Source organism: Calonectris borealis, chromosome 2 (genome assembly GCF_964195595.1).
Source record: "Calonectris borealis chromosome 2, bCalBor7.hap1.2, whole genome shotgun sequence".
NCBI classification, from domain to species: Eukaryota; Metazoa; Chordata; class Aves; order Procellariiformes; family Procellariidae; genus Calonectris; species Calonectris borealis.
In genome coordinates, this window is record NC_134313.1 from 151044348 (window position 1) to 151115731 (window position 71384).

The following is a 71384-nucleotide window of genomic DNA, read 5'->3' on the forward strand; positions in this document are numbered from 1 at the left end:
TGATGCTGGGGAGTTTTATCTGCTGCTCACTCGAGGGTTCTCCTGCAGCAGCAAGAGAAGTTTCCTGGCTAGGGTCGCTCGTTGGCGCTGTGCACACTTCTTGAGGAATATCGTACCCCTGTCCTGGGCAGTTTGGCCGAAATTCAAAGCTTTTAGAAAGCTTGGTGTGTTGTCTTTTTTTTTTTTTTTCGCTGCCTAACATCGAAGTTTGCGAGTGGCTGGGGAGAACCTCGCGTCTTGAGATTTCTCCAGCTCGCACGGTGCTGCAATGAGAGATGGCTCGCAAGCTCTGCCTCGGGAAGAGTGGGGACCAAGGGTAGGAGCTGGTGTGCTGGGAGCACGGACATGGGGAAGTGAATAGCTTGCATTGGAGCAACGTTGTTACGTTACATTTTTCAGGATCTGGTTAACAAAAAATAATTTGCTCTGCAATTGACGTGGCTGACAGGGTTTTTTCCCCCGGTGTACTTTCCCCTTTACCTCTCATTCCCTCTCATTTTAAATAGTATGTGTGCATCTAACGTTGGTGCCAGTGCATCCGATGGGGGTTGATGGGTTTCAGACTGTGAAAATGACATTTGTTTTTCACTCTTGTCGCTGCATTGTGTTGACAAGGTGTTGATTTAGCTTTAGGAATGATCTGGTCACATGGTCCTTCGCATGTTGTCACTAATGTACCGTTTAAAGTCGGTTTGGGCTTCCCCCCACCCCCCCCCGGTGTGCTTTATTGCTGAAAAGGGGGTTTGTTTAAGGATCCGGAGTCTTGTTTTCTCCCGTCCAAAGACCTTACCCTGGTGCTGCAAATCTCTTTCCACCTCTTACAAAACTTTGCGTCGCGCTCGCTTCGTCCGCGGGAGGCTTTTCAAACGAGAGTCAAAAGAGGGGGGGAAGGAAAGAGAGAGAGAGAGTTGGGGGGGGGAGAAAGGAAGGAAGGAGGGAAAGGAGGAAAGGGGAGAAGGGGGAAGAGGGGATGCCGGCGGCGCGGAGCGGGAGCCGGGGCTCGGCACCCCGCCGGCGGTGCGGGGGGCTCGGTCCCCGGGAGCGCGGCGCGGCGCGGCGGAGAGAGGGAGGGAGCGGAGGGGGAGAGGAGCGATCTCAGACCAGCTCCTCGCACCGAGTCGACGTGGAGAGAGGCCCCTGAGAGGATCCGAAATGGCCGAGGCTCGGGAGGAGCCTCTGGCGCTCGCCTCCGCCGGGCTGAGACCCCAAAGCCCGGCTCAGCCCCGCGCCCGGGGCAGCCTCCGCCGCCCGGGCCGCCCCGCACCGCGCCTCGGCACCCTCCGGGCTGCGGCACCCCGACCCCGCCCGGGCCACCCCCCTGCCTCCTCCCGCCCTCCCCCTCCCTCCCCTCGCAACCGGGCTCCCAGACCCCCGCGGGCTCCTCGGCTCCTCCACCCCCTCCGCCAGCCCCCGGGCCCCGCGTCCCACCCCCTGGCCCGGCTCGGCTCGGCCCGGCCCGCCCCCCCCCCCGGCCGCCCCCCCGCCCGGCTCTCGTGTGTTCCCAGCGGTGGCAGGATGCCAAGTGTAAGTGTAAGTTGCTATAGCAACCCCCTCGGAGAGCGGAGCAGATCCGGATCGGCACCGAGCAGCAGCGGCAGCCGCCCGGACCCCCCTCGCGGGCCGGCCCTGCCGCCCCGGTGCCCGGCCCCGCTCCGAGGTGCGTGTCCCCCCCCGTCCCTCCCCCCGCCGCCCCTCCCCGCTCTCCGGAAATGCCAGGGCAGCCGCACCGGGAGGCGCTGGTTCCCCTTTGTGCTGCTCGCCGGCAGCCCGGTGCCCGGCCGTCCCCCCGCCGCAGCTCCCCTCCGCCCCGCTGCATCGCCGCCGAGCCGCCCGGGCAGCCCGAGCCGGCCGGTGCCCCGCCGCGCCGCGGGGAGAGCCCGTGCCCGCCGGGGAGCGGCGCGGTGGGTGCCGCGGCGGGACCGCGCCTCCGCGGGGCTGCGCCCAGGCCGGCGTGGGGCGGTGCGGGGCGGTGCGGGGCCGCCCCGCCGGCCTCGGGACCGGCCCTCGCCCGCCGCCCGGCCCCGCGCCGCCGCCTTCCGCGCTTTATCTTCCCCTGCGCCGGGGGATGCGGTTGCCCGGGGGAAGGGGACGCGCCGGATCCCGGCACCTGGGACACGCCGCCGCGCTCGTCCCCGCTGATCGGTCCTCTGTGTGTGTCTTTCAGAGCCGCCCCTCGCCACGCCAAAATGCACCGAACAACCAGAATCAAAATAACCGAGCTAAACCCCCATCTCATGTGCGTGCTCTGCGGCGGGTACTTCATTGACGCAACAACCATCATAGAGTGCCTCCACTCCTGTAAGTACGATCGGGCGCTCCGCGTTGTTCCCCCGCCGCTTCCCACCTTTCCCGGCATCCCGGGAACGCCCCCCCACCCCCCAAGCCCAAACCCCCCGAGGTGCTCGGGACCGCCGCCCGTCCGCCGCCCCGACGGGATGGGAAATACGTGGCCCGGCCGCGGTGCAGTTTTTCTGACGACGGCCCTACGGTCTTTGTTAAAGTAATAATATATGTACTCTAAGCGTCTCCTTTTCATGGTAATTGCAGCTTATTTGGGTATTTGTTTAGTTTAAGCAGCGCGGTGCTGACAATGGACGATTTGCTCTAGCTTGCATACTTTAGAAAATCGCACCTCTGTCGATGCATATCTGAGCGTCACCTACGACCATCACTAAAAGGCTTTCGTGTTTGACTTACAGTCTGTAAGACCTGTATCGTGCGTTACTTGGAGACCAGCAAGTATTGTCCTATCTGTGATGTCCAAGTTCACAAAACTCGACCGCTTTTGAATATAAGGTAGGAGAACGATGCAATGCGCACCCTGCATCTCTTATTTTACTTTATATGGGGAGACCAGCAGTAGTCGTGTCGATGTTATCTCTTCGTCTGCGATTTAAATCTGAAAGGACTTGTCAGTTTACAAGCTAACTTGTGTGCATGCTCTCTCTTTGGAGTTTTGTCATTGATTGAAATTGAAGATTTCTCTGGATGCGAGACAGAAAGTTTTTGTTAGTCTTTTTTTGCATACGCCAGCCACTGATGCAATGCCCCTTCCTTCTCTCCCATTCTCACGTGTACCATCCCGACAGTTTCTTCCTCCACTTTCTATTTCTCCCAGACGCGCTTTACTCCAGCCATAGCTCCTAGTCATGAAAACTCTCGCTGAAACTTTCCAAGCTAAGAGGCAAAAGCCTTTAAAGCATGCTTCTCCTTTCAGAAATATTTTTCTTGTCAGCGTTACTTTTTGCTCTCTTTATTTTCTAGGGAGGACATGTAGTTTTTAAGGCCTTCCTTCAGTCCATGAGAATTATTTTTCAGATGTGGTAGCACAGATGAGTTTTGTTTTATAGCGGTATTTAGAGCAGTCTTAGTTTGATTACAAGGTCTTGTAAGTTAACTTTTTATGACTAGCCTCCCGCTTTGTAGAAGATGCCTCATTGTTGTGAAAGATTATAAATGAGGAGCTGCCGCTTGGATTAAAACATAGCTTCATCTGCTTAATTTTATATTTTGGGATTGTTCTTTTTTCAGGTCAGATAAAACTCTCCAAGATATTGTATACAAGCTAGTACCAGGCCTTTTCAAAAGTAAGTAGTTAAATCGGTTTTTTTCTTAAAGAGCAGAAAAACAAAACCAGAGCTGCTATCCTATATCAGTACCAGGAGTTACAGAGTACATACTAAAAGAAAAATGTCTGCTTTTCCATCTAGATGAAATGAAAAGAAGAAGGGATTTTTATGCTGCTCATCCGTCGGCTGATGGTAAAAGCTTCTCGTTCGCAACTTTAATAAATGTGGCATTGACCTAGATGCTTTGCTGTTTCCTTTTTAACTTACAAATTATGTACGACAGAATTTTAAGAAGTAAATTCAGCATAATAAAAGTTTATTGTTTTAAAAGTTATGTAGCTTTAATTCATAATCTTACTATTTTTTTTCTTGTTACTGAGAATTGCCATTCTTCCTGATTTGAATTTCAAAATGTAAATTATTGTGGAAATTTCTGCGCAGCTGCCAATGGCTCTAATGAAGACAGGGGAGAAGTGGCTGATGAAGACAAAAGAATTATAACAGACGACGAGATAATAAGCTTATCCATTGAATTCTTTGACCAGAATAGGCAAGTTCCAGAATGGCAATATTTTATGTTTACCTGACTGATAGCAGCTATATTTATTATTTGTTGTAATTGTTTCATTTCTTCTCACAGACTGGAACGAAAAGGAAATAAGGAGAAAGAAAAATCAAAGGAAGAGGTAAATAACTTTCCTTTACTCCATAACACATGCAAGCATCTTTGAGGCAGGTTGTAGCTGAGAAAAATACATAGGTATGTGTATCTAGAACAAAAGAAGCACATCTCCTGTTATGGCGCTAGGTACAGAAGAGGTAAAACATCTTCATACAGCTGTATATGTAAGCAACTTTTTAAAATAAAAAATACCTGTGGTATTACTTTTAAAGCAGAATCTGATTTTTTGTCAAATTCTGCAATAAATTTATATTTTAATAAATTATTAATTAATTTAAAAATTAATATGTAATGCACGTATATCCTAAAAAGGGGTTTTAGTATGAGATAACAAATCTTTATGTATAAAATTAGTTGTATTTTTTATTACTTTCTCTGGAACTGTAATTTACCACTTACTTCTGTTGTTCCTTCTAAGGCAGCAGAAATTGTTATGTTATAGTCCATAATTTAATAAAGTGCATTCTTTTTTTAAACGACATACAATGTTAGAAGACAACTTTGGTGGGAGTTATTGCTTGTCCTCAGTAGACTGATTTTCTTTACTATGCCATCAGGTGAATGACAAAAGATACTTACGCTGCCCAGCAGCAATGACAGTGATGCATCTAAGAAAGTTCCTGCGGAGTAAAATGGATATACCTAACACTTTCCAGGTACCTACGGGGAAAGAGTGATTTTTTTTAAATCAGACTTGCTATCTAAGCCTGCTAATGCTGGTTAGCACTTGTATTCTCATTACAGCCAGTTCCAGCAAGTGCTAACTACCAAATATTTCTGGTGTGTGCAATATGTTGATGGGATTATGAACACGATTTTTAAAATATCTAACCGGAGAGTTTGGTGACACTCTGTAATTTTTTAATGCTGTAAATATCGAGGTATCAAGAAATTGCTCCTTAATGTATTTAAAACGTATCTAATAGATATGAAAATTCCCTATTCCCTGCTGGTTTTGGTAGAGCATTTTTTCAATTTTCTGACATACATATGGCAGCAGGGCTACTTTCACCTCGGAGCAGTCATGTGCTAGGGGTAAATAAATGCCTGGATGTGCCTTAATGCAAGGGTTCGTGTCTTGAACAGATCGATGTGATGTATGAAGAGGAGCCTCTGAAGGACTACTACACCCTAATGGATATTGCCTACATCTATACCTGGAGGCGGGTGAGTATCTCCAGCGTGCCTCTTCCCGGGGGGTGCGAGTCGTGGCCCGGGGAGGGTGCTTATCAGGGTCTCCCCTTTGCCTTGCAGAACGGGCCTCTCCCCCTGAAATACCGGGTCCGACCTACTTGCAAGAGGATGAAGATCAGTCACCAGAGGGAAGGCTTGAATAATAGCGGGGAGCTGGAAAGTGACTCTGGGAGCGACAAGGCGAGCAGCCCGGCAGGAGGCATCCCCTCCACCTCCTCCTGTTTGCCCAGCCCCAGCACGCCGGTCCAGTCTCCTCACCCCCAGTTCCCCCACATCTCCAGCACCATGAACGGCACCAGCAGCAGCCCCAGCAGTAACCACCAGTCCTCCTTTACCAACAGAGCGCGGAAAACGTCGATAAATGGCTCCTCGGCCACTTCATCTGGTTGACGCGCCAACCAGGCTACCGCCCCCGCCCCTCCTTTATATAGATCTCTCCATGCCATTACAGCTTTATAGATGCTAATCCATGTGACTATCGTCCAAATTGCTTTCTTTTGTAGTGACACTGACCTTGGCTATAAAAGGCGGACTAGGTGACATTCAGGATGGACGTTAATGGAAACGCAAGATTGAAATGTAAATTGTTTTCAGAGGACTGGGAAGCAAACAAAAGTTACACCCTCACCTGTTCTGAGTGATGCGGCGTTGTTTCCATCCCCATCATCCGGACTCGGGAGTCTCCAGAAGTCGATACAAATCCTGGGAAGTAGTTTGTTAATCCAGACTAACTCCTCCATTGCGTTCTCTTCGATTGTTATTGTTCTTATGCTGTTTTGTGAACCTGTAGAAAGCAAGTGCTTTTTCATCTTGAAATCCAACAAAACGGAAAGAATATGCATAGAATAATGCATATATGTAGCCATGTCACTGTGAATAACAATTTTTGCGTATTAGCCATTTTGATTCTTATGTTGCATCTTTTACTTCTCTGTTGCTGCGCAGAACCGATCAAAAGAAAAGTAAACTTCAGTTTTACAATCTGTATGCCTAAAAGCGGGTATTACCGTTTTATTTACTGACTTGTTTAAATGATTCGCTTTTGTAAGAATCAGATGGCATTATGCTTATTGTACAATGCCATATTGGTATATGACATAACAGGAAACAGTATTGTATGATATATTTATAAATACTATAAAGAAAATATTGTGTTTCATGCACTCATGATATGGTTGTTAAATTTCTAAACTGGTTCGACCCTTGCAGATGCCGCCTGTTTGAGCTTTGCTCATACTGCAAGAAACACTTTGCGTGTGAGAGCTACAGTATTGGGAAAGCACATTCAAGTCTCTGATAACCTGGAGGCAATTGGCAATCTTAAAAGCATTTTACTGGCTTTGTCTTTTTTTCCAGTGATATATTTTTACTTTACCAAATGTTGAAGTGATGCAGTGAAGAAAAAAAAGAAAAAAAAAAGTTAAGGGACATGGAAGTTTTTGACCTGTTTGATTACTTTTTATTATTTGGTGTGGTGGGATTGTGTTTTTAAAAGCACATGGAATCATTATAGAAGCCATAAACTATTTGGTATAAATTTTAAGGAACCAGCAAGTCGCTGGATGAAGGCATTTTATCTAAATTTGTTTTAATATATATGTATATGGTACAGTACTAACTTCATTAAAATTTAACAGGTACTTTAATAATTCCAATAAATTGTGGAGAATGCCTCCTCTTTAATGGCCTGCAAATAGGTGCATTTTATTAGAGGCTTCTAAGGGTATTATTTTTTTCAGTAGAAGGAACTTTTCCACCATAAAATATGAACAGCCCAGAACACTTTTCAGTTTGTGCTTTGCTTTGGTCGAACTTCGTGTGTGTTCATCACCCATCAGTTACACATTTGTGAGGGTGTTTATTCTATATGGATATTGTTTCATGTTTGTACGGGAAAATTGTAGTTAAACATTTCATTGTCTCCAGTCTGCAAAAGAAGCACAATTCTATTGCTTTGTCTTGCTTATAGTCATTAAATCATTACTTTTGCATATAAATTGCTGTTATTTGTCCTGCTTGTTTTTATAGACCAGGTGATTGCAAATCCTCCACAAGGTTATTGCTTATTGATGTATAATGTCTTGTTAAACAAGAGTTGATATTTTTTCCTGTAGTAAACATGTACAGTTCAATTTCAACAGTAAAAACTTCAGTTTTATATACACGAATAACTTTCATTTATAGCTGATCAAAGAAATAAACAAATAAAAGGGTTAATTCATTGAAAAATAGCAAATGACCTCTGTTGATAATGTGGTGTTAAAGGACAAACATCTTGTTCTCATTGGAAGTCTTTCTGGGTGTACAAAAGATTTTAGTGAACAGAACAATATAGTACTAAAATAACAACAACAAAAAATGTCTAGAAATCGCCATGATTTGTTTTGGTTGCCAGCCTCGAAAACATTTGCTGTTCTTTATTTGACCTCGAATTATTCTTGAAAATAAGCAAATGGTGTATTCTCACATCCCAACCGGGCACAGGTTTTACCTCCTATCTGTTCAAACTTAGCCCCTGTTAAACTGGCTGGGAAGGGAAGAAGAAGATTTTTGTGATGGGGAGTGCCAGGTTCCGCCTGTGCTGCTCTGGATTACTTTTTAAAGCCTCAGTGCAACTAAATACCTTTTAATGTAAAGATATCTCTCCATGTGACCGAGTGTCTATCTTGGCACGATTCCCTCAACTATATGAGTTAATCACACTGTACTGGTTGAATTAATTCATCCAAAGACCAGCACCGAACCTGCAGCAGAGGGGTTGTACGTTAGCACACTGATCAAATTGCGCTTATTTTTACTGGAAGTAGCTGATAATGACAACTTTTAGCATCAAAACGGAACTATTCTCGGTCTTGTAAAGTGTCCGTGAAGCATAAGGCGGTGAAACAGGAGTTGGATAATTCCCTTCGAGGTTTATTGAGCTCTAACAACACTTTCGACATCTCCCAATTTGACATCTCTCGTCTGAAAAAGAACAAACGTTTTCAGTGCCTCTCTTGCCGAGCTGCAGAAGCCGCCGAGGATGTTTGTGCTGCCATGTGAAACTTTTGTTTTGCTATTGGCCCTAGGCAGATGGCACTGCGATGCGTATATATTGCTAAGCACAATTGGGAGGATGATCAAAGATAGCATCTTGATGTTCTGCTTGCGAAGCTGCTGTGTCAACCTCCCCGGTTTCACAATATTTTTCTTTGCAGTTACATAGCGAAGGGGTTTCCTTACCCCTTGCGTAAATCCTCCCTATTTGGAAAGAAATCTCAGCTTGGTATATGTAAGAAGAATCTTTTCATTATTCGACGTTGCATTCATATAGATCGAGGTCTGCTGCTTTTTTCCTGAGTTTGTTCAACAAGCAATCTGACCAAAGGTAGAGGCAGGGGCGGTGTGTGCCCGCTGGAAAATGATGTTTTTCTGTCTTCGTCAGACCAAATTTTCCGCCCTGGTTCAGCTGCCTGCAGCTCCAAGCAGCGCTTTTGTGCCCGGCCGGAATGGGGGATAGGCGGTAACGATCCAGCCCCGGGGAAAGCGAGGGAAAGGGAGCATAAAGAGCTCCACAGGCTTCTGGAGAGGACGGGCAGAAATAGGAAGAAGGAATGCAGAAATATGCAGAAAGAGAAAGAGAAGGAGCATGCCGAGCCTGCTAAGCCGAGCTGCCTGTCCCCCCAGCACCGAGCACGGCTCAAAACAACCTGTGCCGCTGCCTTTCAGCAGGCCGATGCCGGCGGGCGGGCACGGCCGAGAAACTCCCGAAAATCGGTAGCATCCCGTGGGCAGGAGAGGAGAGCGCCGGGCGGCTGCCGCCGCGGCGCCGGGGGCCCGGGCAGCACCGGAGAGAGCTGCGGGGAACTCCACTCGAAGGCGACGTTCTCCGATTTTCTGATAATGAAGGGGGGCACTGAAACCCGAAGGCGGAGGCAAAGCAAGCGGCAGGCGTCCTTCCAGCTGAAGCGATGCTTTTGGTCCTCTCCCCGCCACGGCTGCCGGGGACGTACCGCTTGTCACCCCCTCCGCCGCACAGCTGCCCAAGGGTTCGCTCGTTTCGCTGGGGATTTTCAAAGCGCGGCCAAAGCAAGTCCTGCCGGGGCCGGTACCGGGGCGCAGCCTCCTCCCTTCCACCTCCGCCAGCCCTGCGCCTCTTTTCTCCTTCGCCGCGGCCCCGGACCGCCCGTCCCTTCGCCCCGGTGGTAGAGAGCTGTGCTCCTGCCTTCCAAACATCACTTCTGGACTGTTCATCTCTCGCCACGCAGGAACTCCTGCAGTTCCGATCTTTGCCACCAAACCGGTTCACGAGGATCGGGTTGTCTCGCCGTGCCTGGCTCCGGTTTCCAGCCCCGGCGTGGGGCGGGCGGCGGCAGCGGCCCCCGCCGCCAGGTACCGCAGCGGGAGGCGGGTGGCTGCGGCCCCGGCGGGCACCTTGCGCCCTCCCAATTTTAATAGGGTGAAATTCTGAGACAGTGTTTACCCAGATAAGTGTTTCCTGTTTCCGCTGTTAATTTTTAACGTTCTTGCTTCTACTCTGGGTACTTGAAACGGATTTCCTTTATTTTACTACAAACAGTTCCTTTTTCACGTTCTCTGCCTGTCTCCCACCAAGAGCATGCCTCGAGAAGAACCTGCTCTCCCGTCCGAAGGGCTGCGGGTCTCCGCTTTCCTCGGTTCAAAGTCGTTGCCCCGCTCCGAGAGCTCCAAGCCACGGGTGTTTGTGCTTTATTAATTCAAGAATTCCACGGATTCTGGCAGCGAGGGTTTTTTCCAGCTCTGGCTCCTTCACTCCCGTTCCCCACGGCTGACAGAGGAGTCCCAGTAGGACAACGGAAAAACTGCTGAAGCCCGATGGGGACCGGGGCAGCTTTCGGTCTCACCGTCTTTGGGGATGGGATATTTGTATTTATTTAACAGTGGTGATGTGGGCTAAAAAAAAAAAAAAAGGTCGGTAACGGGTAAAGCATGAAGGACACGTAATTCCCGCGGCAAACGGAGGTTTTCCCTGCCGGAGGTGGGCAGGCAGAGGGACTTCCATCGCCGGTCGCTGCTGCGGAGCCGCGGGCGCGCCGGGGAGGAGAGCGGCAGCCGCGGAAAGGCCGCGAGCGGCGGTGCCGGAGGCGGGCACTGCCTGAGGGGTGCGAGGAGCCCGCGGGCCTCCCGGCCGCCCCGCCGCCGGGGCGTGCGGCTGCCGTCTCCGCCGGAGCGCGGAAGGCCGGCGGGAGCGGCGGTACGACTGCGCTTCGCTCCGCGCCGCCTCCGCCGGCGGGGACGTGGCTCCCCGGGATGGCGCGGAAACGTGGCGCTCGGCCCCGCCGGTGCCACGGACGAGGCCTGGCCCTCGGCGGCTGCCCCCGCCGGCCGCCCCGCCACCGGGGGGCCGGGCGGGCTCCGCGCCCCCCGCTGCCGCCCGGGCAGAGGCCATCTTGCGCCTGCGCAGCTCTCCCGCCTCGCGCCCGCGGAACTTCCCCCGCGCGCCGCCAGATTCGAACGGGGCGCGCGGGGGGCGGCGCACGGGGACCCCCCGAGCGCTCCGCGCTGCACCGCGCCGCTCCGTGCAGCGCCGCACCGCACCCCCCGGCGCCCCCGCGGAGCGCTGCCCGCTCAGCCTCCGCCGGCGCGGGCGGCCGCTGCGGGATGCGGTGCCCCGCTTCGCCGCCGGGTCGGGCCGGGCCAGCCCGGGCCGGGCAGGGGGGAGGCGGGCACGCCCGGCAGGCAGCAAACCCAGCCGCGGCCGCCTTCCGCCGAGGCGTAGGGATGCAGCCAGCCGCAGCCCCCGCACCGCCGTGCGCCCCCGCCTGCCCTTCCCCCCCGTCCTGCCCTTGGGGTGCTCCAGCGAGCCCGGATATTTGGGGATGTGCGTGCCGGGAAGGGGGCACCGGGACGTGGCTTTCCGGCATCCCCCCGCCGGCTGCGGGGCGCCGCGGTCCCGTGTTCCCGTCCGCCCTGCCGCAGCGACCCGGCCTCCCTGCGAGGCCGGCCGGCCCCAGCCCTTCCCAGGGCACGGCGGGGCCCCGGGGCGCCCCGACCTCCCCCAGAGAGGGGAGGGGGCCGCAGTAGCCATTTGGCGCCTGTATTTTCATGGCACGCAGCTGAATATCGCACCTCGTCTAGAAAGACAAAGGGCTGTATGTTCCCTATCGCCAGGGAAATGCAGATGCTTTCCCCGCTCCCCGCGCCGATGCCCTCAACGGTGTGGCGGGGGATATTCCCCAGAGAGCGGCCGGGTGAGATCTCCCCGGTGGCAGGGAGGCACTTTTCCAATATCAGAGGCTGCCAGCAGCCCTTCCCCCTCCGCGCACGCCACCGGGCTCCGCGCCGCCGGTGTCTCTCGCATGCCGCATGCCCGGTGGAGGAGGCCGAGGCGCCGCCGCGCATCCCGGGGCCTCCGCTGAGCGCAGAGCTCCCGGGCACCTCTGCCAGCACTGGCATTTCTCACTCCTCCCTCTGCATGTGCTGGGGATGCTCGAGAGGTTCTTCCTCGACGAGGCACTTTCTGATCTGTGAGACAACGTCGTGCCAAAGATCCTACGGCTGCTGGAGGCCTCCGAAAGGGGCTGATCCTAAAAAAAGAGAAAAGAAAGAAACAAACAAAAAAACCCCACCCCAAAACAGCGCCGCATACACAACCCCAAAAACTTTAAATGGGGAACGCAAAAAAAAACCCCACAAAACAAAAAACAACCAAAACCAAAACCAAAACAAAAAAACCCAAAAGCAATGCGAAAACGGTGCTGCAAGGGAAGGTGTCGGCATGGCCAAGGTGCAGGGGTGTTGTGTGAGTGATGCCCCTGCAAGGCAGCTGTCGCTGCACGGGGTGCGGAGCCTGCGCACACCCTCCGCGGGTTCTCGGCGCCGGCAGCCCACGAGCCAGAGCTGGGCTGTGCGGGGCGCGGAGCCGCGGCTCCACACGGCCACCGGGTGCAGCCGGTCGGGACGTGTCCCATCCGGAGGGATGGGAGTTTGGTTTCCAGGCTGGGTGGGCTGGCTGCGGAGAGCGAAAGGCTGCGGCTGGAGCCCCGGGGGACACCGCGCTGCTGCTCCCCGGGCTGGGACGGTGCCCCAGGGCAGGCGGGCGCGCAGGGAGAGGCCGCGGGCACCGAGGAGCTGGCAGCAGAGGGGACCGGCGGAGGCGAGGCAGGAGCTCAGCGCCGAGAGGGATGCCTACAAGCCACGAGCTGCCATTTTGTCTCTTTTAAGTGGGCTGCCTTTCCCCTCTCCGGGAGCGCCGTGCGCGGCGGTGGCAGCAGTGGCTCCCCTTGCCCTGCCCTTCCCGGCCGCCCTCCGAGGGAGGCAGCCCGGGGCTGCACGGGAGGTCCTCTCGGGAAAGCGCCCACCAGCCCCAGTCTCTCTAGCCCTGGCGTTTTCCTTGCCACCTCCGCCCTAGGTGCTCGGGGTTTGCAGGCTGTTCAGCTGATTTGTTGCTAATAGCAACCACACGACAGCGATTTGCAGCCTTTTCTGCTGCTGGTGCCTCTCGTAACACCTTCTTCTGCAGACCGAGATATCGTCGTCTGGCTGCTGCGTGTCCCCACCCCTCTAACCGCAGCAGCCAGGGACAATGATGGGGCAGGAGGACGGGGCGGCCGCGGGGCGAGCGGCGGGCTCCGCCGGGCATGGCGCAAATTTGGTCCTTCCAGATCAAGAGCTAAACGCTGGCCAGTCCCGCCGCAGCCGCGCAGGCTCCGCGTATTTGGCATTGTCTGGGAGCATTGTTGTGAGCTGCCAGCGCTCGCAATCCTACCGGCATGGGGGGGAGAAGCGCTGCTGGGTTTACATATGTAGATTCAGGCAGCGTTCAGCGCCAAGCCGACACACACCCTCCCCCGGAGCAACAGACACAAAGGAAGACCTCGTTCCTTTCAAGTCCCCAGAATAAATTAAGCTCCGGCTTTCAGTTTTGGAACGTCCCAAAAATATTTGTCTTTTTTTTTTTTTTTTCCCTCTTTAATGGCACTGCACAAGCGCGGACGGTTCCGCAGGAAACCAGAGGTGTAACCATATGCACGTGGTAAAAAGGGCTCAGCCCTACCAGCTAATATTTCCTGGTCCCATCCTGCAAGTCAGCCTGAAATGTTTTGCCCTTTTCCAGTTTATTTATCCCTTATAATTTTTGTTCTGTCTTTGCCTAGTGCAATGGCGACGCACCAATCTCCACTAGCCAAATCTATACCGTTTACAGGTTTATGGTTACAAATGCCTGCTCAAATGTCAGCGTCGTCCTTTTCGATGAAGAAAAAGCAAAGTCCTCTTTCTAGTGTGTCTGAAATGCCTCGACATTTCTGTCTTCGCCTCACAGAACTAATTTACTCTATAGGAAGGTCTCACAAATTAAACTCACTACCAGAAATCCAGAGAGGGGACCCCAGAATATTGTGAGTTGCTGAAGCCCCGAGCCAAAGCTTAATGAAAAAGAGAGGGGACTCTCCACTGCTACCGTCCCTCTGATAGAGTTTTTGCTAAAATCGGGTAATGGCAAAGCCCAAATTAAATTTGCAAATTAAATTATTCAGTCCAAGGATTCAAATATTATATTTTAGAGAGGCTATACACGGAGTCGGAGATCCCTCACCCAGCACACTCTCTTCGAAACAACACTTCAGTTTCCTACATCCCATTCATTCCCATTAACCTTTCCACGCTTAACCTCCCTGCTTTCACAAGCCCAGCGCTTTAAGCTCCGATCCGCGGGAGTGAGCGGAGGAGTTTGCGCGTTGCTCTTCCCACCAAACGCGCTCAGTCGTCCAAGCACGGGATTAAAAAACTCATTTTGCAGACCTTCAAATATCTGCTCAAAGTCTTTATCAGCACGCATGAACAATTTGCCAGGCGTGTGGCAAGCGGAGGAGACCCTCCAGAGGCAGATCGGGCGACCCAGCGCGGTGCCGGGGGACGCGAGGGGCGGCTGGGGGGCGGCCGGGGGGCGGCTCCGGCTCCAGTCCCGCTGGCCCGCAGCCCCGGCGGGCTGTCCCGGGGGACAGCCGGGGGACATCCCGCAGCCGGTGGAGAAGCCGCCACACCAAGACGCGGGCAGACCTCACCTTTTAATGAGCGTCGCGCAGTTTCAAACCGTAGAGGCGCAGCCATGGCTTGGCCACTGCGGGGCATGAGCCGTCGAGGGGCAGCGAGCCCGGCCCTGGACGTGCCACCCAGCGCCCTTCCAGCCGGGGGGACCTGCGGAGGACCCGGCTCCTCCCGTGCAGGGGCTGAGCCACCTGTTGCCTCGCACCCGCGGGGACGGGACCAAGCCGGGAAAGCCCGTGGGAAGCCCCCCCCGGCACCCCTCACCCCCCAAAAAACTCCAGGACCAACTTCGCCCTTCACCGGCTTGGGGAAAATGATGCTTCCCCGCCCCGTCACGGGCGTATTTCCGAGTGAATGAAAGGCTGAGATTAAAGAACGCCCCCCAGAAAGCGAATGCACGTTATTAATTTGGATAATTGTTGACTGTTCCCCTGGTCTCCGGTTTATTTTTTAAGCTGACGTGTGCAGTAACGCAGTCGTAACTAACACCACCCGCCTAAGGATACAGGTTTCCTACTAATGAGCACCCCAGCAGCAGGCAATGAAGTCTCACAACTACGTCATTTCCATAAATGATTTTCCGTCTTCAGTACTTTTGCGAGAACCGGTGACATTTCCGTAGACCGCAATTGCATGGTGTTTATTCCTCATTATTATTATTAACCATGCGAACAGACTCTCAGTATCAAGTAACGAAATGTAACAGCAAGTTTTGGAGGTACTCAGGGTGCGTTTTGTTGTTTCACTTATCCGAACATTAGACTTAATTAGACAGATAAATCAATTTATCTGTAATCGACACATCTGCTTTTTAAAAAAAAGCCTCTGGAAGTAATTCATCACCGTTTGTTTATTTTTTTTATTTAACTTAAGAACAGAAATAAGTATAAAGAAATGTGTTTAACAGCTGTTCCCTTCTCAAGTACACATGGTGATAATTTCCCAAAATATTTTCTGTGGCAAACGACCTTCTCACCAATCTGATTTAATTTGTCTCATTTATTTGTAAAGAACAGCACATCGCCTGTTTTGTTTGTTTGCTTAAAGAGATATTTTTTTCTGCATTAAATACTCCTGGAAACACGTGGCTCATTTTAGACCATGATACTGTTTACGCTAGCCCACCTCTCAGTTGAGCAAACCCAGAGATGATTTATTAAAATTAGACGTCTTTCTCACACTTTTTCAAACTTTTAAAATGCGGCTGAAGTAACTTCAGCCTTTCAACTTTAAGGTATGAGACAAAACTTATACCACCTATCAAATAGTGCATTTGTATAGTGTCAGTCATCTGATTTGGTACATTTACAGCTTTGCAGAACAAAATACCAGCCTATGAAATCCTGAAGCCACTCTGCGTTAGAGGGTGGCCACAGAAAGGGGCATTTTTTTTGTGGAATAGTAACTCTGGTTTTCTGCTGTGGATCACAATTTCACTTGGAGCAGCCTGATCGATAGCAGAGGTAACTAGTAACTTCGTTCACAAATATCTCGCGTCTTGGGAATCGCCCTCAGAACGTACTGGAGGAGATGTAGAGTCTATTTTCATTCAAATCCTGATAACCCTGATTTCATTTTGCAGTCCCACCGTTTGCAATAGTTGCTGTAAAGACCTCCAAGGCTGTGTTTACTCATAGATGCAACAATGCCTTGGCCGACGGGTTATGAAGAGAATTATTCGTAAATAGTCCTTACAGCCGGAGACACCAAGATGGGAAAAGTGGAAGGCAGTCACCAGGCTACTTACCAGAATGATACGCTATTGAAAAAAAATATTAAAAAATACTGTTATGGTGTACAGGGATAACTAGTACCCGTGCTTGGCAAAGTCAGAGGGCTGCTGCCGGGCCGTCCCTCCCCCCGCCCGCAGCGAGCAGAAGCTGCCCCCCCCCCGCCCGCATCTGAGCGGTGCGGGAGCTCCCGGCGCTGCGCGGGGGGATGCGCTCGGGCGTATCATGAACTCTGCGCTCGTGCATGGAGTGAGAAAAGCCTTCCTCTCCGGTGGGGACGGCGCTGCTCCCGCGGTACTCCCCCCGCGGCACGACCCGCGTGGCTCCCGGCAGAGGCGGTGGCTGTAGCCCACGGGCTCGCCCCTGCGCGCCCGCGCTGCCCCCACCGCCGAGGCGACGCAGCGCTCCGCGGCTCTGGGTGGGCGGGGGCTCCGCGGCCCTGCGCGGGGCGAGTTTATTCCCCGTGCGGCGCGAAAAACCCCGGCGTGGGCCGGCGCGGCGGTGTAAGGCAATAGTGGAGATCCCCGACGAGGAATCGCAGTGGTGGCAAAAAAGAAAAAAGAAAAAAAGAAAAAATTAAAATCAAAGGACCCCCCCCTCCCCGGAGACTAAAGGCGCGGCAGGGTGCGGTAGGGGCAGCGCTGGGAGCGCTGCGGCTGCCCTTATTTTTCTTTTTTCTTTCTTTTTATTTCTCCCCCACCCAGGGAGCGGAGGGGGAGCGGGAGCCGGGGAGGGGGATGCCGCATGAGCTGCCGGGCGGTGCGTGGGACCCAGCCGGAGCGGCGGGGCTCCCCCTCCCTGCCCGCTGGGCCCTCGGCAAGTTGCGCAGCAGCGGAGCGGGAAAAGGCAGCTCTGCGGCCGCGGCGGGCGGAGGGCGGTCCGCGGAGTACCGCGCCTCCCCCCGCGCAGCGCCGGGGGCCGGGGGAGCGTCTGCCTGCGCGGGGCGGCCGGGGCAGAGAGGACCCCCCTCGCCCGCCCTCGGCGCCCCCGCCGTGCGGAGCAGCGCGTCCCGCCGAGGTGCTCCGGTGGGGCGGCCGCGGCGCCGCTCCCGAATGTCAGCGGGGGCGGGCAGGCCCCGGCCCGGCCGCCCGCGACCCCACCGCCAGCCCCCGCGCCCGAGCCCGCCTGCGCCGCGCTGCGCGGGACGCGGGGGGACGGGAGCGGCGGCCCGCGGGGGACCAGCCAGCGCTGCGGCCCGGGCGAGTCCCTGTGCCGAGCCCGGCGGCGTCCCGCGGGCGCTGCCCTTCTCCTGCCCGTCCCCGTCCTTCCCCCGCCCTCCCGAGGACGACAGCTCCCGGTTACAGAGCTGAGGATGTACAGCTGCCTATATACGCTCTTATGTAACTTCGTATTCACGTATACCCACAGATACATCTGCACGCCGCTGTCTGTGTATCTGTGGTACAGACGTGGTATAGAGGCGTGAAGTCCTCTCTCCGCAGACCTATACGCCCCCGCGCCCTCCGTACGCCCCCGCGCATCTCTATAGGTGCCTATACCCACACCTGTACACCTATACCTTATACCTATACATTTAACACACGTGTGCAACATGCTGCCATCCAGGCACAACCCGCCTGGGCCGCATCTCTTCCCGGCCCGCGCACAGCCCCTCGCTGCCACGCACCGCCGGTCCCTGCGGGGGTCCAGGGCCCGGAGCCGCGGAGCGGCGCGGAGCCGGGCCGGGGGTTGCGCGGGACGGCGCGCTGCGGGCGGGTGCGCTGACGTCACGGGCGGTGTTGGCGCGGCCCCGCCCCCCCGCGGCGCGGCTTCCGCCCGGTTGCCAGGGCGACGGGTACACAGTGCGGCCCTGCGCGGGCGCGCAGCCTGCCGCGCCGCCGCCATGAGCCAGAGGCAGGTCCTGCAAGGTAGGCCGGGGCGGCGGGGGCCGGGGCTGGGGCCGGGGGCCGGCGAGGCGGCCGCTAACCCGGTGCCCCGGCGCTGCCGCCCGCAGTTTTCGAGCAGTACCAGCGCGCCCGGACGCAGTTCGTGCAAGCGGTGGCCGAGCTCGCCGCCCGGCCGCAGAACATCGAGACCCTCCAAAACGCAGGTACGCTCCCGCCGCCCTTCTGCCACGCGAGAGCCGGCAGGGCCGGGCCGTGCGCGGCCGCGGGGACTTCCGCGCCCCGGGGCCGCGGCGCTTGACGCCCGGCGGCGGGGAAGGGGGAGCGCGGCGCTGGGCCGGCCCGCGCAGGGCCGCGCCGCCCCCCGGGAGCGCGGGGCTGCCAGGGCGCTGCCCTGTTTTTCTTCCTCCCCCCCCGCCCAGGTTGGCCGCTTGGTTTCCAAGGATTTTTCTCCCCCGAGGATTTGGACCGGTCCCGCGGCCCCGCGGTGCGAGGACGGGCTTGGCGAGTCCCTTGCGGCGCGATGGGAAAGTTAATTAGGCTCGTCAGCCGCGTGCGCGGGTTGCCCTGCTTGTCTGCGGGGTTATTTCTGCGTTTGTTTTGAGGTGGCTGTGATCTCATAACTTATTTTTATTTCAGGGAAAATTTCTCAGTATGAGCCACTTCTTAACTTATTTCCTCATGCTTCCGATATAGCTTTATGTAAAGTGTAGAAAACGGAATTCCCAGTGAAGCCAGCGCTGACTTGCCAAGGAAAACCTACTTTGGAAGAAACTATTTTTATACTAGCTTTACAAGTTGTTCCTAAATTCTTCAACGCTTTTCGCCAGCAGACTTGCTCAGCTTAGGAGGGATTCGCTGTTGTTATATTGCTGTCGTGGGATATCGTGAACCAAATTGAGCGTTTTTAGAAACAGGAGCTGCGGGAGCACTTCTACCAGCTGTTGTGCTGCTGGCATCTGGCAGACCCACTCCGCTTGTCCAGAGTTCCTGAGCTTAAAAGAGGAAAAAGAAGAAGTGCTCAGTAATTGATTACCTGAAAGGCAGATTGAAAAAGTGCTATAAATCCGTAGTTGGTTTACCATATGGTATTAATGAATTGATTATGTTTTGGTTTGTCTTGATTTTGTTTTTAATACTTGTTTCCCAAATCTAGTAAAGCTGTCAGTCTTTTCTGAGATACAATGGGAACAAACAAACAAACAAAAAAAGAAAACCAATCACGTAAATACTTTCAACTTTTGGTTGTTGTATTTACAACTGTCTACTAAAATGGTTTTGTTGAAAACCTATCACTTAAATTCATGTTAAAGAAACATTTGCTTTGATTATGGGAGTGACATGTTGACACCAGGCCTTTTGTATTGCCTTGCTGTGCCTTGTGATTTTTTTTTTTCCCTATCTTTCAGTGAGTTAATGCCACTGCTTTAGTTTATACAAATTATCTCCTTTTACCGAAGGGTCATCTTGGCCATAGGAATATTTTATGTGTTATTTGTAAGAAAAGTTCCCTCTGTGTCCATTTACAGTTCTGCTTTTAGCTGCTCACAGAGAGAAGGCAGGCTTCTTACAGTTCAGTGTTTTTAAAAATGCAGAAAGTTTCTATTTTAAGAAAGCAAACAAAATGCCAAGCTAACTTTAAGTATATTGTATTTCTTCTTAAAATATTTATTTGATGTAATCTGGTTGGTAGCTTTACCTCAGAACTGATTTGTTGCTTGTGCAGACGAAATAATCAGTTCAGAGGCCTGAAACTTTCTTCTGCGCACAGCCAGTGTTGGTCTGAAGGTTGATTTTACAAAGATCAGGCTCTGGGGTAGTAACAGGGAAATGTACATTTGTGTAGGTTGTCATCCTTCTTGGCCCATTCTGGTATTTTTCCATAGGCTTTAGTTTTTCAGATGCTAGAAGAGAGGGGAATGTCTGCAAACACAGTGTTTCCTATTACAATTTATTTGAATGGCTGAGGCCACAAATATTTTACCCTCTTCCCCAACCTGTGCCTTTGAAACTAATTAATAGTTATATAATTAAAATGATAGCTGTTAGTTTTGACCTTTTCTGGATGTGCTAGATACAGGTTTTAAAACTTCCTCCTAAGTGAAACGTGATTAAATGGTTTTTAAAGCCTCCCCCCAAATAAAATGTGATTTGGTCCCTTTTAAAGCACTTACACAAATATTTTGAGACATAGCTGTCTAGCAGGTAACTGGCGTACCTTTTATGGTCTTGATCTAGTGAGCTCTGGAGCAATGACTTGAGAAAGAAAGATGTCTGTCTATACATGTATTTCTGTATAAATCCATATATAAAAGGATTGGGGGCTCGTTTCTTATTCTGGTAAAGAAAGTTAGCTATCCCTTAGGGAGCTTAGGGAGATCTCTGTTTTAAGAAGATGCGGAAAGTCTTTGCCTGCTGTCATTTTCCATTAGCTTTAGGAGCCAGGGGCATCTTGCAGGGTTCTTCGGTTGGATCTCAAAGGTTTTCAGGGTTTAGTCTTTTTCTGGCTGAAGCAGAAGGCAAGATTACAGTGACTTGAATTTGAACAAAATTGAGCCCTTAAAATGTACTGTAGCGTACTCTTGTATTATTTGCCTTCGTTTATGTTCCTGGAATATCCAAAATTCAGACTGGCAGCAGTGAAAGATCAGTGCTCAAGGAATAAAGCGTTTGGTCCCATTTTTAGAGTCCTTTTGATAAATACTTAATATCTTACAAGGAAAATAAATACTAGTTTGAGACCTTGTTCTTTGTGGAGGTGTCTCTGGACACCATGCTAACATAATGAAAGATGGGAGTGTGTTTAAAAATAATTCTTGATACACTATAAGCCCTGCTTGTGTGGTATTAAACCAGGTACAAGCAGTGGTATTGTTGCAAATTAGGAGATGGCAGACTGCAGCATGGAAGGGAGCAAGTGGCCAGGATCAGAGGTGGAAGTTTCTTACGCTGGCTTGGCTGTTGAGAAGCCGTAAGGTACCATTATTGTGGAGACTCCTATGTATGACCTGTAAGGAAAACTGGTGGGAACTGGCAAGCTGGAAAGGTCAGAGAGGGCCAACAGGAAACCCACCTTGTCCCAGGGCGTCTCTCTTCTGAGGCTTCTGTATCTCATCAAGCTCTGGAGCTGCCTTTCCCACTGAGCAGAAATCCTGAAAGTGGTTGTAACCAGGGAACTGGAATCTGGCCCTGGACTTTGACACATTTACACGGCACCGGCTCTCTCGTGGTCAGGAATGTCCTGGGGCGGTAGTGCCTGGGAGCTCCACAGCTTTCTGGTGGCCGGGAAGTGCAAGGAATGATCAGAGAAATTCCTTTGTCAGAACTCATTCCTGTGTCTTTTCCAATTCTGTGGTTGGCTTTGATAAGGTTGTTCCTTATGATTAAATACTACCATGAATAATAATTGCAGGATTTGTCGTTTGAATGTTTAATTAATGTATACTTGGAAAAAAAATCTCTTCCAAAACTCCTCAACTTTTTCCACTTAGTAAATAGATACTTGGAACAATTGACAGACAATTTATCAAATCTTGTTTCTGGAGGGCTGCTGAGTAATGGGAGAAGCTACTTTGATAGTAATGGTTTGAAACATATTTAAAAATAATCTATTCATTTGGCAGCTACAGCTCATGAAGTTTGGTACTGGAATGTGTTATTGAGCTCCACACCCCCTCATCCTTCCAAAATTTAAAATCCTACAAACAGACTATTTTCAATTATAACAGCAGATGAATTTGAGCTTTCTCTTTCTTGCACTGAGATTTAGGCAGCTTTCTGTGTTTTAGAAAATTTAGGAGAAAATCTGAACTGGTTCCAGTATGTTTCTAAGAGTGGTAGTCACGGAGGGCCTAATTCTTCTTTCTTCATCTGCCTTGTGAAGTGCAGCACTCTGTAAATAAATAGTGCCTTTGAAATAGCGTTTTGTTTTGATTTTTTTTTGAGGCATTTACAATTCAGCATTAATAAATGTATCAGAGTAAGACTTGAATTACTTTTGGCTATTCATTTTGGTATTCTCTCATAGTATGAATTAAATTTTTATTTATTTATTTTGCATTAGAGCTTGTGGTGATGGGATTGTTGCTTTTAATTTGTAAGTCATTTAAGGATATCGTTGGGATTAAGAAACAGTTCAGTCTTGCAACTTAGCCTTTGACTTTAAAGATATTACAAAATCAGCTCTTTAACCCCTTTCTTGGGGTTGATCACATTCTTAAGCATAATGGCTGTGGAAGTCATAGGGAAAGCTGAGTCTGGAACATGGGAAAAGAAATTTGAAGCTGTGTGGTCTAGCAGCCTGTATTTTGCCATAGGACTCTGTGTCCTGCACACCTGGGTTCCCTTATCGTTGCTGCTGGGGTATTTTTATGATCTCTGGCAGATAACTTCAACTTCTGTTCCTCTGCCTTACCTACTTGCTGGCCAGTCTGCAGGGTTCCAGGAAAGTTCCAAAATGTCAGTGTAAAGGAAGACCCTTTCCCAGTGAATCTCTTCCAACTGTCCTCCCACTCCATCAGGCCGCAACCCTGAGCCCAGGTCTCCTTTCCATTCTGCCCAGTATCAAGCTACTTCTGAGGCCTTATACTCCAGCATACAAGCTATACTCCAGGACCGAGTCCTCTCCTCCTCTTTTACCTCTGGGCATCTTCTCCTGTATCTGTTCCTCACAATCCGTGTTGGCAAGAGGCTATAGCTTGGGGACAGGGCTTGTCTGCCTCAGACTAGGGCTCCATCACAAACCCTTGTGGCATGGCAGATTTTCCCCTACTTCATGGTCTGTTTTTATGCAGGTAAAGGATGATGTCATGAGCATTAGTTCCCTCCTGGCTCCAGAGCTATTCCACTGGTGACAGGTTTTAAAAGCTGTATTTCTAAATCTTTGGCGTGGTTTTAGGAGTCTTTATTTCTGAGAAAAGGCTGTTCAAATTTATTTCCCTCATCTAATTACATTGAGTCTTTTTGCCCATGCTTTTCTCAACTGCTCTTTCTAGTGTACGTATTTTAAATGTACCTGTTTTGAATGTGACAGTTGGACACTTGGCCCTGTGTAAGGAGGATCAGACTCTGGGAAGGGATTTCAGGATGTAGTTCCACATTTTAAATAATGTTAAAGAATGTGCTCTGGTAGCACAGTGCTTTGTAGAAAGCCTGCTGGGAGCATAGGGTGTGTAGGGAGGATGGCTGTCGAGTCAGCTGTGCAGAAAAAGAGCTGCTCCCTTAAAGCATCTGTGTTCTTGCCCTATCTGGACCTTCCAAGAGGATCCCATGCAACGCTACAGGCTTGGGGAAGAGCGGCTGGAAAGCTGCCCAGAGGAAAAGGACCTGGGGGTGCTGGTTGACAGCCGGCTGAACATGAGCCGTCAGTGTGCCCAGGTGGCCAAGAAGGCCAATGGCATCCTGGCCTGTATCAGAAATAGTGTGGCCAGCAGGAGCAGGGAGGTGATCGTGCCCCTGTACTCGGCACTGGTGAGGCCATACCTCGAATCCTGTGTTCAGTTTTGGGCCCCTCACTACAAGAAGGACATGGAGGTGCTGGAGCGTGTCCAGAGAAGGGCAACGAAGCTGGTGAAGGGCCTGGAGCACAAGCCTTATGAGGAGCGGCTGAGGGAACTGGGACTGTTTAGCCTGGAGAAGAGGAGGCTCAGGGGAGACTTCATCGCGCTCTACAGCTACCTGAAACGAGGTTGTAGTGCGGTGGGTGTTAGTCTCTTCTCCCAGGTAACTAGCGATAGGACGAGAGGAAATGGCCTCAAGTTGCGCCAAAGGAGGTTTAGATTGGACATTAGGAAAAATTTCTTCACTGAAAGAGTGGTCAGGCCTTGGAACAGGCTGCCCAGGGAAGTGGTTGAGTCCCCATCCCTGGAAGTATTTAAAAGACGTGTAGATGAGGCGCTTAGGGACATGGTGTAGCGGGCATGGTGGTGTTGGGTTGACAGTTGGACTTGATGATCTTAGAGATCTTTTCCAACCTTAAGGATTCTATGATTCTATGACATGGACAGACTCCAGTGCCCCCATAAAGCCAGTTTCAACATTTGGGTTTATACACCCTCTCTTGTGAAGGATGCACTTACTTTTTTTTTTTTTAAATTATTTTTATTTAGTTAAAAGCTTTGCTGAGTTTTAGTGAGAGGAGAAGTGGGAGAGAAGTATGCAATGTGGCATGAAAGGCAAAAGGTTATCTTTGGAGTTGTAGTAGATCAAGTGAGGAGAGTAGCTTTCCCTGAGGCTTGATGACATGGTGGTTCCTGATGAAGGGAAGAAGGAGGCTGTGTGTTGAGGAAAGTACCAGAGAGCTGACAGAGAAGGAGGAAGTAAATGCAGCTGAAGCTGGAGGACTGGCTTTTTCTGTAACTCACTCAACTGAAAGCTCAACTGCTCCAGGATTCCTCCTTTTCTCAGCATCCTGTCCTGTTTGGAGGAGATTTGCAAGTAAAATTTCAAAGCCAGAATTTGTTAGGAACTTCAGTCTCATCTTAGCAAGTGGCCGTTAAAAAGAAGCAGCTCCTTGTGACCACCTTGGTTTTGGTGTGTCTGTGAAGGATTGTGTGGTGGCCGCTAACTAGCACTGTGAGAGGCATTTTCAGAAACTCAGTCCTCTTGGAACAGGATTAGTTCTGCTCCATTAATGGAGAAACAGGGTCTGGGAAATGATCAGCCAGATCAGCTTTTAAGGAGGAGGAACTTACTGCTCCTCGATCCTTCAGAAATCTCCAGTCCCGCTGTCAAACTGAATCTGCATTATGTCCCACACCATCTGGTAATTGCTGTACGAATTACTTGATTACCCAGAGTCTCTGTTACCAAACTGTATTTATGTTCCCTTTGATATTTGAAGGATTGTAATTGTGTTGTGCATGGAACTGTCGCAGTGAGGAGTCCTTTCTCGGGGTGAGTCACACTTGAGGAGTATGTCCTTGAGACGTGCATACCGCGTTGTCTCTGGAAGAGGCCGTGTCAAGACGAGTCAGTGTGGAATTTCTCTCTCTCACTATTCTTCTGGGAAATTTATTTTAAGTCTCCTACTTAAAACTCTCTGCTATGCTGCTTCTAGGAAAGGGGAGTTGAAGATAAGGAATTGGGGTGAGGCAGCAATAAATTTCCATTTTATTTCCATGTTAAATCATCTGAATTTGACATCAGGAGCCCTGAAAAATCAAGGTGATATGATGAATGTTTGAGTGCTAATGTTAGCTTGGTGGATGTTCTTAGTGTAACAATGTCTTCTCAAAAATGAGAAGACAACGTTATACTTGATCCAAAGCATAAATTAGAAGGACAGCATCTTCCAAGATAAGAATGTGTCCAGAGAAAACACTAGTGTAGAATGACTTTTTTCCCACATTTACATTTTAAAATGGAAATAAATTTTGCTTTTAAGGAAGGAGAATACGGTAGGAGGGGTCATCTTCAGGTGCAGCAATTGAGAGAATTTCAAATGTAGAGTGATGTTTCTCTGACTTGTGACTATCAAGTTTGACAAGGATTTGGCAGGGGTGGGAGGAGAGTAGAGGGATTCTGCATGACTTCCAGGTGGGTTTCCCCAAGAAATCAAAATGACCAAATGAAGATTGCTATCTCCAGAATAGTGACTGTTTGTTTGGCTACAGAAACTTGGAATGAAAAAACTTGGAACCTGCTGCTGAGTGGGTTTTTTTTCCAGACAGGCAGCAGCCAGCACTTGCTAGCTAAAAGAAAGTGCATCAGGCCTATGCACAACAGCTCCACTTGAGAAGTGCGCGTTAAGGGTGATTCAGCTTCTGAAGTGTGTCGTTCTTTGAAACAAATCTGAGTGGGAAACTGAGGATAGAAAGGGGAATCGTTCCTTCCCCAAGGTCAGTTAAGGTTCTGTGATGCAAGAGAGAATATTTGGCAGTAGTTCTTTGTTACCCTGTTTCTGAGTTGCTAGTGGGAACTCTTCCAAAACAAATCTAGTCCAATGGTCTAAATGCCTTATTTTGTAGTTTACTTTCTGTATTGCTGCCTTTGAATTAGAGTTAATGAATTTCCTACTTCTGTCACAACAGACTTATTTAGAAGAAGACCAAAGAGTTCTAAAGTTTTCAGCAGCAAGACACTGCTACTCCCTGCTCTGTACGGCCCTGTTCATTTAAGTGAATGGTAGAGGTAAAAGGAAGTTATTGGAAGGTTCTTACCTATTTTCCGGCTCTAACATAATGTTAAATAAATTTGAATTTAATTCAAAATGCTAATAGGAATTCTGGATTGGACCCCTTTGGAGAAGAGGGGTAGACTTTGCTGTAGACAGGACAGTCAAAAGAAAGGAAGAGATCAAATAGAGGAGCTCACCAAGTACAGCTATCTCTGGGAGAAAGAGCTGGGTTGGGCCCAGGACAGGAAAGCCACCTCCTCTGTCAGGCACATCTGTCCTTTCCAGCACTATGTTCAAAAGTCATAGGAGGAAAAGTGGACATCTTTGTTTTCCTATAGGTATTTTAGTGGAGACCATATAATCTCTATGTAGCTGTTTTCACACTCTCAGAATTAATTGTTTATTTTTTCTAAGTGCTGTAAAGAAAGAAATACTCGGTTTGCTGAAAATGTAAAAATCATGACAATGGTGAAAACTCCTTGAGCAGTTGGTCTTGCAGAGTAGTCAGAGGTGATGGATAGCATCTTGATGCAGAGAAAGAAACTGGTTTTAGAGAAGGTGGGAAGTAGAGGTAGAAGCTTTTAATTATGTTCAATAATTAAATAATTATACACAGGCATAATCTAGGCCTATACACTTCTCTCAATTCTCAGTTAATTTGATGTCAATATAAGGCTTGTACAGCAACAGGAATTGATTTTTCTTTTTCTTGTTCCTCCAAAGCTCTTGTCATGGTAATTATTTGTTCACTGTCTTTTCTCACATTCAGCCATCACTTTGGGAAAATATAGTCTCCTTGAGGATCAGCACAGTTTCTATTATTTCTAAACCTTTTCCATCCAGTCACTGTATTTTTTCAACCCTGTTTTAGCATCTTGTGTCCCTTCTTCAAACAGTAACTCCCATTTCACTTTTCATCTCTTTTCTCACCTTCAGTTTCATCAGCTAAAATAATTTGCAGTAAAACATTTTGTGCTGACACTTAAATGTCATCACCAAGCTTTGCATGGTTTATACTACAATGGAATGAAATGAATGGTATTGGTCACGGGGAGGCATGCTGCTTGGAAACATTTTCAGGCTCAAGGTTTTTGAGTCTATTCTAAAAGTAAAATCTGTATCAGCTAATCTTGAAAATACAAATGACATAAATCTCATATTTGGGACAACTTAAAGCATATGTGTATGTAAACTTTCTTAAATGTGGTTTTACATTTTGTGGTGTCTAGGTGTGTCATGCAGGCCAGAAACATGTTATGTGGTCTGGATTTAGCTCATGGGTTTCTCCTGGATAAAGTGATTCTAGTCTGTTTAAATTTTGCTGGGTTTTGAGACCATCACCAGAATTGAACTGTCTGCCACATCCTGGTTGAATGTCCCACGCACCCTTTTCTAGGGTCAAGACACTGGACACTGAAGTGTTCCTTCCCCTCTCCCCCAACCACTTCTAACAGTCTCTTTTGTATCAGTAAAACTATTTTTTTCTTTTTTTTTTCCTTTTTAAAAAAAATTATTAAATAATCTTGTTTTCATATTATCTCAAGTTAAGGGCTCAAATGTAGTATCTGTACACTAAATACAAAGATACTACTCCTAACTGTTCCTGCTTTACTGAAATACCTTCAGTGTAAATACAGTCAGAACAGCATGAGGTTAGGAATTTCAGCAGCTGTTTGACCATGCAACTGATGTTGGGGGGGCATTTTCTTGTCTTTCCCTCTTATAGAGGGTTCAGGTGACTTGCTAGAAGATAGCTCACTATAGACGATATAGGGGGTTGGCCCCAACTCACATATTTGTTTGTTTTTACTTTTAATTTGTCATATAAAATACTTGGTGCATTTTGATATGAAGCATAACTTGCTAATGAGACCATACCTGTTTGGAAGAGTTTGTGAGAAGATGTCAATATGATGACCACATTCTGAAGTAGGGATTTCTGCAAAGTACTAAATGAATTCACATTGATCTTATAATACTGGAGGATCTACCTGTTGCCTGTTGGTACACAGGAGGCCTCTTTCAGCTCCCACTGGCTTTGACAAAAGTGTGAGCAGGCCCCGGCAATACTACAGACCTATTTCCATAGGTTCTACATGTACATGTTCAATTAATGCATGTTACAGAGCCTTTTTTGGTGCTTCTGTAGCTCTATTAGACATCACAATTTCATTTCACTTTTCTTCTTTTACTGCATCCCCCCCGAGACCGGTGTTATTTTGACTTGTGAACATCCTGGGAGGCCGTACCTTTCATGGCAGTGCAGCTTCTCTCTGGAGTATTGACCTTCCCAGAACAAATTCATTAGTGGTCAGCATGGCCTCCATGGTTAGTTTTAACTGCTCCCCACTCCACCCCCTTTCACAGCCATGTATAGATTATTAGGCTATTTTCTTCTTGCTAGGAGCAATTTGGTTTTAATTTAAAATAAATGTTCTCTGTGAGAATTACACTGCTGATCAACTTACTTTTTTTCTTTTCAGAGTGCCCGTATATACATAAGGATGCTACGGGTGTAACTTGTTATAGCCTCCATCCCTTTGGACTACTCCTTGCTCTAAGGCCCTCAGCTTTTCCTTGTCATGGTGTGCCTGTTCAACACCTGCGTGTCATCTGCCATTAGACAGTGATCCACTGTTGTGGGACTGTTGCACCAAAAGGCCTTTGTTCAGTGCTTATAACCACATGAGCCCTTGAGAAGGGAAGTCTTGCTTTCTTCCACAGTCACCCAGCTAAATCTTTATCTTTGTTAGCAAAAAAATGTAGTGGAAAGAACTGAAACAGCTGATACGGAGATTTCTGCCTGTAGCTCTCTGGTGTTCTGTTGTAGCACTTCTACATCTTCAGAGAGCATTGATTTCTGGCGGAGGTATAAAGCTCAGAAATATTAATTCATGCAGCTGGCTGGTACCGGGACGGCACTTTCGAAGAATCGCAATACAAGTAATTTTCCCTTCCCAGACCTTACAAATCATGTTTTTTATGTCACCATGTGGATCTCATTTATATCCCTATTGAAGAGTCTTTGTTTAACTGTAGGAAGAGCTTCCACACACAGAGTGGTCATCTTTGATCATCTTTGTTGCCTTTCACTGAACCTTTTTCAGTTCTACTCTAGGGGAGAGTATTAAATGTAGGATAGGTTTATACAATAGCATAGTGATGGTCTCTGCTTCGGCCTCTATTCCTGAGCGCTCTATATACTTCTGTGGGTAAAGTTTCTTCTCTGCTACTGAGCAATGAGCTGGTATCTCTATGGAACTGTCTGTTCTAACATTGAGATCTTTCTCCTGGGTGATAGTGATCTGTTTGGGGTCCGTCACTGCATATGCGAGGTTGGGATTGGCCTCCCCGTATGCGTTCCATTTCATTTGCCATTTTGTTATCCAGTCATTCAGTCTCTAGTTCCTTACAGTTTCCCTCACTGGTACTACCCTGAATTACTTTGAGTTACCAGCAAAGTCTCACCTCACTGTTCATGCGGTTCCAGATCATAGATGAACACTGAGTGGCACGTGTCCCAGCACGGAGGGCTGCAGAACTGCACTGTGACCTCCTCCCTCCTATGGCAAGAAGGGACAGTTTACTTCTCCCACTTCCTATTTTTAGCCAGATGTTTATCCATGTAAGGACTTTCTTAGGCTGTAACTACTAATGGTTCACGTCACGGCTGCTTACCTCACCTATAATTTCAAGTATGTATTGTAAGACCACCTTAGAGAATGGACTTTCATATTCTTTCGTGTTTAACTGATACACTGTGGACTCATCAGTGAAAACACATCATAAATAATAACATGATAAGAAAATCTTGAACATGGTAAGAAATAATAATAACATGATAAGGTACATCATAATAACATGATAAGAAAATCTATCTGGAGTGTAATATATTATGGATATTGTTCCCCAACTCAATCGTTGCTTATAATAGATGAAATGTAATTTGGTGTAATTCAACGTAGAGGTTCTGCTGGCATGCCAATGTCAGCTCACCAGGACCTCCAGATGGAGTTTCCTGTGCATATTTTAACACATGCATTTTATATGTGTTTGACTATACCTTATTTTTTTGTGTATACTTTAATACATGTGTTTTATTGATGTTTGAATATAGCTTATTTCTACATGTGACTTTTTTATATTTCAGAAGTGTTTTGTGCCTATGAAAAATTGCTGTGCATCAGCAGTGCTATCCAAGTCCCGACTTCATTTCAGTGGAACACCTGGATTTCCTACAACTTCTTATTACCTGGAAGAGTAACTTGATAGGTTTTTATGAATAAAGGCAAATGTTTAGAAAAAATTCTGCTTACCAAATGGGCTTTTCTCTTCCTGGTGTAACTCAGGTGTAATGTCTTTGCTGAGGCCTCTTTTGCTGGATGTCGTCCCAACTATTCAACAGACTGCTGCTTTGGCTCTTGGGAGACTTGCCAATTATAACGATGACCTGGCAGAGGCAGTCGTGAAGGGAGACATTCTTCCACAGCTTGTGTGTTCATTGTCTGAGCAGAATGTAAGGCATCATTGTTTTCTTAAGTAATCTTTTTTTTTTTTAACTATTGCACAGGGAAAGGGAAATCTTTCTGTATCAACTATCTGCTGTTATTCTAACGTAGCAATAAATGTACTGAAGTCAGAGACAGCATGTATGTTTGAACCCCTGAGAGATTAATGTGTACTATGTGCCTAAGTTTGACTTCAAATAAGCTTGACTTTAAAATATCATCTTACCTTTTAGTGCACTATAGGAAATACATTCATGGCACTGTTACGTTTTTAAAATGTTGAGTGATGCTTTATAAAAGGTTCCTCTTTAAAAATGAGACAATTTGAAAGCTGTAGTGGTAATTGACTAGGATTTGTCGATATTACCAAACATTTGTAAAGTACATATAAAAAACTGAACTTCTGTAATGAAATATTTAATACGTCCAAACATAGCCTTTTGGAAGTCTGTAGCATGAGAAATATCAAACCACTGACACAGGAAAATACACTGAAAGGTTTTCATCTTCATATTTGTCAAAAACAAACAAACAAAGTGTAGTCACAATTGCAATGCAAATAAATCTGGTGGTCTCTTTTTCCTTCCTTCTTGCCATTTTTCTTCAGGTTTTGTGTATATTCCAGCTTTGATTTTCCAGTGATCCGAACCTAGATTAACAGAAATACTTTCAAAAAAGGTTCCTAATTACTGGAAAGAGGCAACTGAGAGTTAAGTGCATTGATATCACAGCCATACTTAGGTTGCAGTTTTGATTTATTAGATTTAGGAGAAGCAGGATTTCAATAGAAATATAATTTGGAAAACTACATATTTTCATTTTCATTCTTTTGAGGAAAACATAAATGTAAGTACCCATTGCAAATTTTTTTGTGCATATAGGTCATTGCCTATACAATTAATCTTTAAAAATAAAGCTAAAGAAAAACCTCGATGTCAAGGTATTGTTATAGTATGGAAAGAAAGTTACGGTTTTAATTAGACAAGTTTAAAACCGTTTTGGTTATTTTATTTCTGTTTTTAAGGCAAGGAGGGGAACAAAACTATCCTCTATTTTGGTTTGGAAACTACCCCCCTGCTACAACTCAAAGCCCTCACTAAATTAGCTTGAGTAGCCTGATTTATCTCTTCCATGTTACTGCCTGTGCTGTTGTTACATCGAGATGGCTGTAATTCAGAATCACTTGGGGCAGCAGCAAGATTAGTGTGAGGTCATGGAAAGCCTACTATGCCTTGGTGACTGAGGGCAAGTGAAGGAAACTCATTATCCAGTTCATGCAGAGTTTAGCAATGCATGCAGTTTTTTACTTCCCATAGGCAAAAAACCCCAGCCCAGATACGTTTCCATTCCACTCGCTCTTCGTGTATCAACATCTATATTTTAGGAGGAGATTCTTTGAGCACACAATAAATGCTGATTCTACTGATTTATGGAGAACAGTTAGAGTCACATCCCAGATCAATGTTTTGTCAATTAACTGAGAAAAATACAGTTTTACAGTGTGTTCTGACTGTGCCTGTGAATAAGGATTGTTTGTAAATAAATGTGTTTTGAATAATAAAAACAAAGAAGTGTTTTTCTTTGCCAGGAGCATAATTACTTAACAGAAATAACATACCCATATTTGCACAGACATAGGCTGGTGTAAACAACTATAGCTCAACTGAGTTCAGCAAAACTTAGAGTAACTTGGATTAGCTAGCCATTTGACCATTTGTCTGTACTGTTTCCCTTAACTTCTGTTCCCCCTAAATGATGTTTAATGCTTTGCTTGTAAATTATGTTTAAGGTACCTGCTTGTGAGCCTTAACTTAGAAGACTGGATTTTTGGCATTAAGGAATTATATCAGTACTGGTAAACTAAGAAGGGTCAGGCTGTGTGTTTGAGCACTGGAAGATGACTGTGCTCTTTAATCGTTAACATGCTCTCTGATGTGGTTTTAGCCAATGCCAACCATCAGACTACTCGGCAATGCCTGGACATGGTTTAGGGGATAGTGCAAGGCGGGAACAGTTTCCAGTGGTATAGATGAGGCCATTGTGCTCTGAGGGAAGAGGAGTTTAGGTGGATGGACGTGGTATGCTGTGTCACTTCCCTTCAGGGCCAGGGAGCAGGCCTGGGTCCCTCTTACTTCTGTGGAGCCATTGCAGATTCTCCTCTGTTGCCATACCTTAGTGCTTTAGATCAGACTTTCAAAGGTGTTTGGGCACCTCACAGGATGCACAAAAGTACTCACGTGGTTCTTTGTTTCTCTGGACTTGATCCAAAAGGGATGTGGGCTTTGCATTGTTTAAGTTTTGGGTACCTTGACACTAGGAATCAAGCACTGTGAAGTCCCCAAGCTCCCTGTAGAGCAGGGGAGAATCAAGCATCTTGGAATGAGATTAAAGCCAGCAGGCACACAGAGACAGAGCCTTCTAGAGCTAGTCTGTAGGGCTGATCTGCCAACTGCCAGGCTGGAGAGCATACTCCAGGCACATGGATGTGGCAGTAGATTATTTGTGTCCCAGTGAATCTTGCACTCATTGCTGCACAGTGGCTTCACGAGGGAGGGGAACTGTCTTTCTCCCAACACGGTTGTCTGTGGCCGGAGTGCTTTAACTGGGCTCTGGATTTTGAAACTGTAAGGCAGGGGAAGAAATTCAATCTTCAGCTTCCACATCCCAATGATAGCTATGAAACTGCAAGGAGGGGACTGAAAAGTGACTTTTGCAGGGAAGACTTTAACTGTGCTTTTAGAAGAAACCACAACCACCACTGCAGTTTATATGGAACCCTATGATGTGTGCTGCATCATATGTTATATACACACTCAAAACATGTATGTGGTCGAGCACTGAGAGAGAGGTAGAACTGAGACAAGTGCTTGGGTTTTGCTTGAACTTATAAGAGAGGTGCCAGGCTGCTTAGTCCTGTCGAAAGTGAGCTGTTTCTGGACACATGCAGGAGTAGAATTGAAGGCTGCCTCGTCAAAACCGAGGGTCATCCAGTGTTGGGTGTTTGGTGGGATGCATTTACAGGATCTTAGCTGTGGGCTTAGGCAGTATTTAGGCATTTCAGGATTCAGATCCTAAACCCTTTTGTTGGATCTAGTTCTCTGTGCCTCTGTTTCCTGTTTGTAAATGTAAACAATGTTTTCTCATAGAGATGTTGTGAGCGTATATACATTAGAAATTGTGAAACCTTGTTAAGTGTCACAGATGGGTAGAATTATTTTAGGAGTTTGCCCTGCATAACCTGTGTAATCTGGTTAAATATGTTAAGAGCTATTGTTTTTGCAGCTCTTATCATTCACTACTCACTTAAACAAACAGACTTATCTAGACTATTATCTTTTCCCCATATCCTCTTAGCCCTCTCATTTTTTCTGTTTGTTTATGCACTTACTGCAAATTTTAGATCATGAGCTGTCTCAAAGGAAGACTGTAAGGTTCATTGTGTGATGTCTGGTGGTCCTGATTTGGATCTGTATGAGAAACTGCTGCTACTAAAAAAGTCTAATTTATGCATGTCTGTACTGTATTATGCTTTGAACTACTTAATGTTAGTAAAAGCTTTTTTTTTTCCTTTTCTGATTTGTATAGCGTTTCTACAAGAAAGCAGCTGCATTTGTGCTAAGAGCAGTTGGTAAACATTCTCCACAGCTAGCTCAGGCAATAGTTCAGTGTGGAGCACTGGAAATGCTTGTGATTTGCTTGGAAGATTTCGACCCTGGAGTCAAAGAAGCTGCATCTTGGGCACTTGGGTATATTGCCCGACACAATTCAGGTAACAGGTTTCACATGTGTTATTTTTCAGCTTAGTGCTATGTAAGAGTTATAATAAATTGCATTATTGTAATGTTCATAAATAGAACAAGATGCTTTTTCTTCTCTACTGTTACAAAATTTTAAATTTGGAATGAAACCTACTCTAACTATACCAATTCGACAATGCTGTACCTTTTGTGGGAAACTGGCATATCTGACACCAGCAGTGCCCGGTTATGAGAGGTGCTCTAAGAGGACATGAATTGGGCCTGCGGCCAGGAAAGGACACTCTGCTTTATTCTCCTTCATGAAGAAATTTCAGGATCTTTACGTATTGTGTAAGTGTTACTGTTGAACAAAGTTTCTTTTGCTCGGCATTGGTTCTTATTTTATATACATAGTAAAATGGAGAAGCCTAGGCAGAACCTAGTTTCATTCAGCTTACAGCAGTGCCTGCAGGATAAATGTGCCAAATTCATTGCACTGACTATATTATCGTTAGCCGGTAGACCACACTCTTCTCTGAGAGTCAGGAATAGATCCTAGGAATCCGATATCGAGCAGTTCACTGCTGTCTCACAAGCAGTTGTATAACTCACTGGCAGTGTCATGTTCCTATTTAAAAGCTGATCCACGTGGTTGATAATTCTTTTACCAGCTATTTATATAGTTTAAGTAAAAGTTTAGAGCTATGAATCAAATAACTGAGGGAAGAAACTGCTGGCTGGAAAGGGTGGGAGAAATGGCTTGTGTTCATATTGTTTAAAGTTAAACTTATTCTAGGATCATAACATTAACTCATGCATTTATGTTTGGTTTTGGGTCTAAAATGTGCATAGAGTGAATTTGGAGGTGATTTTCTTCTTTCTTTTTTTAATCAATATGGAGTGTTGGACTGTGGAAGGCATGGGGGATTTCCCCTTCCCACTTAGAGAGAGGGTCAACTTACTGGGACAGACTGCAAAGTTGTCAGTACCTTCCTAACAGACTGCTTTTTCTGGGGAACAAATTCATTCTTGGGGCACCTCTGTGTGCTAAAGATCTTTTATCTTTTGGTCACCAGGTCTGACTCCCACCGTTGGTGGAAAATAAGTGTTGCTTCCGTCTGAAAGATATTTGTTTAAGTGTCATTTGAAAGTGTTCCTTTGTATAAATGTGTGTAGTGTGTGTGTCTGTGTTACTCTTAACATAAACATTTCTGTAGTTTTGTTACGTTAGTAAATCAATATTGACTCACCTCAATTGCCCTTCATGCTATTCACTGCATGAATGCTGGCTGATCTTTAGGGTGATCCAGTCACTCTGTGATGGCATTGTCTGCAAAGATGGAGGTGATGTGGGGGTATTGAGGACAACAAACTCCTTGTACGAATTTTTATTCCATGGTTATGAATTATTTATTCACTGACAGTGAATGGGTGCATGTCTCATGTCAAATTATGCCAGCAATAAGGACAGCATTTTCAGAAATTAGGTTGAAATTGCGAGTGCTACCAAGCTGCAAGCATCAGGATATAGATCACTAGATGTCATCAGTTAAAAAAAAAAAACAAACCAAACAAAAAAAAACCCTGAAAAAAATCATTCTTCTTCTGCCCAGCTATGGCCAATTGGGGGATTTACCTTCCTCTATAACACAGTCACAGGAAGTCTCTAAAATGATTACTGAAAGTAGAGGAGTTATACTGAAGAAAGATCACTCTGTGCATGGTGTGTTTCTTACACTCCTACAAGCATGCCTTTGCAACAGGATATTGTTGGAGATGGGATACAAAGATAGATGGACCTGTTCTTATCAAATCTGGTGTTTACTGTTCAAGAGACTCTGGATTAGATTCACATGCTTGTGTTGACAAAATTTGGCAGTTATGATTTTCTGTCATTGACTGTCTGTGGACACGTATTGCAGCTTAAACTCTAAAAATAGAGTTGCGTTGAAATGGTTTTCCCCACCCACGAAAGGTTTTTCAGTTTCAAACATTGTTTCAGTTCCAAACTGGGACAAGATTAAGACAAGATTTTTTTTCTCTCCTGAAAAGACTGGGGGGTAGGGAGGCTTATTTGCTCCAACAAGAGAAGTTCAATAATTAGGGCATATGTCTGGGATGTATGTGGGAGACAGATTGAAGGCCTGATCTGTCTTAGGCAGGATGTGAACCTCTGTCTCCCTGACTGCAGGCAAAGGCTCCCAGCCTTCAGTGATAACTGTTTGCGATGGGAGGGTCTCTCTGCTTTTAATCAGAAATTCCATCTATGACCTGGTAAAACTGCTGTCTAGGAACTGCGGTGTATGTTCCCATGAAAAGATTTCCATTTTGAGAAATCAAGACTTCTTTTTTTTTCCTGATGAAAACATTCTTTGGTTAGCAAGTTCCCTACTGTCTTCATACAACAATCTTTTAACATGCAGTTCTTCTGTGAACAGATGTCTCCAGAAGGCCTGTGAGATTTTAGGTCAAGACAGATGTCTCATGAGATTTCAAGACAATAGAAATCTTGCCAGGTCAGTTTCCAAAATTTAGGAACAGCTCTTGCAGTTCTGCTTTTTCTTGAAGATCCCTTTGAGCTGAATTTCAGACACTGATCTTACTCCAAAGTATACAGATCAGTGTACTGTAATTTTACCATTCATTAGTTCTACTATTTGTGTTTGAAAAGAAGTGTAAAGTGTTTCAAATACCATCAAAATACCATCAGGTCAATTTTGTAAATTTTTACTATACCATATTCAGTTACTTTTAAAATGCAAAATTCTTATGTTTGAGGTATGCAAATTACTTAGCTTTCCATTTGCTTTGCCTACATAAAAGGTGTAACTTATTAATCATCTCTTACCTGCTTCAGCATATTGTAAATTGGTAGGAAGACAAAAATAAGCAACACTGTTTATACTCAAGCATTGCTGAGAGCAGAGTTATGCTCATTTTCTGTCATGCAGTGGCACTCTTAGGATCATAGGATAGCTCAGCTTGGATGGGACCTTGGGAGGTCTCTAGTCCAGCTTCCTGCTCAAAGCAGGGTCAGCTACAAGGTTAGACCAGGTTGCTCAGCTCTTCAGTGATTTGAGTCTAGCAGTAACTTTGTCTTATTCCAGGATCTAAGCTTGTCCCATAATTAATGACCTCCATCATTCTCCTGATGAAAGGTTTTCCCACTGGTTCCAGTGGAATCTTTAGCACTGTGGTTGTAGCGGTCTGCATAAACCTGTGATTTTGAAGCACAGCCTTTGGACTACTTGTGGGGATTAGACTCTTCCTATGTGGCCATTACATGATCACACAGTCCTCAGAAAAATACAGTATTGGTGGTTGTTTTGGTCAAAACCTGTTATTTCCTGTGGATACACCTGCCACCACAGCAGGGTCTGTTTGAGAACCCTGGTCTGGACTGAAACTTGCATTTGCTTCCAAGAAAAGAAGGTCTTGCTGCTGCTCCACTATGGCATTTGTTCAGAGTTGATTTTCTCTGGGGACTGCCTGCGCATTCATTTTCTCACCTTCATCTTTTCTCCCTAATCTTTTTTTTATCCATACTATTATTGCCAACATGTTAACGTTAGTATGGATTTTTTTTGGTAACACCTTAAACCAGTTTAGAGGAATCCTGTAAGACTTCCCGTTGATTTCAGTAGGTATGCAGTCAGGATCTTACTGACTCCTCTTTGTTCACTTTCCACTCTTCTGATCACATAAACTCAGGCCTCAACTTACTTTGAATTAATTTCTTAGTCCCTGATGAGTACTTTTGTATTGACACAAATCAGTACAACTCTAGTACAACTTCTAGTTGAACTGGTGACATCTTAAACTCCAAAGTCTTTCTTTATCAGTCTTCCTTCTAACTCCATGTCAATCTTTCTTCATGTCTGCAGTATCTCCATTTGCTAAAATCTTCCTCACACTGTTCTGGACAAAAGCAACTGATTTATGGTGGGTTTTGAGTCTTAGTTCTCTTGTCTCTGAGGATACGTAGAATAACATTTCCTACTTTCACTCATGTAGGGAGAAATCCTACTTTATCATCATGGAGTTGGACAGGTTCCCTGAGCTGTACCCCAGACTGAAGTTCGAAGCCCAGGGTTTTTCATAACTTTCTGTGGAATTAAATGAGGTTCATAAATTAGTTTTTCTCTGCTGTCTTTCTCCTCTTCAGCTATTGGTCTTGTCTTTGCCCTTATAATGTGGTCTTGGCATACTGTTCAGAAAAGTCCTTTTGTAATTTGTTCCAGCTCTTTTAATTTCTTTGACTGAATATTTGTTTTTAAAAATTTATTTTTGACAACTGTATTTTCTCCTTTAACTCTTTCTCTGCCTTCATTTGTTTTCACCTGTGTTTTGTAATTGGATAGCAAAATTTTGTGAATCTTTGGTGTACAGTCTGAATTAAACATGTTCTATCAAGTGGGAAGGTTAATTGCACCTCTTTTTGAGAAAAAAGAATTACAATTATCATAGACTCATTAATACTTAGAATGGTAGTTTTGGGCTGAGTTTGCAGGGGAATGTGATGGGAAGATCTACATTTTCTTTTGTCCTGCCTCAGCTTTCCTGTTTCTCTGATAGTCCGTTTACTGCTTGTCTGTCTTCTGACACATGGTCCAGCCCTCCATGTGGTAAGTTATTAGCCATGAACCTTATAAACACCACTGGAAGAACAACCATTTAATTAACCATGACCAACAGTAACCATCAGTATTTAAATGATATCAGACTTCTAACAGCAAGAGCTGATCTAAATTGAATCAGATTTAGTTTGCTCTTTTAAAATAACTTTTATGGTTACTTTTGCATGCCTGGGCATATCTGTGACCTAAAAGTGTTGCTCTTTCTCTCCCTACTTGAACTCCATGATTTCAGCTCATAAAGCATCAAAGAAACCCATTCTTCTAGTAGTAGCCTGTCCCTCTTGGCATGACTTTCCTGATATTAGCATCTCCTAGCAGATTGTAGGTAATTGAGTTGGTTGCTCTGAAGTTGCTTCTGAGGCACAGTCGGATGGATTAAGCTGGACTGTTGGTCAGTAGTTCATGATGTATTCTACTTGGTCAGTGTATAACATCAAAATACAATTTGAAGAAATCAAGTATGGCTTTTTGCATGAAAAGCTGAATGTAGCTTAAATCACTTATACTGATTAGCTAGTTTTCAGGTTTGTTTTCAGATACGTTTCAGGCACATTTCATTTCAAATTTGTAAAACTGAAGATACAGCATTTGGGTTTTGTTGAAATCTTATGATTTGTGTGTATTTGGAGGATGCACACTCTACTTTTTCAGTCAAATAGTTACTTGAAAAGTGAACCTTGAAGGGTTAATTTTTTATTAGTTTAAAAATTACTGCATTATTTATTATAATTTTGTGAGGTAATACTTATACTTTCTTTAAAATATTGTATCATAAAATAACACACAGTGTAAATATTTGACTTATCACATGTATTGGAGTGTATAGCTATAGCTCACTAATTGAAAACAAATCTGCTCAGGAACATTATTTGGATATTAACAAAGTAATGATGACATGACTTACAGATTTCATGAAAAACTATATTAGTCTATGTATATTTAATGAAGTATGCTATATTTTTCTTAGTATGACAATATCTTTATAGATGGACTATAAATCAAAAGCTAAGTTAGAGTCTTGAAATACAACAGCCATATGTTGCCATGGTACTGTAAGTCAAGATAAATGTTAAAGATGATAATGGATATGCATAATAAGGTGTAGCAAAACTGTACTAAGAACCTAATAGATTATTGAATCCCCCATGATTTTTACTTTTTCAACACTATTTTAAAATAGCACAGCTTGGTTATAGTATAAATTTTACTTCTGATATCCAGTAATTCTTATTTTAGGACTGTGATTAATGCTGCATACATGGAGAGAGCTAATGAATTTCTAATAGTGTAATTTTTGTCCATGTCAGCTAATCATATGCTCAGAATTTTTTTTTTTTTTTAATTTAAGGTGCAGTTAGTTAAGGATATTGTACTAATCTCAGACACAATATCCCACTGATGATATTTCTCATTTGTGTAATTGTGTATGATAACATTTTCATGTCATTAAAGTATAAATTCTGTCTTGTCCCATGTATGGTAGCAAAACCTAGTTTTGATCAGCAAGTTCCATTTTTCCCATCTTTTATGTAAGATAAATCTTTTATGTATGTTTTTTTTGTATTTCTGTTTTTGGCATTTGATCTATGCTAATATCTGCTTATCATTTAAAGAGGGTAAAATGCTCTCTAATTAGGTGGTTGGTAAAATTTTGGTACTTTGGCTTTCTGTGTTGTTGTTAGCCATGCATAAAATGCTTTCCTATTGATCAGTGTAGAATAGCCAGGGTTTAAACAGCTGACATCTGCTTACTTTAAAAAAAGAAAAAGAAAACAGAATAACAAACCATTTCAGCCTAATCTACCTCAAATGTGTGCATGTAAATGGGGGTCCATCTATTGACCTGCATTCTTTTCAGTTGTGGATTGGTCCACACGGTTTATGAAACCAGGAGGGCTGATTTGAAATGCAGATGTCGAGACAGTGAACTACACCCTCCCCTTTTTCCTTTGCTGTATCTGTCAGGGTGAAAAATGGCTTGCACAAGGGTCAGTCACCCATACTCACTTAATTACTTTCCTTGGACCTACAGAACTGTCACAAGCTGTGGTGGATGCAGGAGCTGTTCCTCTTTTAGTGCTCTGTATCCAGGAGCCAGAAATTGCTTTGAAAAGGATTGCTGCTTCAACTCTCAGTGATATTTCAAAGCATTCTCCAGAGTTAGCACAGACAGTAGTGGATGCAGGAGCTATCGCTCACTTAGCTCAGATGATCCTGAACCCTGATGCTAAACTGAAGGTACATTTTAAATTTTTTTTTTTTAAATCTCCATTATACCAATAATTACTTGATATTGAATCAAAGACACTGATGTGCATATTTATTTAGGACGCTCTTGTTTTGGGCATTAATAAAATGTAACTACTTAGTTAGTGACAAAGAGTTCTGAACATATTCACAGATTTAGCTACTGGATAAAAACTGCTGCTCTGTGAGGAACAGCTAGACTAATCTTTAAAGTGAATAGTATGAATTTTTTTTTAGAATTATGTAGTATATGAAGAATGCAATAGATATTTTTAATCGATAAAATTTGCACAATTCAGTTACAAAAAAACTTTTGCATACTTAAGGTTATACTGTAAACCAGTTAATGTTAAATGTATTATTGTATTTTAGAATGTACAATCTGATGTGAATAACTGTTGTCGAAGGTTTAATCACTAGAGTTTAATTGACAAAAAAATGGTTTCTTAATATAATTCCTCTGTCTTAATCTTACAGAAACAGAAGACAACATAAAAATGCCACTTCAAACAAATAGATAAAAATTTTTTAATATAAGGTCTCACATAAAAATCCTTTAATATAAGGTCTGACAGACCAAACTTATGCAAATAAAGATACTTTCTGTAGATTTCACTACATTTTAAATTACAGTTTTAAATGGTATATATTTTTTTTCCTTTTTAATACATAGCAAGCTTGAATGGGATAAAACAAAGGAGAAACTTTTATTCAGGAACCAGCAAATGTTCTGTGCCATTATATTCGTGCGTGAATTGACTCAGTGAATTGTAAAATAGCTGTAATTGTTTTCCCTATCCTGCTTTGTTTTCCTTGATGCAGTAGATTTTTGTGTGCAGGAGGAGTGTATGTTGTGGGATGTTTGTATACTATTGATTTTATAACAATTTTTATTTACTAGCGTCAGGTGCTGTCAGCTCTAAGCCAAATAGCAAAGCATTCAGTGGATCTTGCAGAGCTGGTGGTTGAAGCAGAAATTTTCCCAGTTGTACTCACATGCCTGAAGGACTCAGATGAATATGTCAAGAAAAATGGTGCAACTTTAATTAGAGAGATAGCAAAGCATACGCCTGAGGTAAAACCTTGAAAATGCAAATACAAGGTCATATCATTAGATTTTACACTTTAAATAAAATACAGGATTATTCTGTCATTTGCTTTTTGAAAGGGAGGGCAAATAGCTGTTTGTATGTTCATTGGAAAAATATGGAAATGCTTGCTGATATTATGAGATGTGTATTGAATATGAATTGGGTTAGGAAACTGCGAATCATATAATGTATACCTAGCTACTTCATCCCATAAGATATCTGCACAGAGAGGGAGTTTTAGGCTGATAGTATTGTCAGCCCTAGATATTAAAAATACCATAAGAAAAGCCTCACAGAAGTCATGATAACAGCTAATAAATGACACGATCATCCTATAACAATAATAGATGGTGTATGTCTTTTTAAAAAATCTTCTGAGGTGCTGGGATCACGTTTTAATTATTTTTCCAATGACAATGAAGGTCAAAAGTTCTCTTAGTTATTACTAAACTGACGGTAGTTTCTTTTATTAGCCTGAGTTTGTAATTTGAGTCTCAGCATTTGCAGTGGTTTTGCCAATAATCGATACAGGAAGGTGGGGAAGTTTGGCAAAGTCAATACAAAATAAATAGGAAAAACATAATTATAACTATGTTAATCTGTCAGACCACAGAGATAATTAAAAGGCTCTAAATATGACTCTGGAATGAAATACAAGCAATGTATTTGTGGAACACACTAATGCTGAGTGCAGCCATTTCAAAATCATGATACTAGCTTAACAGTTGAGAAGTGTTTAAACATGAACATTGTGCTGTTTCTTCAGCCTGCTAGTCTGTAAGCTGCTGGTGATTAAAGGTTGCAGTCCTGTCACGTTTTCTGCTTTCTCTCTGATGAGAGAATGAGCAATGCAACTTCACTTTCTCAAAGAAGTGAAGAAATTGTCATTATCAAAGGGGGCACTAGAGTCAGAAGCCAGAGGCCAAACTCACAAGACTGCAGGTAAAGTCAGAAGAGCTGCTAGCACAGGATCCTCCATGCAAGGGGAATTGGCCATTCTAGTAGCTCTCCAAAGGAGCTGTAGGAGGTATCTTGGTGACTCCCTGTCGGAAGTCACAATCCACGTTCGACTTTAGAGTGACAATGATCTCTGTCCATCTCTGAGCAACTCAGTTTAAGCAACACATGTTGCAGCAGAGACAGATCGGCAAACGATGTTTGTAAAGGAGTTGGCTGTGCCAGTCATGTGAGCGTTGTGGCTTTTGGATCTCAGCTCTCTATCTGCATATGCAGTAAAATTCACATGAAGGTCAGGATCTGGGGGACTTGCCGCGGGACCTGAGGGTCACAGCACCAGGGAGTGTCTGTGCAGGAGCTCTGTGTATGCGGCTGTGCCCAGACGTAGGGCTTGGTCATCACTGGCTGCAGTTCACAATCCCGTGAACAGTTTTTCCGAAGTAGTAACTTTAAATTTCATCTAGCTGTTTCATGAAGAACAACAATCCCCTTTTAAAGGCTGTAAGGCAACAGTGGATTTTATGTTTATATAAATCAACTGGATTGAAAATCCACATGCCTCAGTTTTGTTAATTTGATTTTGACTTTTAAGAATGTGTTTCTTTTGCTTTGGAATCTTTGGGAAAAATGTGATATACCTAACAAGATAGAAGAAAATAATCATAATATGAAATTATTTTAATTTCTATGCATTGTTGATATCATACATACACTACTGCTGTCCCTCAAGTGATGTGAGAAGTGATACCTTTTGGAAAGAAACATGTTGCATAGCTTGGTACACACAGCAAGCATCATAGACTGTGGACATGAGTATAATTTATAAACAAGGCTATGTAATTTGGCATTCTGGGGCAAAGTCCATTGCCCATCGAGTGTGTTCCCTGGTCACCTCCCTCAGAATACCCCAACATGGCAGAATGGTGAGGTCCAAGTCGGTTTTGCGCATCCATGACAATTGTCTTTGGATTCATGCCTCAGTAAGGGGGATCCACAAAGGCTTTCATGCCGCAGAGGTTATCTAGAATGCAGGTGAGAGGAGGAGTGGGCCTTTCCCTCTGTCCCTGCACAGAACATATGATGTTGGCTTGGGAATGAGGGGGCACTAGTATGAAAGAATATCTGGTTCAGTAGGTGCGTCTTCAAGGGCATTCGTGTATTAGGCTGTCATTTGCATGATTCTATGGTATATAGTAATGGAGTTGAGAATATGTCATTCCATGCTATACAGCATCAAGAATTCAGAGTCCTGATTTCCTTGCAGTAAAGTCAATCAAAAACAGGTAGCAGAACAGCTTTATTCCTGAGAACTTCATGCTGCACTTACTGCCCAACAGTCTGTATGGTACGTCACTCTTATTCCAGCTTTATTTTGTAAATCAGGAGCAATACATTTAAAGACTTTTCTAATGTAGTGCTTTATGCCTGTTGATACTTCACAGTATCTAATCTCTTCCGTTTATCTTTTCAGCTTTCACAGCTTATAGTAAATGCAGGTGGAGTTGCTGCTGTGATTGATTGTATTGGCAGCTGCAGAGGGACTGTCAGACTGCCTGGCATCATGATGCTTGGTTACGTAGCAGCTCATTCAGAGAACCTGTCAATGGCAGTGATTGTCTCCAAGGTTAGCCATCACTTTGTTGTCCTCCTGTAATTCTTCAGTGGTATTCTGAGAAAGAGATACAAATTAACATAGGCAGAGAATGTATTTTGTGACAGAATTATGTATTTTCTATTGATGAATGCACTTTCTCCTAATATTGCTGCTTGCTGTGGCTGAAATTATGTGGTAACCCAATCAAGTTGAAGTTGAACCTTTTAGAAAATATCCTGGATTAGTTTGTGAACATCCGTTTGTATTACAGTACATGATCTTTCTGTGTTGCAATTGCACGGCTACAGAAAATAAGTCAGTGAATTTCTATGGTCTGTTTCCTCTTAAAATGAATATTTGTGGCTACATCAAAACCATTTTTGAAACAAGAATGTTTAATGGCACGTTCTTCATTGCACTAGCATGACTCTGCTAGTGCTGCTAGAGTAGTCTTGCAACAGAAATCTTCAGACTTGAAAAGACCTCAGTTTCTAATGTAGTATCGTTTGATTCAGTCGTGCAAGTGACATTTCAAATGAGATAAGCTATACATTTTCAGGTTTAAATAAATTCTGCTGGGCAATGATATAGAAGGGAGAGAATTTGCAGTATTCGCAAGTGGTGAAATTAGCGCCTGACACAATATTCTGATGTGAATAATGCTAACTAATGACAGGAGGAAGGATGTGTCTCTGTCTCTCCACTTTCACGGATGACAAATTTTTGAAAAGTAATAATGGTTGCTACCATAACTGAATGGGAGCACAGTGAGAGATTTTGTAGGGGTCTGTGCAGACTCTCATGAAATTAAATATTTTAATGAATGATCCACAAAAGAAACCCAAATAAACCCAAAACCCATTTTAAAAGAAACTTTGCTTCAGGGGAAACTAAGCTTGTGGAATGGTACATAGTGCTGAGGACATGGCTTGGTAAACTGGAACCATATTCAGTCTGACAAAACTGAAGCCTTTACTCTTAGTACAGCCTGAATTGTGTCATGTATTCCTTTTATCCCTTAAGTTTGCATGTTAGCTCAAACTGCCTTCTGACTTAGAACATTGAGTGTTTCTCTCTTTCTTTAACTAGATTTATTAAGATTTATTCAAAATTCTTGCTAGTCATGATGATGTAAAAATGACACCACTAGCTTATTTTAGAAGAAGAGTGTTAATAGAGAAACATTTTCTAACAATCTGTATCAGTTTCAAGTTGTCCTTCCCTGGTGTAGATTTGTAAAGGTTGTGCTTTTGATTAATGCTACAGGGAATACCACCACTGTGTGCCTGCTTGATAGAAGAACATGAAGATCATATTAAGGCAGCAGCTGCTTGGGCCTTGGGACAGGTTGGAAGACATACTCCTGAGCATGCACGTGCTGTTGCAGTAGCAAATGTGCTACCCACACTGCTTGCTATGTATATGGACACACGCAATTCAGAAGATCTTCAAATGAAAGCAAGTATATTTGCAGTTTCTGCAGTATGAGATATTTATTGTAATCAACAGGTGTAAGTGCTTAAAAACTACTAAATGGTATGTGCTTTTATTGGTCTTCATTGAGTCACATATTTCCTGGGTGTAGGGTGTCCGAAGGCTGTGTGTCATTTATTGGGACTGGCTCATCCTAATGGGTGTGCATATGGTGCATACCAAATCGTATGGTACAGCCACAGCAGTCTAGTCCCTCATTTTCTTTGCAGTTTAGATCAGAATTGCATACACGCATAAATGCTAGATTTCTTTTAAGTGACTAGTTTCTAATTACCTACTTTTTTTTTTTTGAAGTATAAGCTCTTGTACAAAATATTATAGTCCTGGTAGTAGATTTGCTTGCATTTTTATTATTATAATAAAACTGTAACAAATACTCAAAGCTCTGCTCTTCAAAATATGCAACTGTTCATGTTTAGGGCCTTCCTTGTGTGGGAGCTAGTAGAGTTGCAGTTTGGTAAAGTGTATTTTTGAGCGACAGTAAGTGAACCAACTGAAGAGTATAATATGACAGGATATGGTCTCCCATGTTGTAGTATGCTTCTGTACATTCCACTGAAGTATAACGTTCCAGATCTGTAAAATAACTTTTGTATAGCCATTTTCAGTGGTCCCCAAAATATCAAGGCCAAATTAGCTGTACCTATAATCCTACCCAAGAAGGTCATTACTGCTTGTAGCAGTCAGCATTAGGTCTGTTTTCAGAAACTAAGCACTGATGTACAACTGTTTCACTCTCTCTTTCCCTCCCTGCCTGGACAGTAGTGCACTTTGCTATCCCAGACCAGCAGACTCTCCTAGTAAGCCACTTCTAAAATACAATCTTTTAAAATGTGTTTTGATTTAGCTTTCTTATTATATTACGGTACTTCAATTTACTTAAAGGGTCTACTCTTGCTTCCATTGTAGTCAAAGGAAAATTGCCATTACTTTGACTGTAGATAACATAATAAGAATATGATGCACTGTAGGTTTTGAGGTTTAATAAATCTAAGTAGAAAATTGATTCTTCATTAAGTGACTTGATAGATATCATAGTTTTTATTCAGAAAATGCTCTTTGAGAATTCTGATCAATTTGCTTTTTTGATCAGACTTTACTGATATATAACATGAATTCTTGTTATTTTCATTGATGTCTTAGTAGAGAAATTTTATTTTGTATTTCAATAGACTAAAAAAGCCTTAAAGAACATCCTTCAGAAATGCACGTATCTTCCAGCACTTGAACCATTGCTGCATGATGCCCCTCCCAATATTATGAAACATATTGTTGGGCAGTTTAGTAAGGTAAGAAAAGGCTCTGCTTGATGAGTAATATGTTAATTGTTTTCCATTTAGCAAGGAAGCTATCTTTCCAAATATGAAGTCTCTCTAAAGGTCTCAGTTGTTTTCTCAGGATCCTCAAGCATCCCCTGCAGAAGCAGTTTAGAGCATCCCGTTCTTTTGTACGATAAAGCTGGATAATGTTACATCTAGAACCTGCCATAATTCGTCCTAAGACTGGGAAAACAGTTGCTTATAAGCAAGGTGTTTTTTTCTTCCTTGCCTCTTGAGATTAAGTGGAATATTAACTCACGTGCAAATATTTTCACTGAGCCAGTGTATCGCATAAATCCCAGTCACATCTGTTTTAGATAAAATACAAGCTGTCTGTACAGGAGTGACTTAAGTCAGGTATTTTACAATAATCTAGAGTATAAAAGCTTCACCACTCATCCTCATTAATTTTCAGTCTCAATTAAGTAAGTGTAAAAACCCCAAATCTTTTCTCATCCCTTTCAAAATTTGAAACTGTTTGTTGTTAATTGCATTGTTGATTTGAGCGCAGCATATAAAAAGTGATACAATTTAATAAAAACATTTCAAATAATTTAAGTAATTGCTAACTAGTCAGGAGATTTCCAGTGTCTGCAATGTTCATCAGCTGTTGGGAATCCTGATCAACTATAGACTTATCTTTTGTGCAATACTCTGAGTGTAATCTGTTAGCAGGGGGTACCAGGCTGTCTTGGTGAGATGTTCTTTCTGGAAATGGCCAAGTAAAACACTCTTGATATTCAGTTCTGCAAGCACTACTGTTTGTAGTGCAGATTCCTGATTACATTGCCACACTTAGGTTTGTCCTGTCTTCTTGCTAAGTCTGTACAAAGATTGGAGATTTGCTCAGAATCCAGTGCCTTTTGCTTCTGTGTGCTGACTAGAGCTATTAATGAGCTGAGTGCATAGTAATTGGTTACCCAGTGTATAGATTTGAATGTTGTTTGCTGTTGAAGTGGTTTTGTACCTTTCGTATCAGCTGATGTTTTGTTTCGTTTTTCTTCTTCTCCTACATTGTATTAAACAAACTATACTTGTCTGGCATTTGCTCTTCTGAAGTATACTTTTAAAACTAAGTTCTGTGCAGTAAAAGCATTTTTCTCTCCTGTACCATAGCTTGGGAATTTCCTATTCTTAGGGCTGTGGTGTATTACTTCTGTTGGCTTATTTATAGCATAGAAAAAGCCTTATTTCCGAGCTGTGCTTCAGAGTGAGATGCTATCTGTTCTTGGTGCTGGACTGTGTCATTTTAGCATTATCCTTTTCAGGGTCTGTGCAATTCTGTGCAGTCTCAGTTTGGACTGGGGGAAGGGACTCTGTCTCAGAGGTGCTGTCTGTCTTTAGGGCCTTTTCCAAGAGTTTTCTGCTGTCTTACCCAGCCTGGGAGTCACAGTGGGGAGGAGGAAGGCAGGGAAAGGACCATATCCTGTCTCCTTGCTAGTTCCTTCTTGGCAGTTCTTGTTGTGGGAGATATGTGGAAACAGCACAGTTTTTTCAATTCCCACAACAAAACAATCACAGTTGTTCCTGACACTTCTATGGAGCATATAATAGCGAGAAGTCTCTATGCTCCCCTGTTTTTTCTTTACCTGTCTGGTGATTTTGTACAGCCTAGAGGGACCAGAGAAATGAAGGCTGTTTGCCTACATGCATGGCAGAAATCTCATCCTTCTTTTCCTTCATCCTTTTAGGCAATCCCTTCCTCCTTCAAGGCTCTTGTTCTACACTGAGATACAGTCAAATTTATGGCTTGATTTGTCTGACGAGTGTGAAGGCTTACAAAATGCTTTTGCCCCCATAGTACGTAACTCTCAGAGCTGGTTTTAAACCCATCTGGTTTTGTTGTAGATGCAGCTGACGTCTTGCATTATCTCTCTCTCTCTCTCTCTTTTTTTAAAAAATATTTTTGCAGCCCTGTGGGCCTGTGGACTACATGCTGTCATTCTCCCTTGCCTGGCCCAGCCCCCACCTCCCTCTCTCCCTCCCTCCCATCCTCTGGACAGAGCTGCATATTGGCATCATTCAGGGAGCGCAGAATGTATTGTCTGATCATTTCTGCTTCTCATTCCCTTTGGCTGCAGAAACTTCACATTTTTGCTTTGTATGTTTGTGTTTGTAAAAGGCTTCCATGGCTACACAGTGTATTGTAGGATTTTAATATCTAGGAATTTAATAGTAGCATGTAATGCTTCAAGGCTGCATTGTTCACTTGCAACAATTCTTAGTATTGTTTTCATGCACTAATCTATACTAGATCATTATAATGATATAAAATTCTGCTCTACAATTAAACTGTGGGAATTGACATAAAAGACCTGAATAACTTGGTTTAAGTGGAACAGATGCTGTTGTTATTCCATGTTAGTGTTCTGGTTTTATTATCTATTTAATCTCCGCAATCATATTGTCTCTGTAGGAATAATTCAAGAAATATTATTTATATAAAGATAAATATTCAATTCAGTATTTTTATATATGTTATGTATTAAAGTACATGTTAAATTATCTTATAACCATAAAGGGCTGGTTTATGATTTTTCTCCTGTACAACTGGGTGTTAAAATACAGTAGTCATTACAGATGTTGTACCTCTGATGTGTTCTATTTTATCTGTCTTCTGAATTAAAAACAGATAAGCAATATTTGAGCCTAGTAACTTAGAGATTCCTTTAAAAGAAAATGTTCTTTTTTTTTTAATGTATTTTTCTGTGTGTAGGTGTTACCACATGACAGTAAAGCGCGTCGTCTCTTTGTAACAACTGGTGGACTTAAAAAGGTTCAAGAAATAAAAGCAGAACCTGGGTCACTTCTTCAGGAATATATCAACACTATTAACAATTGCTATCCAGAGGAAATAGTAAGGTAGGGAAAATGAAATTTAAAAAATTCATAGTTATAACATTGTTAGATGTTTTTCACAGGAACAACACAAACCAAGGTTTTGAAATACTAATTTAATTTCTACGTTAATTTCGTTTTTAATAAAACAGCATAACATTTGGTTAACTGCCCCAGTGGTAACACAACCATTAGACACACTTTTGAACACTTTCTCTTCTCTGATTGTTTTTGGGATCAAATTTCTTTGTCTGTAAACAAAAGCCAAATAATCAGGCTCTTGAAGGAAGCTGGGGGAGAAAAGTCAGTCCTGCACTACCCAGACAAACTCCAAGACCTCAGCACAACTGCTCTCATAGTAATGAATGTCTGTGGGAAGTTTGTTTTATCATGATAACTTATTTATGGATTACTCAGGCTCCAAACTACAGGTATTGGTGAGTATTTGCTTGCATCCTTGACTTCCCTAAGAGCCTGTCTGAACGAGTGTATTCAGAGGCTCCTTTGAAACTTCCTCTGATGTACAGAGGGACCAGAGGCTCTCCTGCACAGTTGCTCTGCCCACAGCTGCCCTTCCTCCCCCAGCCTCATCATGAGGCTTAAGTGTTATATAAAAGGACCATACACCAGCTGTCTGCACCAAGTTGAACTTTGCCCTTAATGAATACAGAAACACTATTAAATAGCTTACAGTCAAAATGTCACCATCCTAAATTGTAATAATGAGAGAAATGCCCTCCTAGATTCTAGATATCCATTTACCAGTCCTTCACTCCATCAACACATCAAAAGGATGCTGTACTCGTGCACTCCCTCTACAGGCTCTGAAAATCTGCATCATCAATTTTAATTATAGCAACAGAGTTCTTCAGCTATTAGTAGCTACAAACTAAGTCATGCAAAATGAAGCCCTGTTTGTCCCCACAAGGAAAAGCCAGTGGCTGTCAAATGGGTAAAGCAAAATCATAAAGAAACTTTACTCTGCAGCTACAAACACTAATACTTCAGAGGGAAAAAGGACATTTGCTTACACTTTTCTGGATATAATTAATGTTTTTTTGTTACAGCTTTTTTTTCCCCCCCTGTAAATGAAACAAGGTTACTTATGTAGGCTGGGATGTAATAAAGAAAAGGGCCCCTTCGAGCATCTCCAGCTTGCCTCTTTGTGCTACTGCCTGATGTTGGTTGTGCTGCCTGAGGCACAGCTGCTATAATAGACTCCAGCTCTGGGTTTGTCCTGGAGACCTATTATTTTAGGCTGTTTGCAGACTGAATGTAGTAATGCATTGAAAAGTTAGCTTTACCACCAGAGAACTAATATGAGTTTTAAAAAGAGTTACATTATGCAGAAATGATCCAGAAAATGAAAATCAACAAGGTAAATGGATCTTCCTTCAGTGTGAAAACATTGGGGATTTCTACTTGAATACATTTTAGGTATGCATTACATGGAAGTGTGTTCCTCTCTCTTTATAGTTAAAGCTTCCAGGGCTCAGAGATGACAATTTGCATGCCTGCAAAACCAGAAATGTACTGAGATGTATGTTTTCAGAATAACACAGTAATAAATTTCAGATAATCTTAACCTGGAAAACAAGAACTAAATGCAGCTTTGGTGATGCTTGCGTATTGGAAGCATGTAGTTTGTCCATTGTGGAAAACCAACTGAATGACAGCAGGACAATAATGGCACCGTAGAATCCTACTCTAATGAAAACCTATTGGATAATCTCTGTCCTTGAGTTGGCATTACAGACCGAAGGTCATTGTGATAATTTTTTTTTGTTCCAGAATCAATGTCTCTCGCATTGATGTAGACTTCACATTAGCTTTGGGGCGTGTGCTTATGTTTGGTGAACAGCAGTAGACTATTGTCATCTGGCAGCCTAAGGTTCTGTGTAAACTCATGCTTTTTTATTAAAGGCCATAATTTCAAAAGAAGTTAACATCTACATTTCTCAGTAAAGACAATGCTTATGGCTGCTGAACCTATCTAAAAACTAGCCACTTACCTACATGCCCTAAAAGAAGCTAAACATATTTTTGAAAACCTGACTTCCAAGTATAAATGATACCATAAGTTGAAAAGCAGGCTCTTAAAACATTGTAGGGAAATAACTGTAGAATTCCAGTGTTTAATGCTAGGATTTTTTCCTGATCAATAGAAATATGAATAGTGTTTCATTACTTAGCACAGAACATTCCATGTAGTCTAATGCACAAACAAAATGTTTCTCTTTCAGGTATTATTCCCCTGGATATTCTGAGATACTTCTGGAAAGGGTGGAAAATTACCATCCAGTTTTATAAACTTCAATTTTTTATTAGAGCTGTATTTCACATTTATGCCTTTATGACTGTAATACAAGTACAGCTGTTGAAACTTTTGTTTGATTCTGAAATCTCCTTCTACTGTTTGAATTACTGAAAGAGCTCAGCAATTCCAGCAAGCTATATTTTGTTCTCTATAAACTTGTTTGTTGCTAAGTTTTTGTTCCTTTTTGTTTTTCTCTAACATTAGTACCAGATATTGCAGCATATATGAATGGAATTTCATGCAGGGGTGATGATTTATCACAGAAGCTTTTTTAGAATCAGTCATTTCCTTTTCCGTCCACAAGAAAGGTTTGGTATTAGCTCATTCAAATTTTAGCCTTCTCAGTACTTTAACCATTTTCCCCTTTTGCCTTTGCGTATTGTTTAGAGCTTCCCAAGCTTGATGAGGGGGAAAAAGCTGGTCCCTGTGCTTTTTCTAATTGTGGAATCCATTCTGCACTGAGATAACTCCTACTGCTACCTTTCAGAAAGTAAAGTGATGTGATTTTGCATCTCCAAACATGTTAGTAGCTGCTAAATAAAGAAATAATCAGATCTGATGATGATAAAAGGACTGAATTCTGCATGATATGATAGTGTGGTGGTCCTGGCATGACAGATAATACATCATCTGCAAAAGTCCTCCTAATGAAGGCAAGATTCACTGTGGAGGGAAGGAGCAATACACTGTTTGGTGTATGCATCATTGTTCCTCTTGGAAAGGATGAAGTGCACTTAGAACTTCCACAGGCACGAAGGGAAGGACCCTGGGAGGTTCAGCTCCATTTGGGTCAGCAGCAAATTTGTGCAGCTCAGAAGAGAGGAGGATTGTTTGGCTGCAGGAACACTTAGCAAAGTTCTGAGCACATTCAGAGGAAACCTGAGGATACTTGAGTCCCACTGATTTGAGTGATGGAACTAAGGCTGCTCAGTACTTATTCTTCAAGAACTGAAATTGCTGCAGAATTGCGTTGAAACACACTTGGAACTTAGTCTTGAATTTGCAGATCACATTGACGTGGAGGCTATTGGAGGTATGAGCTCTTGCCTGTCTGTAGAACATCCTGGAAATTTTTTTGCCCTCTTATGTAGAGTGAAAAGACTTTTTCATTCTGCTTACTCCTCTGGTATACTGTAGCAGCAGGGAGCAGCATAGAGCCCTTTTAGTATTCCCTAATATGTAACTGTCATTTACCATTTTTTGTTCTTCTAACCATTTTTCTTTTCCTCATATGCAGCAGTTTTTTGTGTTTTTTTTCTTCCCAGAGAGTAATAAACAGTGTTTCTGGAACGGGATGTTGAAATACTGGCAGCCACAAGGAAAGACAATATTTGAAAACCCCCGCAGGAGAGAAACTTGTCTGCTTTCTTAAACATATTAACTGAATGAGTTTGTAAAACAGGGATAGTCTCTTCTATTACTCGTAAAACAGGAGCAAAGACTTATTGCAGTTGGAAATGATTTAGAGTGGCTTTTCTCTGCCAAATTCCAAATGACTATTTTCTTTTATTCTTGTCAGCATATTTTTCAACAGTTCACAAAAACATTGATGGGCTATCTTGTGTTAAGGTTTAATTCTACAGAGGGCTGTGCTCCCGCTGTGAGGTACTTGGTGCTCTCAGACTCTGCTCTTCAGGAGGAGCAGGGGATGCACAGTACCTTGCTGTATGGAGCCTAACTGAGATGGAAACTGTTGGTGTCATGAATGCTGGTATAGAAACCACACCAGCTGGGTTCTTTCCTTAGCCCACATCAGAGTGAAAAGTCTTGGAACTGACTAGCTTCCACCAAATGCCTTTTTGTTTTTGGTCTTTGTATTCTGACATTATTAATGCTAGGACAGTAGTGGAAAAACATTAGGTCTATTAAAAAGATTGTTGTAATACTCAATAATTTTCTCACGGATGCATTACGGATATTTAAAAATCAAATCTTGTACAGTCTCTAAAAGAAAATGTAATGGAAGGGCTTCCAGGCGGTCTTGAAGGATCTGAAGCCTTTATTTTCCCCTAACAGAACAGAAATGGTGCAGAGGGCTGAATGCAGTTGCAGTGCAGATGGGAGGCAGGGAAGGCATGGAGCTGCGTACCCATAGCTGCATCATGTGCTTGGGAGCACACCCACACCACACAATGCTAATGTATATGTTTTGTGCGGAGAGAGCAAAGAGGCTTCAGTCCCCTGACAAATGTGCTCCTGCTGTGTCACACTGTGCTACACTGTAAGGATTCCACAGGGTTAAATTTCAATGCCTAAACAATTTGTTCACAGTCTTTTCACAGTCTTTTTCTGATTCCTGACAAAGGAAATGATTGCACAAGTCAAACCTTCAAAGCGATCTGATTGTGCAGAGCACAATCTAAATCAGACCTAGCATAAATACATCTTTACACCAGCTAGGCAGTTCTGTCCTAGGCCAGTGGCTGTTTGGCCTCTTGTCACAGGACTCCTGGATGATGCCTCATCCCATTAGGCTGTGGCAGTGCAAAGTCCTCTCCCACATACTTTGAGACCCCCTCAGCTCTCCTTCGCTGGCAGGCTGCTTCCCTGCATTGCACGTACACCTTGTGGCTGGAGGCTTCCTGGAAGGTACGCATCTGCACAAGGCAGATCTAGCCCTTTACAGCAGAATTATCGCTAATTTTTATTTTAGGCTTACATTACTAGGGCAAGAGTTGCTTTTTCCCTGTAGTGTTTCACAAGCTCTGATGTATAGCGTTTCTATTCTATCCTCTCGTTTGTCTTAAGTCATCATCTAAAACTATATTAATGTTTGTAATTGCTACTCTGGCGGGCTTCAAGTGTGTATCATTTGTCTCAATTTCATAGAATAAAATATAAATTTGCATTTTAATTCATTGCGTAAATGCTGTTTTCATGCTAGTTTGTGACTGTGATGCTAGAGAAGATGAAGAGGAGGCTCATTTTGCAGCTTGAGCCTGGCACCACCTTTGGATGTTTGTCTCAGCTTACCGCTCAACAGTGCCTACTTCTGAGTTTAGGACATACAAGCATTTCAAGTAAGAGTCCCTCTCACAGAGGTGGCTTATTAAGACACGCAAAGAAAATTAAGCCAGTGCTTTGGCAGGAATAAATGTAAGCGGAGACAGCCCTTAAATCATTTTGCCAGTTCCTTTGACTGCAGCATTGGGACTTTTCAACCCGTCTTTAAAGATCTTCTCTGGGGGCCCGAGCCATGATTTTTGTCTACATTACTACAGCTATTATTACATCTACAGATGTAAACCAGGCCCTTGAAAGAACATGTGGATATGTAAAACTTTACCATATTTCATTCAGTGGATGGATTAACTGGCCTACAAAAGCTCCATTCTTTATCTGAATGACTGGAAACGAAGAGGATCTGAAAAGGGGAAATTCAAGGAGTTCAACTCCAGTGCATATTATATGTTCTGCATTTCCAGGGGGATTTACCAAGGGATTGCTTTGTCTCATCTGAAGTGATCAATCTGCTGGAGATCTGCATCTTAACAAACAAATGAACAAAATGTTGGAGGAGCTGAATGGAACTGGTGAAGGAAGAAATGAATCTCATTTTGTGAAGTAAAACATAAAATTACTGTAATTAGGAAGTGGATGGAGTGTGGGCAGATCCTGAGTGTTCCTGAGTTGGTCTAGGGGGTTGTGAATTAGCTTGGCCAAAAGGGAGTTTTAGGCATGGAGGGTGCCGTGGGATAGCCTTCAGCTTCTGGTGTGAATTGGAGTCCTCTGATTTCTGGGCATGTAGGGGTGACTGACTATTGTCCCCTCAGGTGAGGAATCTTTGAAAGCATGCTTGCCTTGGTGTCTTCCTTAATGGCTGCTTGGTGTCCAGTATCTTGGTTATTAGAGTTTTAGATCTCACTACGTGACCAGGGTAGAAAGGAAATATGGAGTAGCACTGGATTGCAAAGCCAGTGGTTCCACTTCTTGCACTGACATAGGATTGCTTTTATGGTCTTGGATAATTATTACAAATCCCTATATATCATCATCTTCAGCTGTGAAGTATCTGTTATACTCCTTTGTTAACTTGCAGAAGTGCTGGGAAAATTAAATTCAGATGATAGGTCGATGCAGCAGAACTTAAGTTCTTTATAACTAATACCATATTCAGAAAGGAGTATTGTTCAAGAACCTCACGAATTTACCTAAGAAATCTTCGAGATGCTGATTTTTAGAATTTGAGTTGCACTGAAAGCCAGTGGATTTTGTGAGTTTCCTCATCTGACACAATTTGAAGGGATCTTGGAGAAAGAGGAAATTACAGTGTCTCTCATGACTATGCTAAAACGCTTGATGTCATTTTTGTATAATACTTAACTGTAAATATTGATGCTACTATGCTGTATTCTGCAGTCAGCTCTATAATTTAGCTAGTGAAAATACTAATTATGTTATTACCACTGTACTGTATTTCTAGATACTGCACAAAAGATTGGATTAGAAAATACATATAAGCAATACTAAAGCATATTTTGATGATGAGAATGCCTTTTAAACCAGGAAATGGTATTGTGCTGCCTTTCGCAAGAAGTTATTCTTACTTGGGTTAAATGCATTTCGTAGTTGGTTTTGTTCCCTGCCACCCAGAGGTCCGATGACGAGGCTCACTGAGTGCTCAGCGAAGTGCTGAAGACCGTGATCTACTGTCTATAGCAGAAACCGGTTGTGTTCACTATCAAGCATCAGCAAGCTATGGAGAGGAACAATGTGAGTGGACTAATGTCACCATCTTAACAGATTTCCACAGAGATTCTGAAGACTTGCTTTGTCTTCATAAAAATATGCGTGTTCCTACTAGTTCCTACCTCCAAATTGAGTTAAAGAATAGGTACCCAGATTAATGTTAGCCATTCTATATTTTGTTCATTTTATAACAAAAATTAAATTGGGGGGGGGGAAGTGTGTTAATATCTTTCTTTAAAACAAAGATTTTTTTTGTCAAAATCAGCAACAAAACTCTTTATAATCTTGTGACAAGATCTGTGTCCTTTGCTCTCAAGGAAAGTTTTGTCTTCACTGGTGCAGACTAGTGATGTGTTTTATCCCTGTTGTCCTATTTATAATTAGGTCTGATGGCCTCTGTACATGTTCACCTTTCAATATTAGGTCAGTGTTAAAGCCATTATCAACCTAAAAGGTTGGATTACTACCAAGATTCAGCCTTTGTTGCCCCATAGTGCTATAAATTATATTACAATCTATTGTTAAAGATTAATAATATGCAACAGAGAGGTCTGATAGAATGATGTTAATGAGAACACTGAAGCTTCATTGACTTGCAATATCATTAGAGCTCTGAGACAGGTTTATAGCCTTGTGCAAAGTATATTTGTGTTGGTTTAGACACAGTATGTATTTGGTCACACCCAGCCAAATGTTTCCTTACTAAATTAAAATAAATGCTGGTTAGTTCAATGAGCTACAAAGATATATAGCGTAATTTCAGGTTTTCAAGTCACAGAAAATAAGCCCCAACAATGGAAATCAGTAGAGGATCAAAAATGATGGATATACTAGAGTGAATATGAACAAAGAGGGAAGGGAGTTTACTGAGTTGGGCGAAGTTAATTTTTTATGACTCAAGCAATGTATAAAATTTGGAAAGAACAGCTCCCATTTGTAGTCTGCTCTGATCTTTATGTAACCCCTCCCTATATACATATACATACACACTTGCAAGCATGGTCAACCAAAATGTAATCGTAATGATTTCTGTGTTTGCTTTCACAAGACCTGCCTTTGTAAAGCATCTTTTGTGGCTGGAGGAGAGCAGGTCATTGGCAGGTCCTCTGCTCACTAATGCCAGCCTTATGGTACTAATTTCCACTAAGGTCAGCAGCACCCACCTGATTCCCATCGCAGTGAGAATCAGGCACTGGATCTGCATCACCTGTACTCCTTTGTGCTCTGAACAGCTCTGCTTCTTGCTGGAAACAAAGCAGAAGTAATACAATGACTTTCTTTTTTTCTTCCCCAACAGTGCTTCCAATGAGGGAATGGTAGGAAAATCTTTCTAGAGCTTTTGGAGAATGGCTTCTGCTCTTGTGTTGGAGACTGAATCCCCAGCCATGCAGGGTATGAGATAGAAAGGGAGATTAGAAGAATCAGTAACATACTGGTGTTGCAGCTATTACCTGCTTTGGGAAATGAATATGTAAGGAAGCTTCAAGTTCTGTATCTCCTCGCATGAGTAATACCTCCTTGCTGTAGCCATCTCTGAGTTTGGTCGTGAGGCTTGTTGTCTCTGCCTCCTGCTTTGGGGCCAGGCGGTTGCATCAGTCGGTGACACAGTGGCAGTGCTGCTCATGCCAGCCTAGCGTTGGATCATGATTCCTACAGACCTTTTTTTTTATGGGAATGGAAAGGAGGATAACTCCAGCAATTCTGTAATCAGTTTAACAATATGAAACTTTCTTGCTTTTGGTCACGCCAAAGCAAATCCTATGCCAGCTTATCTGTGAAGACTACAAGGGCTTGGAGCACACCAGGGACAGGGAAATTTGGCAGTGGGAGGCTGGGCAGGGTTCAAGGAGGGCAGGCCTTGTGCCTGTGCTGCTTGTATGCCATCCCAGCCAGAGAGATGGAGCTGAAATCAGGCTGTCCTTAATTGCATGGGTTAAGACTTCACCCTGCCCTGGAAAAGGCAGAGTACAGCACATACCCATAGGGCTGAGAGGAATTATAGATTCCTCTTCCCTCCTCCATCCCATGTCCATTCGGCAGCAGTGCACCAACCTTACCTGGCTGGGTCTGGCACAGGGAGGACTTCCACCTCCTCAGGATATCCCAGGGAAGTCATTCATTAGTGCTTTGAAGCTGAAAAGTGCTATGAGTGCTAAGTGTTTTTACTGTTTACCGATGTGATCAACGTGTAGCTGACCTTAACTAATTTTCTTGTGGTAATTCCCTTGGTTAAAGTGGAGGAAATGAACCGTTTTGCTGACAGTGTTTTAAGCAGCTGCCATTTCAGAAGTTATAGCTATGCCTGTGATACATCGCCTTGACCGACAGCAAGGGTGGAAACCTGGCTTTCTCTCTGAGGTGTGGAGCTCCAGTTTGGACTATCTCCCCATATTTATGTATCTTCTTATATCAGACATGACCTACTAGTAACAAAATCTGTTAAAATTTTTTCCATTGACTCAAATTATCATGAGGTCATGAATCATTATTTTAGGCCTAGCCCTTCCCCTTCCAAGTGTTTTTTAAAGTCCTGATTTTGTGTTTATGCTAATGTAGTCGTGCAATGGGAATGTTTGGTAAAATTGCTGTTTAATTTACAATAGAAGAATGTTTTAGCAGCTGTTTTATAGCAGTTTAACTACTCTGACCTAAATGACTGTTTTTAAGAGATTGAAAAGTAACTGAAAAGGTGATAAAGTCCAGGACTGTCCTCTCTTTTTTTCGCATTTTGTGTGTTTCTTTTTTAAAACAGCTCCTTTGAAAGGGCTTTATAAATAACTTGAGTTCCTCTGCATAATTCAGATGAGAGAGGAAAGAATGCCAGTTTACTGGGACTTTTTCTCTGACCACCTGAGAAAAATGAGTTTTTCATCCTCTTGAACATCATCTGGAGTTATAATAAAATGTGCTCTCAGCTGGATTCCTTCTGTGTGAAAATAGACAGAGCTACATCATTGCACACCTAAAGGAAGGATACAGAACTACAAAAGCAATCTGAAGTCTGGATTTTTCCTGCTTCTCAAGAGACCACAAGTAATTTTCTGTAATCTTAATAAAAATTGTTTGAATCTTGAAGGAGGGCTATACCTCTCCCCTTCCCTCAACCTAAGCAGTCCAAAGGACCAGAGCTAGAAATCCTTTTATGCACAGCTAAGTTGCCTGTCAGGACCATAGTGTGAAAACCCCAAGCAATAGCTATTGAAGGAACTGAAAAAATCCACAAAACTAAAAGGTAATTTGGGAAAATTCACTAGTAAGCTAATCAAACTTCAGCTGAATGTTCATTCCAATCTGTTGCAGACGAATGAAATGTGGTGCTAGTGTGTGGGAATCCTGGGGTGATAGACACATGAAGAATACATAAAAGATGGATGTTAGTTAACTAGTGCTGCAGACAGGCTGCCCTACTTGTCTGGGGAGCTGGTCCTGCAAACGCCCAGCCAGGGAAAAGCTTTTGTTGATTTGAGGGTGACTGTGCACTGAAAAAAGGTTGCCGGGCCTGGGCATATGGCAGTCAGATGACGGCAGCGCAGCTCCCATGATGTGCTCTGGACTGGTGGAATGGTTAGATGACAAAACACTGCAACTTCACACAACTGTGCTGTAATTTGAAGCCATTCTGCAGGGAAACCGTAGGCAGCAAGTACAATATCTAAGCCTGATATAAATCCCATCCTGTTTAACTGCCGTCAGTTCTACTGCTGCAGATTAGCAAACCAAGTGAAGGAACAAAGCAATGGAGAGACTTGATCTGGCTTCATAATGCAACTGAAAAACTCCTCGTTAGAAGAGCATTTTCCATAGCTCCAAAAGCACAGCACTGAGGCTTTCACTGTCTTCTGCTGCCATATCGTTGTGCCCTGAGCAGGCAGCTGGTCCATTTGCTTCCTGCCCTTTCTCCTGCTGAACAAAATAGTGGTTCAGTCACTTTCTTCTGGATTTCCTTCATCTTGACTCTCTGTCTTTTTGTTTTTTAATTCTTTCATTTGCTTTAACTCAAATTCACTGATGCACATATCTCCTGCATGACTTTATCTGTGGGAGAGGTGCAAGAATCTCTCCTTTAGCTCCTTCCGATGCTTTTCCAGACCTGAAGTACTCCCTCTGTTCCTTGATTCCAGGTTGTGATGCCCTTAAATTATTTGTCCTGTGTTTTTGTTTATTTGGCTAATTACTCTTCACATCTCCTTCAGCCCTTCTAAATTACCACTCCACACATTGCTTGTCATAGTTCACACTCCTTTTGTTTGACTTTGCTTTTTCCAAGGCTAGCTACTGCATCTTGGCAGAATTGTTACAGCATCTCACAAACAGCTGGTTTTTGCTGTGACAATAGGCTGATGTATGCCTCGAAAGCGAACACACAGGCCTGCATATTAAATGCTTACAGTGTTGTGACAAGCACAACCGATTTTTTGAAATCCTTTAAAAAAAATTAAGGTGGAGATTAAAAATAGGAAATAATTGAAAAGAAACATTCCCAAACTGAGGAGCAGGCATGCTTGAGATGAGCCACACAGTATCAGCTGTGAGGAAAATCTCGAAGAAAATTTCTTGCAGTGAAAGGCTTCAAGAGGAGAGGGAAACACCATGGGCCCCATGATGTCCTGCGCATAGGAAATGTAGCATGTGGGTGCCTGCACAATTTCTGCTGGGTTGTATCCCAGTAAAGGGATCACGGAGCAAATGCAGCTCTGCTTACCCAGCGAGACAGGGTGTTCTTATTTTACAAAATTCATTTATTGCTTCAAATAAACCGTTTTATCAGACAACTACATCATGATCACTCTGAGCATGTATTTTAATGACTGCTTTGTTTTAAAGCTCTGTGGAGTACGCTGCTGCCTTTATCCTTCTCTCTTCCCTCTGTATCTTTCCTCCACCTTTCCATTACTTTTCCCCATTGATGTTCGATGCCTGCTATGTCTGTCGGTGGGTATTACTTTCACCAGCTTTTCTTTGCAGTAGTGTGTCTATAAATGGCAGACAGCATCATTCCTAATTACATGTTGCCCCCAGATGCTCCATGGGTGATGCTGATGGATTGCTGTGTGGGTGGTGTTGAAGGGGCTGGGGGAGGGGGAGCTGGGATGCAGCTCCTCTAAGTGGTAGCAGAGGTCTCTCTTCGGGATGGGCTCATCAGTCCTCCCTCAGTAAAGTGAGCTCAGGAACTTCCAAGATCGTGCATCTGGGCATTGGAAAAGGGGATGTAATGGAGGAAAGGCTTCAGGATACAGCCCAAACAAACAGGGAAGCAGGAGGAGCTTCCCTGGGAGAGACAGGAAATTTACCCTTTACCTATCACTGCAGAAACCACACAGCACGGAGGACTGGCAGACTACACAAGCTGCTAAATCATGCTTTCTTGATTTCAATTCCCCCCCAGCCCTTGATTCTGTGCGGGGCGGTGTCAGCGCGGCAAGGCAGAGCCTTATGCAGCAGGCTGCCACAGTTGGAGGGCGTCTGCCCTGCCGGCTGCAGGGGCTCAGCTTCATTTCATTAATGGTATTTCTGACAGTGACCTTCTGCACGGATTAAGACATCCCTGTCATGGTCGAAGCCAGTTTTGGCTACCAAAAGCGCGGCTGTGGAGCTGGCAGACTGAGCCACTGCCTTCGCCCAGCCGCCTCCTCCGAGGCCGGGTCTGTAGAGGACGTGGGCAGAGGAGAGGCAGGAACGAGCACCAGCAGCCCCTGCCTGTAAAAGGGACAGGCCTCCCTGCAGCACGGGGACGGACATGCCTGCGCCTGGACATGCCAGCAGACTGAGGAGGAAGAATGGAAAGCTGAGTGATCCTGGACCTTGAAAGGATGCTCTCCAAACCCCAGAGAAATCCAAGGAAAGGTGAGGAGGTGAAAACAGGGATTTCCAGTCAAGTGTGTGTTGGTTTTGCACAGACATTTACTCCTCAAGGGCTGCTGACGGAGAATAAGGAAGTGAGAGTGCACGTGTGCGAAAGCGCATCTGCAAAGTCTGTTTCCTTCTCTCTTTAACTGTCCTGTGGTCCTTGAAGGGTTTTATATTTAGCGTGCCTAGCAGATCAGCCTGCCAGCACGTCAGCTACTAGGAAGACATGGAGGTGGCAGGCAGTACTGGCTTTGGGGACTGAAGCAATAGGACTCCATGGGTTTTTACATCCCAAGCTTAGTGCCAGGCTGGGAATTCACCCCATCAGAGTGTGCACTGAAACCAGGAAGTGTCTTGGGATGGTGTGCAGAAGCACATTTAAGAATGTAAGACATTAACTGCTGCATCAGACCAATGGTCCACCCAGCCCTGAGTCTGTCTGTCTCCAACAGGCAGGAGGCAGTGCTACCTACAGAGAGCAGGTGAGCCTGGTCACGACCTGCGACCCGTCCTCTCTGTATTCCCCCACCACCTCTAGCTGTTGGATTTGGATGTTGGAGGCTCATCACTGCCTAACCCTGCTAGTATCTGCTTATGGACCCATTGCCCACTCACTCAATTTTATGACGTCCTTCTAGAGTTACTTGCCTGAAAGAGCTTAGTGTCACATACAAACCTGAGGACTGCACTGTACGCTCCCCTCTTCAGGAACTCACTGAAAATGTTGAGTAAAGCCAGTGCCACCATCAATCCCACAGTGGGGAGACCTTGCTGATGCCTGTTCTCCACCCTGAAAAGTGTCTATTAAGCCTTACCTTTTGCTTCATGTCCTGCCTCCAATTTTCTCTCTGTAAGAATCTTTCCCCCCATCCAAGTTAGTTTCTTTGATAACCTTTCGTGTGGAACCTTATCAAAAGCTTTTTCAAAATTGGACTGTTCTATGTCTGCTGGACCCGCTCTTCCTCTTTACTGATGCACTCCGAGGACTGCGGTGGGTTAGCGAGGCAGGGTTTCTCTCTGCAGAAGCCACGCTGCCTTGTTCCCAACAGACCATGTTTATCCCTGTCTACAGTGAGTATATTTTTTTAGACCCTACTGTCATTAGCAAGGAACTTCGTGGTCTGCAGTTCCCAGGATCCCTTCTAAAGTCCTTTTTGTGGCTGTAGCAAGCACCTCTGGCAGCCTGGTGCTTGCCATGCTGGGTTACCCTCCCCGTCCCACACAGCCCGAGGCTGAGGGGTGAGGATGAGCGATAGTCAGGGACAGAGTGGAGCTTTACTCAGGAGTGGAAACCACCATCCAGAGAAATGTCAGTAACTCATTTTTTTAAACTTCAAAACACATTTGCTCAACTTCTAAAGAGAGTATTTAAGTGCCGGTTATTCTTTCCCGCTCTTCCCTCCATAGGGACAAGGCATTTTACATGGCTTCTCATACAATGGTACGCAAAATACAGAGATATATAGAGATGAGATGATAATACAATTTCTGTCGTAGGTCTCATACCTGCTATTGATATATAATTGGTAATTGGTGGGATATTCCCTATGGTGTGACAGGAATATCTGCATTGGCAGTTAATTGGAATAAAGGGGGAGAGAGAGACCGTAACTCTACACTGAAATCGTATAGATTAGGATTTAACAGAAGAAATGAGCACAAAACTGAAGAACATAGCTAAATACAGACCCTTTGGGCTAGAGAAACAGTACAATGACAAGTTTTTGGCCCAACTATTAAACACAGATATTTCTTACGTGACATGTGATGAGGGACGAACGCTAAGGACACTCTGAGAGGATCCAGCTAGGGAAAGAGGCTGGAGGGCAGTGAAGCCTTTTCTTGTGCCTGCTCACAGGCAATGCAGTTTTGCAGGTAATGTGCTTTACTGATCCTCACCAAGATGGGGAGAAAGGAAAGTACAAAAGCAAAAAAGAAACAGTGAACAGTAAATAAAAACACAGGAGGCAGCAGCAAAAGATGTCAATTTTTTGTTGGGCTTGAAGCCACTGCCGAGGAGCTTTGTTCTGGGAAGAGAAAGTGCCGCAGCAGGACGGGAACGCTTGGCTTGGGCGGGCTGTCATATCTGTCATCATTATAAGCATGGACAGATGATGATGATCTCTCCATTCTCTTTCTGGTTTTTCTCAGTCTCCAGAGATGCTCATCCAGCTGTTTTCACCACAAAATTTATTCAGCTAATTTGTCCACTTTCCTTTCTCGTTCTCTTACAGCGCTTCTTACCTTCATCAAGCTGGTAGCATCTTCTCTGTGCCCACTGCTACTTTCAGCCTTCCCTGTTCCTGGAGATGCTGACTACTTTCCAGTGCCCGGTGGTGTGTTACTGTCTTCCTCCTGCACTGCTTTTCAGCTCTTTCCCGCACAATGCGGCATCCCACACCGTGCGAGGCGGGGGCAAGGCAGGGGGACAATAGCAGGCAGCGACCGGGGGCTCTTTAAGCGGGTCACCTTTCATAGGTACAGCCTCCTTCCTCTCCTCTTATGGCTCCCTCTCTGCACCCATCCCTTGGGTACTGACCCCACGTTTATTTTCTAGCAGCAGTGTGTCTAAAACCAGGCAGCTGACAGCACAGCTCGTTCAACTACTGCTGTAAGATTTTGAAGACAAGCAGGTTTCAGAAGGCTGCAGCTGAAGGGAAAGAATTTCTAGAAGCCGGTTCCTCTCCAGAGTGTTTGGAGAAGATGTGTATGATCAGCGATGCTTTCCAGTCTTGGTTTTTGGTAAGTGAGTTGACGAAAGATACTCTAAGTATTTTTTTTTTTCCAAATGATAACTAGGATATTGCAATCGTACCTAGTTATGTAGCTCGCCACAGCCTGAGCTTGTCACAGCCTGTGTCTGAGGAGGACCACTCCAAATGAGATTTATGTGCGGGCATTTGGTATAATTTGAAACAGACTGAAGCTCAGTGTCAGGGCATTTCATGACATGCAGAGCCTTAAAATTATGATAGAAGTCATCTGCGGACCTGCACTGACAGCGTGCAATCCTTCTCACTGGAGTTGTTCCTACCTGCTTACTGCAGCCTGCAAAACAAACAACCACTCATGCAGTCGCAGCGCGGAGAACATGCCGCTGTGATGGATGATGTCCAGGTGTGACCTTTCACCTGTTACAGTAGCCAAAAATCTTTGCGGGAAGACTGCAGGATGGAAGATTATGGGATAATAAAAAAAAAGAGATCAATCAGGTGAAGGATTCTGTTGTTAAGAAAGTATTAACTGTTTTTTAAATGCACAACCATCTGACAGGCCAGGCCACACCTAAAAGGGCTAATGATAAAGCCACTGTTGGCTGGAATGGTTCAGTCCAAAGGGCAGGCTGGTTTGTTGGCGAATACAGAGCATATCTTCAGTAAGCTGCTACAACGGATGCAAGAAACTGAGCACACAATCTATTATCAAATGCATGGTGGAAACTTGACATTTCAGCAATGTAATACACTTGTTTTTCCAGCGGCATAAGACTAATATACTCCTTTTCCGTGCTTGACACGGTGTCATTCACATCTGAGGAAAATAAATGGGGAAGAAGATGATTTTGGTATCTATTCTCGGCATTGCTAACTTTAGCGCCACTAAGGAGAGGGATTTTTTCCTTTTTTTTTTTTTAAGAAAATGTAACAAAGCACATGAGTCTTAGAATAAAAATAATTGTGAAGGGCAACACTGCTGCTGTTTCTTTAATACTGGCACTTCGATAGCTGCTGTACATTCCTTATGTTGTCTGGAATGAAAACCAGCCATCAGATTCTGACCCAGCGATGTTATGAAATCTTTCCAGCTCCTCTGAACCCCCAAAGCAAACCAGGGGTTGTGTAGCTGAAATAAATATAGAATGACCATGAATGAAAGCTTCTTGATTCAGCCCCATCAGTACAAAAGGTTACTTTTCTAGTCTAATTTCTATGCTGCGTGCAAGAGGTTTTGAATCCTAATTTTGGAATCAGTCACCTGTTTCCCTTTCGCAACACCTCCTTCTACCATTGTGGTACTTTGTAACGTACAGATCCGCGTATCAAAGAAAAATGGTGGAGAAAGGGTTGTGCTTGTGATTTTTTTTGCTTCCAGTCCTACCTCCTCTGAAATGCATGCAGACATATTTATTTCCCCTATGATATAGCTCCTATTATGTGCTTTGCACCTTTAAATGTACAAAGCATTGCATCTGCCTGGCAGGACCCTGAGATTCAAGATGGAAGAGAGACAGGCTTTGTTTTCTCTCTCATGGAGATTTTGCATTTGGTCTTCCTTTACCGTTACATTGGCGTGCGGAGAGGGTTAGTAAACAACCCCACCCTGTTTCCCAGTTTCTTTACATTTTTTGTACACAAAGAACAAAATGCACATTTTCCCCCTGCACAGGGAAATGCCAGGAAAGGAAAATGTGCAAAACCTCAGTGCAGGGAAGCAGCGTCTCCTCCGCTGCAGAGCCTTCCTGCAGCAGCCAGGCAGGCTGAACGCTCGCATTTGAAACTGCAAAACAAAGAAAATAAACTAGCAGGCACACATTCTTGAGTGCCTAAGGACTATTTCTGTTCCTCACCAACCTGCTTGCAGCCAGTACAATAACAAAGGCGTGCTGCTATGTGGAGGCCCCATACGCACGACTGCATTTTGCAGATTAGGCATTTGCCATTGCATTTTCAGATCATTTCATTTTTGTACCTGGTTCATCCATATTCCAGAGTACAAGAAAGTAAGAATACTATGAAGGTCATTCTTCACCTGTGGTAAGTTACTGGTTAAACTGGTTAAGCAATGATCTGATTTTCTAACTTGTTCTACATGAGCAAGCGAAAGGGCTGCAACCGGCAGGGAGCGAGGCTCGGCTGCAATCCCATGGGGTGGCTTTCCTGTGGGGTGACGAGTTTGGAGCCTTGAGTTTTTTGAGCATAAGTTTCCTTTTCCCCACTCTCACGCAGGCTTCAGAAGCTGTATGGTGGCTGCTTTCTGAGAGGAGGTGAGTCTAAGGCAAGCTAAAGTGAGTGAAGCCACATTAGTATTCGGGTTTGTTTGTATGGTCAGAGGCTTACCCATGCTGTCAGTTCTGATGAGTTCATGAAGAAGTTATGGCAATTTGTGGGGAGGCCTCCAGGCTTTTGGATGAGGTGTGGACTGACTGTGGTTGGAGCTGTGTTCTTTTTTCCCCCCATACAAGTGACCTCCTTGGGGAAAAAAAAACCCAGAATTTATGTCAGAACAGTATTCTGCATTCATTAAATAGAGATGCAGCTGCTGTGTGTGTACATGGAATAGTAGTGTTCGTACCAACATCCTCCCTCAAGAATCCTGTTGCGGGAGGACAGTTATAAATAACTCTTTGACCACTATAATTGTTCTGCCAGTACAAGCTGCCAGAGAAATTCATTGACTCAGCACATGCCCGAGCAAGATCCTTTCCCAGGCAGCACCTCCCACCATATAAACGTCCCCGCAAAGTCGTGTAGGTGCCTGGTGGGGCAGCGAGCCCCATCTGGCTGCTGCTATAAACTGGCATAAGCCAGGGCTGAATCAAAATTAATGTTTGTAAAATATACTGAAGATAAAAAAGCACTGCTTAGGCTCTAGTTAATTTTTTTTTGGTACCCCCAGTTACAATTCTAACTACTGTTGCAAGAACTGCAAGTGCCTTTCCCTGCAGTGGTACTCTGGGTGTTTCTTGTGGAGAAATGGGTGTTCTTCTTCTGTCACTCACACAGAGCCACGCTGGTCTTTACTGAGCCAAGGAAGATGATCTTGTACGTGTTCACTAACAAGTGGAACAAAATTGTCCCCCGTGCTAATGTTCTTAATGTCTGCTGCTACGATAGCTTTTATGCCTCTTCTGCCTGCCACAGTCTTACCAACAAAAACTCCCTGGCCCCGTACCAGGTAGGAGGTTACAGTCCAATTTTTTGCTGCTGTTCCTGAAAGGATATTAATTCTTTTTGATAATTACATGGGAGATTCTTTTTCTTATTTAAAAAATTACCTTAAAAATAATAATTAGGAAGCTGTCATTATTCTTTTTTCAAAGCAGATTCTACGTGGAATAAAGAACCTAGAGATGTGATTTGCTTTTTATCACTTGGAGCACCAAAATGGCTATAAATTAATTAAAATGTAATTTTCTTGAGAAAATAATACCGCTGTCATACAGACCCTACTTGCTATACTTCTCAGGGCCTGTTTTACTGTGTAATTTGAAATTACTCAGAAAAAAAATCTGCCTTTTTTGTTTGTGCAAATCTCAGTTCTGCCTTTTTATTCTGTTAATGCTGTCTCTGAGACTGCTTTTTCTACTATTAATAATTCCTACAAGTAATTGTAATTGTAAAAGACTTGTATCTTCAGAATACCACTCTCTAACTTTCCAAGAACCTATCTGCACATATACAGTGTGTTCCCTTAACCGCATGGCTCCATTTAAAACAGTACAATTGCTTGGTAGATATGTAGGTAGACTAGTGTGCTATTCTTACATTGCTGTATCTCTTTCCTGAAATGGTGATGACATAACATGTAGTAATGCATCATACCTTTATATGAGTAAAATTGCATATGCAGTAAATGTTTTACCAGTATAACTACTTTGGTAAAATAAAATTATACCCCTGCCTAATTATAATGAAAGAAAACCAGGGTGTAGACCAAGACTCACCGGTTAATTCTTTATTACAGTATGTTTCCAGCTGCAACAGAATTTAAATATCACATTTTCCCTTGTGGGTTATTTTAATTTTTTTCCATAATGTTAATGTCATGGATTTATTATTTCTAAACGCAATGACGACATCAGTTACAATGGGAACATTTTTATCTTTGCCCTGTGTTCTGTAGAGACAAACCTCTAGAAGTCAAACAGTGAGCTTTCAAAAATGAGCTTATCTCTGAGGTTAAACAAGGTGTGGCAATCCTGACATGGGTCTCCTGCACCAAGAAAATGTCGTTTTTCCAGCCCCTAATAATGGTCCTCATTCTGTAATGTGAGGATAGTTTTATAGCTATGTATTGACATATTTTTAGCACTGTCATGTACTTTGTTTTCAATGGAGATGTTATATTTAGTAGTTTCTCAAAATGTGGAGCATGTGTTAAATTTCTTTTGCGTAATCCGTCAAGACTAATTTGATTTGAGACCATGCCTTTTTTTTTTCCTCCCATCTGTTTGGAAAAGTGCAGTTGTAGAGACATCAGTCATGTAACACTTTCTGTGAAACAGCTTTACTGACAGTTGGGAGTTGTCAGTAACCATGTGGATTTCAAGCTCTCAGTCTGTCTACAATGAGAAAAACCCTCTGACACATAATTTCCACAGAGCCACAGAATTTAAGGCCAGAAAGACCCAGTGTGATCATCTAGCTGACCTCCCGCCTAGCCAACCCAGGGATAAGTCATGTTTCAAGCCTAATAGCCGCAGAAAACACCAGCTTTTGGGACAAACATACACTCAATTTAATAGCATTCGCTCACTAGTCACCAGTAATTTATTTCAATAGTTAACAACTGTTATTTTGTTCATATATATGTTGTATACATAATTGTGGCTTGTTTCCTGTTTAAACCGATCTAGCTTCAACTTCCAACCTTTGGGAAAGTTTTAAGAGATGCTGCTCCTCTTATAAATATGCAGAGACCAAAGCCTGCGTTGGGTGTGGGTAGAACAGGCAGATGCCCCAGGCAGCAAATTGCTGGAAGCCGCAAAACAGAACTGCGGAGGGAAAACCACGGCCCTGCAGCCCGTGCCCGCAGTCCCGCTTTGAGCTTGCTCCCCCAGCGCTGGGGCAGAGGCAGAAGAATGGGCTCGCAGGGCTTGACACGGGCTCGCAGGGCTTTCTGGCTCTGCCTTTGTGCAGGAGGTGGAGGAAGACACACTGAAGTACCTGTAAAAGCTATTTTCTGTTCAACTAGGAAGCAACAAAACTCAGTTTTGCCCTTATGCGGCTGAGAAACATGGAATCATCT

At 44.0% G+C, this 71384-nt stretch overlaps 2 protein-coding genes across 2 annotated transcripts in view; both read left to right on the forward strand.

The window, feature by feature from the left end:
• The window catches only part of BMI1 (BMI1 proto-oncogene, polycomb ring finger), a 10803-nt gene extending 3364 nt beyond the window's left edge, over positions 1-7439 (forward strand). The window contains exons 2-10 of the mRNA XM_075143929.1: positions 2165-2298; positions 2700-2796; positions 3532-3587; positions 3711-3761; positions 4011-4119; positions 4210-4255; positions 4809-4907; positions 5338-5418; positions 5506-7439. Coding sequence (XP_075000030.1) covers positions 2187-2298; positions 2700-2796; positions 3532-3587; positions 3711-3761; positions 4011-4119; positions 4210-4255; positions 4809-4907; positions 5338-5418; positions 5506-5835 — 981 coding nt within the window. The 5' untranslated portion in view covers positions 2165-2186 and the 3' untranslated portion in view covers positions 5836-7439. The remainder of the gene's footprint in view (positions 1-2164; positions 2299-2699; positions 2797-3531; positions 3588-3710; positions 3762-4010; positions 4120-4209; positions 4256-4808; positions 4908-5337; positions 5419-5505) is intronic.
• Positions 7440-17984: 10545 nt separating this feature from the next.
• On the forward strand, positions 17985-55734 carry SPAG6 (sperm associated antigen 6). The gene is made up of 11 exons (XM_075143931.1): positions 17985-18049; positions 18136-18231; positions 30491-30657; positions 34235-34418; positions 41056-41261; positions 42172-42345; positions 44790-44942; positions 46179-46370; positions 47579-47695; positions 50442-50587; positions 52807-55734. The coding sequence occupies exons 1-11, from the start codon at positions 18025-18027 to the stop codon at positions 52871-52873; spliced, it is 1527 nt and encodes a 508-aa protein (XP_075000032.1). The 5' UTR covers positions 17985-18024; the 3' UTR covers positions 52874-55734.
• The last annotated feature ends 15650 nt before the right edge of the window (positions 55735-71384 follow it).

Excerpts from the sequence above, each read along its gene's own strand:
- SPAG6 (XM_075143931.1), top strand. The coding sequence starts at position 18,025 with ATGAGCCAGAGGCAGGTCCTGCAAG. Across the intron at positions 42,346-44,789 it reads TAGCAAAGCATACGCCTGAG|CTTTCACAGCTTATAGTAAA; the intron begins GTAAAACCTTGA and ends TTATCTTTTCAG. Across the intron at positions 44,943-46,178 it reads TGGCAGTGATTGTCTCCAAG|GGAATACCACCACTGTGTGC; the intron begins GTTAGCCATCAC and ends TTAATGCTACAG.